The sequence below is a fragment of the Nicotiana sylvestris genome, chromosome 3 (genome assembly GCF_000393655.2).
Source record: "Nicotiana sylvestris chromosome 3, ASM39365v2, whole genome shotgun sequence".
Lineage (NCBI taxonomy): Eukaryota > Viridiplantae > Streptophyta > Magnoliopsida > Solanales > Solanaceae > Nicotiana > Nicotiana sylvestris.
Genome location: NC_091059.1, coordinates 33,386,217 through 33,458,305, shown reverse-complemented (window position 1 = coordinate 33,458,305; position 72,089 = coordinate 33,386,217). Strand labels below are relative to the sequence as shown.

At 39.7% G+C, this 72,089-nt stretch overlaps 2 protein-coding genes across 2 annotated transcripts; both read left to right on the top strand.

Moving 5' to 3' along the window:
* The first annotated feature begins 34,648 nt into the window (after positions 1 to 34,648).
* LOC104210891 (serine/arginine-rich SC35-like splicing factor SCL33) lies at positions 34,649 to 39,316 on the top strand. Its single transcript, XM_009759855.2, has 6 exons — positions 34,649 to 34,728; positions 35,607 to 35,767; positions 37,767 to 37,844; positions 38,369 to 38,533; positions 38,690 to 38,830; positions 38,943 to 39,316. Exons 2-6 carry the CDS (start codon positions 35,619 to 35,621, stop codon positions 39,064 to 39,066), a joined length of 657 nt encoding a protein of 218 aa, XP_009758157.1. The 5' UTR covers positions 34,649 to 34,728; positions 35,607 to 35,618; the 3' UTR covers positions 39,067 to 39,316.
* Positions 39,317 to 64,885: 25,569 nt separating this feature from the next.
* On the top strand, positions 64,886 to 65,341 carry LOC138887209 (uncharacterized). Its single transcript, XM_070168932.1, has one exon. The coding sequence runs from the start codon at positions 64,886 to 64,888 to the stop codon at positions 65,339 to 65,341; it is 456 nt and encodes a 151-aa protein (XP_070025033.1).
* The last annotated feature ends 6,748 nt before the right edge of the window (positions 65,342 to 72,089 follow it).

The window sequence follows — 72,089 nt, the reverse complement described above, 5'->3', positions numbered from 1 at the left end:
CCTGTGGGGATCTGTACAAAGGGAAAATCTGTGGGGATTTTGCTGGGGCAGACTCTTTGGGGAATTTTTACAAAGCGGTTTTTTTTTGTGGGGATTTGTACAAAGGGGAAACCTGTGGGGATTTTTTTTCTCTTTTTTTTTTGTTTTTTTTTGTTTTCGTGACTTCACTTAGAATGCAGTCAACATCATGAACCATCATCAGGTTCGGACAAACGTACTAACGAAGCGGGGCATTTCCCTTGCGAAACGGAATTCCGTGAAACCAATCCTTCCACCTATCCTTTCCGGTATATCTGGAACTTAGGGTTAAAAATGAAAGGGATTCGAAGAAAAACAAAGAACGGAGAAAGCAAATTTCAGAAAAGAAGTGTCACTTTCGGGACAAGAAAGACTTATCTGAGGAAAACAATGCTGACTTTAAATGGACATGACATGCTCTTTAGACTGGACGCCTTACCTTCAATGAACTTGCATTTCCTCCCGAACCAAAATGGGTCTGCGTTTCCAAACCGGTGGAACTTTGCTGAGACTTCCTGGTGTGGAGTCATCCTTTCGGCCAACAGCGCCCTTTGCGGGTTTTCGCCAGTTGACCTCTCTCATTTCTCTCCTTGTTGTCGCTTGATAGCACTCTTTGCGAGTTTTTACTAAACAAACTCTCTCATTTTGGTTTCTCTACTCCCGTCGCCTCACGGTGCCCGAAGGTTTTCACCGACGAGACTCTCTCATTTTATTTCTCTCAATTTAGAGTGTACCGGCCTCCATTCGTGTCACTTCTTGGCTTCCCCCTACCTTTGGTAATTGATCCGAAGGGCTTGTTCTTGGTAAAGAAAAGTAGATGATACTACGACTTCTAAGCCGTTTGACGTGCCCCGGTTTCATTTTCAGGGTAAATGGGATTTTATTGTTGGTGTGACTGAACCTCAGAGAGAGGCTGCCTACGTATCCTTTCGGAATCAAGTCAGACGTAGTTCAGGCCTCGATCAATGTCTTGTTTTTTTTTTTTTTGATTGGGAACCAAAGAAATGTAACCGGCTCAAAGGCTTGTAGAGAGAGTTGATAGTGTTTGGGGTAGTGGGAATAAAACCATCATCATTTCAAATGTGTCAGGATCGCTGGGGTGTCACTCAGACATAGTATCTTTTGACTGCATCCGCATTCACTGCTGTTTCGGGATCATTTCCTTCAATATCACCTAGGTACAATGCTCCTCTCGGCAATATCTTCCTGATGATGTATGGGCCTTTCCAGTTTGGAGCAAATTTCCCTTTCGCTTCCTGGTGATGTGGTAGAATGCGCCTCAGTACCAGTTGACCCACTTCGAAATTCCTGGGTCAGACTTTCTTGTTGTAAGCACGAGCCATTCTTCGTTGGTACAACTGCCCGTGACAAACCGCGGCCATTCGTTTCTCGTCAATCAGAGTCAACTGCTCCAATCGAGCCTTAACCCACTCGTTGTCTTCGATTTCTGCTTCGACAATGGTTCGAAGCAAAGGAATTTCTACTTCTGATGGTATCACAGCCTCGGTCCCATAAACCAAAAGATAAGGGGTTGCTCCTACTGACGTGCGTACTGTAGTGCGATATCCCAACAATGCAAAGGGTAGATGTTCATGCCATTGTCGGGAACTCTGGATCGTCTTCCTCAAAATCTTCTTGATGTTCTTGTTTGCTGCTTCTACAGCGCCATTGGCCTTGGGCCGATAAGGAGTGGAATTCCTATGCGTTATTTTGAACTGCTCACATACATCTCCCATCAAGTGACTATTCAGGTTCGCTGCATTATCTGTGATGATAGTTGCAGGAATACTGAAACGACAAATAAGATTTGAATGAACAAAATCCACTATAGCTTTTTTGGTGACCGACTTGAGAGTGACAGCCTCTACCCATTTTGTGAAGTAGTCGACAGCAACCAGTATAAATCTGTGTCCATTCGAGGCCTTCGGCTCGATCGGGCCAATGACGTCCATGCCCCAGGCCACAAATGGCCAAGGTGCGGACATGGGATGCAATTCCGTGGGAGGTGCATGAATCAAATCACTGTGCACCTGACACTGATGACACTTCCGAACGAAACCAAAGCAGTCTTTTTCCATGGTCATCCAGTAATAACCTGCTCGAAGGATTTTTTTTTGCAAGACATACTCTTTCATGTGGGGTCCGCACACTCCTGCATGTACTTTGTGCATGATCCTTCTCGCCTCCTCGGCGTCAACACATCTTAGCAGATTGAGGTCCAGGGTCCTCTTGTACAACAACTCGCCGCTCAAAAAGAAACCACTTGCATGCCGCCTAATGGTTCTCTTTTGATCTCCAGTAGCATGCTCGGGGTATTCTTGTGTCTTCAAGAACCTCTTGATATCATGGTACCATGGTTGTATGCACGATCCTGCCTCGATTACGTTACAGTAACCGTGTCTCTCGCTGATTTGGATTTCCAAGGGATCGACATGGGTGTTGCCTGGGTAGGGTAGCATCGAAGCCAAAGTAGCAAGTGCATCTGCTAGTTCATTGTGACATCGCGGGATATACCTGAACTCTATTGATTTAAAACGCTTGCTGAGGTCCTCCACGTGCTGTCGGTAAGGGATAAGCTTGACATCCCGAGTTTCCCATTCACCTTAGGCTTGCCGGATAATCAGGTCAGAATCTCCCATAATCAGTAAGTCTTCGACATCCTGATCGATCGCCATATGCATGCCCATGATGCAGGCTTCATACTCAGCTGTATTGTTCGTGCAGAAAAAATGCAGTCTAGCTGTGGCAGGATAGTGCTGACCGGAGGGCGAAATCAAAATTGCCCTGATTCCTACACCTTTGGCGTTTACGTCCCCATCAAAGAACATCTTCCAAACATGGGCGTTTTCCGAGACCACTTCTACGGTGTTTATTTCTTCGTCCGGAAAATAAGTGTTCAATGGTTGGTATTCATCATCAACCGGGTTTTCGGCCAAATGATCGGCTAACGCCTGGGCTTTCATTGCCGTGCAGGTGACATAGACTATGTCGAATTCAGTAAGCAAGATTTGCCACTTGGCCAGTCTTCTAGTAGGCATTGGTTTCTGAAATATATACTTCAAAGGATCCAGCCTGCTTATGAGGAAAGTAGTGTGAGCTTGGAGATAATGTCTCAGCTTCTGAGTGACCCACGTCAAAGCACAACACGTTCTTTCCAGCATAGTGTACTTGGCCTCGTAGCCGGTGAATTTCTTGCTCAAGTAGTAGATCGCCTGCTCCTTCTTTCTGGTCACGTCGTGTTGCCCGAGGACGCAACCAAAAGAATTTTCCAAGACTGTCAGATACAAGAACAGTGGTCTCTCTGGCTCTGGTGGGACCAAAACTGGGGGATTTGAAAGATATTCTTTGACTTTGTCAAAAGCTTCTTGACACTCAGCCATCCATTTGATCACCGCATCTTTCCTCAACAGCTTAAATATGGGCTCACACGTGCTCGTCAGCTGGGCAATGAATCGACTGATATAGTTTAACCTGCCCAACAAACTCATCACGTCTTTCTTTGTTCTTGGGGGGGTAGATCTCTGATAGATTTTATCTTTGTTGGATCTAATTTGATACCTCTCCTGCTTACTATGAAGCCCAAAAGCTTGCCCGATGGGACTCCGAAAGCACATTTGGCTGGGTTCAGCTTCAAGTCTTACTTCCTCAGTCTCTCGAAGAACTTCCTCAAGTCTTGGATGTGATTATCCTGCGTCCTGGACTTGACTATCACGTCGTCCACGTACACCTCTATTTCTTGATGCATCATGTCATGAAAAATGACAGTCATGGCCCTCATGTAAGTAGCCCCAGCATTCTTCAGACCAAATGGCATGACCCGATAACAGTAAGTGCCCCAAGGCGTGGTGAAGGCAGTTTTCTCGGCGTCTTCTTCATCCATCAATACCTGATGATACCCAGTGTAATAATCTACGAAAGACTGGATCTCATGTTTGGCGCAATTATCAACAAGGATGTGGATGTTGGGCAATGGGAAATTATCTTTGGGACTTGCTCTATTCAAATCTCGGTAATCCATACATACCCGAGTCTTTTCATCTTTTTTTGGTACTGGAACTACGTTCGCCAACCATGTTGTATACTGGACAACCCGAATCTCTCCCATCTTCAGCTGCTTGGTGATCTCTTCTTTAATTTTGTCACTGACCTCAGTTTTGAACTTTCTTTGCTTTTGTTGAACTGGAGGACAATCAGGGTGAATTGGCAATTTATGAACCACTAGATCAACACCTAGTCCTGGCATGTCATCGTATGACCAAGCAAACACATCTTTAAATTCAAAAAGGAGTTGAATTATCGCGTCTCGTGTTTTCTTGTCCGTGTGAATGCTTATTTTGGTCTCCCGGATTCTTCAGGAGTTCCTAAATTAACCGGTTCGGTGTCATTCAGATTTGGCTTAGGTTTATTCTCAAAGTGTTCCAATTCTCGGTTTATTTCCCTAAAAGCCTCTTCTTCATCATATTCTGGTTCTGAGTTCACTATTTCACAATTAAATAGCTCGTTGTGATCTGGGTGTGAAGTCGGCAATCATGTCATATTTAAAGCCGCATTATTATAACTGAAAGAAAAGATAAAGAAAAAAAAATAACAAAAATCAGAACAAAGGGAAAAATGAGAAAACAATGATGATTTTTTTTTCTTGGAATTTTGAAAACAACAATGTTTACAACTCAGGAATTCAAAACAACAATTGAAGGGAAGAAAACATCCAAGTTATATCCCGGAGATAACTTGTGATGCAGGAAAGGTGGCAGGACAGGTCTACCCGGACTTCTGCCTAGTCGGGAATGGCGTGGCCTCCCAGTTTCGAAGTTTGGCGTTTGGCCCCATATATAGCATCTCGGCGGTGCTGGTGCCTTCTCCTGGTTGAACCATGTGAGCCTCGTAGAGCATTTCTCTCATTGCCCCACATATCTCCTCGATTTCCTCAGCCGTGAAAACCTCATCGTCTTCTTCTTCAGCGTATCTTGGTCCGACGAAAGTTTCATATAAGTCCGGCAGTGGCCGAGGCAGTTTCCACCCCCCGCTCTTTCTCTTCTTTGCCCACTCTTCATCTTCTTGAGTGGGTTGAAAACCTATCCCAAAAAGTTTCTTGGCTGAAGGCAATGTGATGGGTTCCGTTATTCCTTGCAATGTTCGTCCGAGCCCTTTCCCTAGCCTGAATCCGTGCCGGATCATCTCTTTAGCCACCATGATCGAGGCGTTAGACAAGAAGGGTTGGGGGCAAGGTCTTCCCTCTTCATACTGCTCTGCTAACACAACTTCGAAAGCCTGATAGACCATGTGCTCGCTCACTTCCCTAGGTTCAAGATATGGGACGGATGGGTCCCGATAAATAGACTGCTCGTCTTCTCCATGGACCACAATCTCTCGGTCTTCATACTCAAACTTCACCATCTGGTAAAGAGTGGAAGGCACAGCTCCTGCCGCATGAATCCAAGGTCTGCCGAGGAGAAAATTGTAGGACGTATCCATGTCAAGCACCTAGAAAGTTATTTCAAACTCCACTGGTCCTATGGTCAAAACCAAGTCTATTTCCCCAAGGGTGTCTCTTTTGATGCCGTCAAAAGCCCTTACGCTGACATTATTGGGGCGGATTCTTCCGGTCCCAATTTCCATTCTCTGTAGCGTGGAGAGCGGACAAATGTCAACACCTGAACCTCCATCCAATATTACCCGCTTAACATAGTAGTCTTCGCATTTAACTGTTAGATGCAAGGCTTTGTTGTGTGCCGCTCCCTCTGGGGGTAAATCGTTCTTGCTAAAAGAGACCTGGTTAACGGCGAAGAACCTCTCCGTCATCCGTTCCAGTTGTTCAACTGAGGTTTCAACTGGTACGTATGCTTCGTTCAGGGTCTTGAGTAAGATCTTTTGATGCTCGGTTGACCTCATCAGCAGAGATAGCATGGACACTTGCTCAGGGTACTTGCGTAGTTGATCTACCACTTCATAGTCTGGCATTTTCATCTGTTGGAAGAAAACTTCCGCTTCTTCAACGCTTACAGGCTTCTTTGGTGGGAAGCGTCTTCGTGTGGCATTGTTTAGCTCTTGGGTGTTCGAATACCTTCCAATGAAAGTATTTTCTGGAAGTTCTCCCGTGACTTCTCTACCTTTGTACGTTACCAACGTCCTCTGATAGTTCCACGGTACTGTGGACGGGTTTGTCATCGGCTTTTGTGGCACGCGTCCGATAACCACTGGCTCATTCAGACGAGGTGGTTGAATCGTCCCCCGGACCATATAGGCCCCTTTTGGTACGTACATAGGCTTTGCCCTTTTGACTTCAAAACTCTGTGGTTTCTCTGCTCGACCTCGTGGGACGTAAAGAACTTCATTCCTTACGGGCACCATTGTTTTCTCCACCTTCTCTTTGGTGTTGCCCTTGATAGCACTGACCTTCTTTTCCCCTTTCTCTAGTTCCGGGGTGGTTTTGGGCTTTTTCCCTGCGTCGACGATGGCGATTATGGCTTTTAAAGCAGGATCAAATTCTGTCTTCGCAGATCATTCCGATTAGCGGCCCGTTGTTGTGAGCTGGAAACGGGTTGTTGGTCACGTTTGGGACCTCCTCGTCCCTTAGCACTATTTTCCCCTGCTCTATTAAATTCTCGACCACTCTTCTCAAAGCCCAACAGTCGTTTGTATCGTGCCCTTCTGCTCCTGAATGATAGGCGCACCTAACACCGGCTTTGTAAGAAGGTGATGCCGGATTGTGCCTTGTCTGAGGGACCGGCTGCAGGAAACCCAACTGGACTAGCTTTGGGAACAATGTAGAGTATGGTTCACCGATGGGTGTGAAAGTCCGCCTTCTAGGTGGTTCCTGAGGGCGGAAGTTATTTTGAGGAGGCTATGGGTTGTAGTAGTTGCGGTATGGAGGCTGATTTCTGGGAGGTGGAGCTTGGCCTCGATTGGCTTGCTGCGGAGGATGGACATAAGGCTGGGTGTTCATGACCATGTAGGGTTGAGGAGCATATGCCACATTTTGGTGGGGGTAGTAGTGTTGTGGGGTCCTTTCTGGAAAACGGGGCCTAGGATTACGATATTCCCTTGCTTCTGATGCTGTCATGGCCGTTTCTTCATTTTTCTTTCCTCTTGCCATTCCTCCGGACCCGCTTTGGACAGCTTGGGAGGTTGCCCTTATGGCTGCCTGACTCAAAATTCTACCCGTTTTCAGACCATTCTCCACCATCTCCCCAATCTTAATCGCTTCTGCGAAAGGCTTTCCCATGGCTGACATCATGTTTTGGAAATAGTCGGACTCTTGAGCCTGGAGAAAAGTAGTGACCATTTCTATCTCGTCCATGGGAGGCTTCACCCTTGACGCCTGCTCGCGCCACTTAATAGCATATTCTCTGAAGCTTTCTGAAGGTTTCTTCTTCAAGTTTGACAGAGAATTTTGGTCTGGTACAATGTCGATGTAATACTGGAATTGTCTCACAAAATCTCTGGCGAGATCATCCCATATATGCCATCGGGATATGTCCTGGTCCATGTACCATTCTGAGGTTATTCCTACCAGACCTTCCCCGAAATATGCCATTAGCAATTCCTCTTTTCCGCCGGCTCCCCGCAATTGGTTGCAATATTTCTTGAGATGAGCAATGGGGTCACCATGCCCGTCGTACTTCTCAAACTTTGGGGTCTTGAAACCCACTGGTAGGTGCACGTGAGGGAACATGCATAGATCGGTATAGGAGACGCTCTTCTGTCCGCTCAAACCTTGCATGTTCTTCAAACTCTGCTCAAGGCTTCTCATTCTTTTAGCCATCTCATCTTGTTCAGCAATTTTGGGGTTCTGATCCTGCCCAGGTGCAAACTCGCACTGAGGCTGTGGAGGATGAGTGCTGGTGGCGAACCGAGTTGGTTCCATTGAGAAAGATGGTGCTTGGAATGTAAACGAGGATGAGTCAAAATTTGGCTTGTATGTAGCAGGTTGTGCCGTGATCGGGCAGGGTGGTGCAGTAAAGATGTTTGTGTTTACATCCGTTGTTGACACTCGGGGATAAGAATCAGAGGGCGATCCAGCAGAGAAGGCCGAAATGGCTGGATACCCGAATGGGGTAGCAGGATAGCTTATGGGGACATTATAAGTCCCGCTTGTCCTGGAGAATAACTCAGGGAATCCAGGGACGACACTTGGTGGCTCTTTTCCGTTATTCCAGTCATCCAGCATTTCCAACATGCGGAGCCGCAGGATTTTATTTTCCTCCGCAGTTGCGGACTCGGGCGTGAGGATGGCCGAGATAGAACTCTCCTCGGAAACAGGAATTGTCGGCAAAGGAATTTCTGAAGACATTTCTATGCTTCCTTTTGACCTTGTGAAATAAGTGTGAGCACCGCCTCCTGACTTAATAACAGGTAATTGAACACTCCCTTTCGACCTCGTGAAGTATGAGTGCGAGGCCAGACTTTCACCAAACCAACCGCCTTTTCCAAAAACCTGGACAACTCAATGACAAACGAACGGTTAATTCGAAACAAATAACAGATAGGCAATCTCACGTTGGGGCATGATGCACCTATACAGTTAAGTGGATTCCTACATGTTTGCGACGAAAGCATGCGTCATTCCAGCTTCCTTTTTAGGATCCCTTTTTTTTTTTTTCTCTTTTTTTTTTCTTTTGTTACTGTTTTCAATTTTTGTGGTTGAAGTGTGACCGGATCCGATGAGGATTGCCTACGTATCACGATGCCACGCGAATCAGATCATTACGTAGTTCAAAAACAGATGAATGTAAAAGAAACACGCATTTTATTACTGAAACTATCTATTACAAGCAACATTTTTGAAAAACAAAACTTGAAAATAAACATAGACTCAAACAGACTAATGCACCCTAATGCGAGAAGATGGACAGAATATGCTATGATACAGACTCGACCTATGAATACATTAAGGCTTCGAAAATTGGTGCTCGCGGGGCATCGTTCGGCCTTGTCGCGGTCCTAGGTGTGAGATCCCTCTCAAGTTGCTCCAGCTCATGCATGGTCTGCTTGACATAGCCCATCACTGCTGAGAGAACGGTAATGCTAGTCATGTTTTCACACCGTAGACATCGTCTGATGATGGCGTGGGCAATGGTCCTGATCCTATCTATGGTTTGTTTCTTCTCTATGAGCAGGCGTTTTATATGATCACTGCACGTTTTTAAAACCTGGGAATCTTGTATATGCTGATTCTTCAGTTGCCGTACTTCTGCCTTTATTTGGGCTAGCAGGTCGTAACAGTATCTGCTCTCAAATTGGAAATCCTCGGCCTGCTTAACTGCCTTAACCTCAAGCGTAGCCATCTCTCTCTTCATTTTAGCAACAGTTTTCTCGTGGTCGCGTTTCAATTGGTTTAAGTATCGGCGATGCTTATCTGCTCTTGTACCCCACTGTGCTTTGAGCTCTGCCGTGACATTTTCAGACTCTTCTAAACCATCTCGCCATTCCCTGACTTCACTTTTCAGCCCTTTTATCAACTGCTCGTCTGACCGACTCCTTGGTCGTTTATCAGCATCCATCCTCATCTGTTTGATCTGGGCCTTGAGCATCTCGTTTTCCTGAGTCAACATGTTCTGTTCTCCCAGATCGGTAGCAACTTGCACGTTGTGCTCATATTTCAGGCTTTCCACTTGCTGCTTCAACCTGCTGATTTCGGTACGATAGCCTCTTTCTTTCGCCAATCAATCCCACTGCCTTTGCGATGACTCGGCGAAATTCAGAATGTGGGGCCTTTTAGCCGGCCTTTCATGTTCGAGTTCTCTTTTGTACCATGCGAGGTAGCCTGGTGCCATTTCGCTTTTGGCCCGATCCCGCACGCAAGTATCTGCTTTCAAATATTGACATTCATTCCACATCTGGCGGATTCTTTCTTCAGGAAATTGTCCGTCAGGACTTATCTCAATTGTTTGAGCACTAAAATCCTCCTCGTGTGGTACTATCTGGTATCTTCCGAGCTGTCTCAAGACTCGGCAGGGCGCGTAAGGTTGAATGCTCTTAAGTCCCATCAGTAGGCAATGAGTTTTAGTTGCTGGCATATATATGACCTCATCAACAGGCAGCCATCCCAGTGTCCACTGTATTTGGCTGGCAGTAAGAGCTTGAAAGAATGAGGTCCATGCCATAACTCCTTTGGGCAGACTGATCTCTTTGGTTCTCGTGTAAAATTCTTCTATGCAAGTTTTCTCCGAGGAACCATGGCCCAAGAGCTCGGAACGATGGCAGAGATGTTTAGTCATCCACATTTGTAGCAGCAAGTTACAACCTTCGAAGAAATTCCCCCCGGCTTTGCAAGTGTGAGAGCTCGAAAGATATCAGATACCATCATAGGCGCGAGAGTGCTATCGTTTTGAGTGAGCAAAGTACTGACTACCCCGGATATTTTCAGATCAATATTCCCATCTTTCCTTGGAAATACTAAAAGGCCCAAAAATGTTATCATGAAAGCCACCCGTCCGTGCTTGTCCCACTTCTGACGACTACCTTTGCTGCATAGCTTGTTAATCGGTTTGTTGAATCCTCCTACATGACCATACTTGTCATATATGAAGCATGGATTACAAAAACTGGCGGCCAAATCTGGGTTGCGGACCTTCCTGGGTATTTTTAGTGAGTCTAGGAATCGATGTACCGTGACAACTCTTGGGGCGACCAGGTATTTTTGCCTTAACGGAAGTTCAGCATTTCCGATGTACCCAGCCATTTCTTCCAAAGTCGGGGTGAGTTCAAAATCGGAGAAGTGGAAAACATTGTGTGTCGGGTCCCAGTAGGTGACCAAAGCTCTTATGATATCTCCCCGAGGCTGGATTTCCAATAAACCCACGAGACCTTTCAGATATTTCTTGACCTCATCTTGCCCTTCAGCACCTAAATCATTCCACCGTAGCCGTAACTTGACATGGATTTTAGTCATTATCGAAAAGTGTTCATTTTGCATCGTGCTCATCCTGCACATTTGTTAAGGTGACATTTTTTAAAAAAAAAAATATTTTGACTATTTTTCAAAAAAAAAAAAATCATATTTTCGAACACGGCCTTTCAGCACTTCGGGGATGAAGATTTTAGGGTTGTGTGGGTCAACCGGACAAAATCCCAAAATTGACCCAAAAGTGGCTGTTTATGCAAAGTCAGCCTTCCGGCGTCCCTTTTGGGAACATTCGGCTATTTATGACAAAACAGCATCACCTGACTTATTTTGACACATTTTTTTTGTTTATTGGTTTTGGCTATCTTAGCAAAAGGTGGGGTTGAACCCGATGGGGGTTGCCTACGTATCTCACATCCGGTGAGAATCAAACCGGCGTAGTTCGGTACATCGTGAATAGAGTAAATCAATTAAGCCTTTTTTGGAATACAATTTTTAAAAGAAAGAGCAAGAATATATTTTTTGGATTTTTATATATTATTTTTTTTATTTTTCTTTTAAAAAGAGATAAAGAAAATATTCTTAAGGACTGCTAAATAGCATGTTTTTTGGATTTTTAATAAATCAAACTAAAAGACAAATTTTGTTTTCATTTTTTTTTCGGCGAGGTTTTGACACTACTTGGACATTGGTTTTATTTTTCCAAAATAAGTAATTATCTTCCTACGCTGTTATTTTCTTCTTCTTTTTTTAAGGTTTTTTTTAGAAACCGGTTAGCATGCAGATCTGAAGCAAATGAATGCGCAAAACAAACGGGATGCAGCAGGATGGTCTTTTCATTTCAGGTTACCTGTCCTAGACGGACCCAACCCCTGTGTTGAGTCCCCTATGTCAAATGCAACATGATGCAAATAAGCGTTCCTACTAGGGATCCGGCATGAGGTTTTGTTATACTAGGTTTATAACCTGGGTATATGTTCTAGACTGTGTACCCGAGCGGACAACTCGAGTCGAGGAGGGGGCTACGTACCGGGGACCCGCGAGATCGTCCGGCTTTGTAACTTGTCCGGCCTCTTTCTTATTTCAGGTATTGACACTAGCAGAATAGGGAGTCTCGACCAGCGAGCTTCTCCCCGGAGGTAAGAAGAGAAGGGTTTCGGCACAGTTTATATACAGTTCAGATAATATCAAAGCGATAAAAGACAACATTCAGCACGTTATGTCAAAACATGTAATAAATATCAGATAATGAAGCCAAATATAACAATTATTCTAAGCTCGAATTCTTGAACCCTGAACCAGTGGTTCTGGGTTAAATTCCCCAGCGGAGTCGCCAGAGCTGTCACACCTCCTTTTTGCGCGCCCGCCCCGAAGGGTTAAATGCGCGAGGGAGTTTTTTCAATTTAAGTGACAATATTCGAAATGGGATTATTTATTTAATTCAGAGTCGCCACTTGGGAAAGGTTTGGCTTTTGGTGTCCCAAGTCACCGGTTTATCTTGAATCCCAAATCGAGGAAAATATTCGACTTTCCAAATGAAGTCTGCGAACCAGAAATTCTAAGTAAGGAATTCTGTTGACCCGAGGGAAGGTGTTAGGCACCCTCGAATCCCGTGGTTCTAGCACGGTCGCTTAAATTGTTATAATGGCTAAATATCTGATTTAAATACATGTTGTGACTTATGTGCTTTTATTAAGTTTTAACCGCTTTTATTATTATCATTTATTTTTATAGAATTGCAACGTCGTGAAAATGTATCTCGAACCACGTCACAATCAATGCACCCGTAGTTGTTAACACATTTCGACTCCGTTGAGATTTGAATTTGGGTCACATAAATGCGCACCCGAATTTAAGAATGTAATTTAATTAAGTCGCGCCTAAAGAGTCTAACACGTTATTATCTTTGGGGAAGACAGTGAAATTCACTAAACAGTCCATCCCAAATTCTAAGTATTTATTATGATCAATTATCGAGGGCCCCGCAATTTGCATTTTTTATTTGGCGAGGCTCGTCTCATTATTTTTAGAAGGGATATTCTAAAGTGACTACATTTCTACTATGTTTGTCTCTAAAAATAGAAGAAAGAAGATACATACTAATTCAATTGCCTGCTTTGGCCAAATCCGGATTCCTGTTAATCATCTGATTAATTGTTTACAAAAATGAAGAATGCTATACTTCATAGAACATGCTCTTAATTTGAGAAAAAGAAAATTACATACAAGATTGGTGGAACGCTACACTTACTCCGAACAACCTTAAGTTGAATTTGAATTAGCCCATTTAAACAAGATTAATAGAATTACTTATTAGAGGATGCCACCAATGGTATTCGGAAACTCGTCCTATAAACTGCCTAATGAAGCTGAAATTCAAGAATTTAAAAACTGTATCGTATTTGGCAAAATTTAAAAGTCATCCATCCTACATATTCAAAGCATAACTGGAGAAAGAGTTTGAATTAACGATTATACTAAGCGATTGCACATTCCATAAATTATATAACTATATCATGTATACTACTAAGCAAACCATATTGCAGTTTCTAGACCCAAGTAGTTTCAATTAAGTACAAACTTACTAAGGTGCTCTCTATTGGGCTACAAATTAAAGAATTACACAATTTGAACAATATTTACAAAGTTGTAAGTAAAGCAACGACTGATTAAATTCCTTTGCATCTTCATTTCATGCTTTCGATTTCTACATCAATGTGAGGTTCAAATGTATACCTGAATGTTGAATACCAACAGAAGAAAAAGAAGATAGGGAGAATCAGCAGCAGCAACAACAGATAGCAACGACAAAACAACACAGCAACAATGGCAATCCCAGCATAATAAACCAAAACAATAACCCGACGATACAATACTCAATGTTGATTCTTTCAAATACTCAAGGGAAAATCCTAAATCTTGACAGAACCAATAACAAACTTAATGCTGAATTTCTAACAAAAGAATGAGGAAAAAGCAATGTTCTCAGTTCCAGACAAACAAGAATTTCTTTTCTAATCTCCCTCCCTGATTTCTGAAACCCCTCTTTCTTATTCAAAGCTGTTTCTGACCAATTTCAGCTCCTCTTTGTATGTGTGTGTATATTTGTGTATGTGTGTGTATTCCCTGTCTCTATATCTCTTTCTATGCCTCTCTCTGCCTATCTTTGTATATCCTTCTATCTGCATATGTCCTCCTTATTTATGGCCTAGCATCAGGCCATTTACAGCCTGTTAAGCAAAACAGAACCCCTCCCATGTGGTCTGCTGTCTTTCCACTCAACTATTTAAAAATAACAAACCTCCCATGAGATTCCCCTGACAGCCCTTTATTATCTTATTAAATTAAAACCAGGGTATGGGCAGCCTGAAGATGGCCTGACAGCACATGCTGTCCCATTTGCTCTAATTATTAAAGAACTATAGTGCACATGCTATCAATTCAGAACTCAAACTGAACTGAAACCACAAACTAAACTATAAATGTTTTCTGATTCAAATCCACAAACAGCTATACTTAGTTCCCAATTGGATTCAGACAGAACTTCACACAAAATACCATAATATGAATCAGATTATTACCATTCAAAGCTAAACTAATTGGCGACGTATATCGACTCGACCATACTAATTGTAACATATACAATTAAAGCCAATGATCAGAAATCCAATAGTATCAACATGTGATTCAAATTGTACTGACTAAATAAAGTTGCACTGGGGACTAATTAATCAACCAAATTTAATTTCAATTGATTGTACAGCTTACACACATACACACGATCAGTAAATGCAGAGAAACTTGACCAAATACAGAAATCTGGGCAAAGTGGACAGAACAGTTAACAAAAATTCAAAAATAAATCAACTAAACGTTTGGACATATGAACAAACCTTTAACTACAACAAAAAAAATGAACTGATAAAGAAAAAGAAAGTAAAAATACCTTATAGGCTTGAAAAATCAGAAAACCCTAACCCAGATTTGAATCGAACTTTCTTGGGGTTGAACGGACTTTAATCGGAGTGTTCTCAACGAAGAACACTTCGATTAACGTCCATTAGACCCTAATCTTCTGGTTCAAACGAGACACAGATCGGACATCAGGACTTCTAGGGTTCCTAAGGGCAGATTTGGGATTTATGTTTCCCTGGTTAGATTCGCACCAAACCAAGCATGGTTTGGTTACGAGGGAGGTCAGGGGAGTGCCTGGTATGAATCTAGGGTAGATCGGTATGGATCGAAGTTCTGCTCAAATCTTCAAATGAAGATTCGAGAACCTAGGGACTGATTCGAACTAAGCGGTTGGTGGATTTGGATTCAGGGTGGTGAGGTGCATCTAGGGTGTTAAGGTGGTGGTCACCGGCGTCCATACCGCCGGGTTTATGGTAAGGGAAAAGTGGGGCGGCGCTAGGGTTCCGAGGGTTTGGGTCCGTGAAAGAGACGACTCGAGGGGGGGGGGTCTTTGGCTTAGGGCGCGGGGTAAAGGGGGAAGGGTTTATATACGGGACAGGGATTGAATTGTTGGCCGTTGGATCATTGGCGATCAACGGCCATGATCTCTTGCCTTAAAGAGACGACACCGTTTGGATTAATGACTGGCCCGAGTTGGACCGTTGGATCCATTTGACCAACGGTTCAGATAGGGGTGCCCAAAATCGGCGTCGTTTTCCCTTGTGCCTGGGGCCGGACTGGGTTAGTGAGTTTGGGCCTAATTTTTTGTCCGACTTACTGGCCCAATTCTGTTTTTAACTTATTCTCTTTTTCCTTCTTTTAATTTTTGGTATATATATATAAAAATAAAAAATAAAATTCCTATTAAATTGAAAAAGAACTAACATCACACAAATATTAACTAATACTCAAATAATTATCACTCACACCGGACATCCAAATAAAATCACTTAGTGACGAAAAGAAATAGCATAAAAGCTGCATTTTTTTTATTTTCCTTTTAATAACCGAATTATGGTTCGATTAATTCCTAATAGTAGAATAATATCCTAAACTTACACTCGACACATATTTTTTTGTATTTTTGTTGGACAAGACTAATTGGACACGGACAAAACCGCAAATAGCTAACAAAAATGCCATGCAAATTCCAAAAATTGTATGGCAAAGCCATTTGTTATTATTTTGATTTCTTTTGGAGTAATTGTCGTGTAAACAAAAATCACGTGCTCACAAAGGCTGTTGAAGAATGACTGAATGAAGTTTTGGTTCAAGAAAGCTTCCATTTATAGAAAGGTGCCAGTGTAACCGAAGGCGCAATCAATGCCTTTAGGAAACGTATCGACAGGCGCAATCAATGGTTTTGGGGAGACGGATTAGCAGTGATATTAGCATGATGTCATCACGAGTGGCTCAAGGAGATCAATGTCAAAATCATTTCTTATCATTTTAATCTAAGAAACGTAGGGACTATCTGTATACGGTAAAAATCAGAGGGTTCGATTTTATGATCGTTGAGGCACCTCGTAAAGACCGCCCCTAGAAGGCTCGAAGTTCAGCTCGGGGTTCGACCCCGAGGGTTCTCAATGATCGACCTCGAGGCAGTGCAATTCAACGACTATGATGGACTAACGGGAAGTTTCCAAGGTACGTGACTAAAGCTGACCAAGTCTATTAGGCTAGTTAAAGCTCGTACCGTGGCATTAAATGGTTGTACCAGCCTCAAATCCTTGTAATAAATGCGTTTGTACTATGTTGGAATTCCCTCTCATATATAAAGGAGACCCTTGTCATTTTGTAGCACACATAATATCACTTACAACATTCAATACAAGAACATTCTCTACTCTCTAACACATTCTCTCTTAATTCCATTATTTACATTTATTGCTTACATTTATTGTGTTCTATTGATTGTTCTTCATTTATTGCTCATTATTGGTCATAAAGAGCCCTCATCAAAGCTCTCAATACTGTTAGCCCTTCATCAGCCGTCCACAGCTCCGAACCTAGATCGACTTCGAGGCCCCGTATAACCTGGCTCGAGGCCCCAAATAATGGTCGGGTCAAAAACACGTCTAGTCGTTCTTTGTCGGAAAACTCTTCGTGTTTCCAGTCAAAGAGGGGCAGCTGTAAGCACGTGATTTTTGACCCTCCCCGAGAATTTTCACATTTTTAGCGTGAATATGTGAAATTGGGTCTAGAATAGCTATTTTAACTATTTTTACTTTATTTCAAAGAAAAAAGAAAATCACAAAAAAATATAAATATAATTTTAGTTTATGTATTTCTCATAAACTTGAAAAATACAAAAATTTGCACTTTATTTTTGTACTTTGTATAATTTCGAAAATTACAAAAAAAAATATAAATAAAACATAGTTCTATTAAGGTTTTATAGTCATTTTAACTTTGAAAAATACAAAAATATTACGTCATATTTTTGTCTTTATTAAAGAACGAAAATTACAAAAAAATAGCTTTATTAATATTCTATAATTATTTTAACTTTGAAAAATACAAAAAATATTACTTCATATTTTTATTACAAAAAATAAGTTTTATTAATATTTTGTAGCTATTTTAAATCTTGAAAAATATTTAAAAGATATAATTTTGTTTAAATACCAGTCTTATTTTTGGTAGTTATTTTGCTTACATAGGACTAGTTAAGCAACGTGTTCCTATTTCTCGGGTCCGGGCAAAAGAATAATATTCGGGTTCAAACTACCCGGTTTTAGGCCTAATTTTCGGACCTAGCCCATAATAAACCGTGTCCAGGACACATGGGGAACCCCACCACGCGTGGGGGACATAAGCCTCGAACCCCACCACGCGTGGGGCTCATTTTTTGGGGCAAACCCATACAAATGCACGAGACTTGGACTGGAAAAAGGGGGAACTTTTTTTTTTTTAATTTTGAAAAAAGGAGGACTGTAGCCTCGTCTTCTTCTTTCAGAAGAAACCAAACAAGGGACTATTGTTCATTTAGCTTCTTCTTCAGCAAACTCTACCAAGACCCACGAAGAAAAAAACCCTACAGCCCTCGTCGTCACCTCCGTTAAACCACCCAAACGACTGTTCCTCCATCCTCTTTAAAAAACCAAAGAGAACCCTACTTCCCCGCGTCGCATCCCCGGTCCGGAAAACGACCAAACCAGTCGCCCTCACGTCCAAAAACCAGTTCAACACCACCACCAACGACGCCCAGCTCCATCACACCCGTCGCAACCCAAAAACCAGTCGCGATGCCACTCCCTCACGTCCGAACGACCATCGCTTCCATCCTCCATTAAATCCGGCGAGTACTGCTGCTTCGCCTTCGCCGTCACTGCCCCCAAATTCACTCCCTCATCGTCAAACAACCTCTCCTCCTCAGCCAACAAGCCCTACTGCTCGTCAACCCTACTGCTGTCACCATTGTTGCGTTGTTCGAGCAGCAGCCACTGCTGCTGTGGTTCGGGTTCATCACTGCCCGTCGACGCTACATCCAAACCACCAGCCCCCGGCCATTTCTTCTCCCTCGTCGTAACAAAAAAAATTAGTCCGACGATCCTCCATTGAATCCGGCCCTCGCTGCTGTTCCGTTCAGCTCCCCCACGCCCAAATGACCGCCTGGAAAAGTCAGTTGTAGCCATGACTCATTGTTAGTCCGTTCGTGTTCGAGTTTCTGGCGCGAGCTATTCCGTCCGAGCTTCGATAACCTTTTCTATGGTTTCCCGGTCGCGGTTGTTCGTTGAAGTCGATGTTGAGGTTCGGTCCATGGCTCCATGCATTTCTGTTTATTCAGGTTAGTTAAGCCTCGATGTATTGGATTAAAGAAATTTTACGTTCAATGTTTGAAGTTGCAATATATCAATTGATATGATAATTTTCTGCTTATGTTTTACCGTATGCATTTTAGTTCATTTTTGTGTTATGTTATTATTGATTACTTGATGTCATTTGATTTAGTTGTATCAGTAGTCCCAAGATTAGTATTGTTATTATTTACGTTCAATGTGTTATGTTATTATTGTCTTAGTTTATTTGGACAAAATTAGTATTAGTACCTGTTGTTACTACGCCCGAAACACTCATTCGCCTAACTTCTTTTATTAAATCTTGACAAGTTATGAGATTTTAGTTGTACGGAGGCCGTAAGTTTTAGTATTGTTAAAGGCGTAGAAATGGCATCCTTTAAAAATAAATAAATAATTACAAAAAAAATGAATAAAAATAATAATAAAAATAAATAAAATGAGACGAGCCTCGTCGGAAAAAATGTACAAATTGCGGGGCCCTCACAAAATATATGTATTAAATACTTAGATTCCGGGACGGGCCGTTTAGCAAGTTTCACGGCCCTACCCAAAATAATAATGCGCTAGTTGCTTTAGGCGCGCCTTTAATAATGTTATCTCCCTAAACTCGGGTGCACATTTATGTGACCCAAATCCAAATCTCAACGGAGTCGAAATATGTCTCTAGTCACGGGCGCATTGATTGTGGCGTGGCCCGAGATGCATTTCCATGACGTTGCAAATTCTTTAAAAAATAAGAATGAGATGAGCCTCGCCGAATAAAAATACAAATTGCGGGGCCCTCAGTAAATACTTGTTTAAAATTACTTAGAATTCAGGAGGGTCGTTTAGCGAATTTCGCGGCCTCCGCAAAAAATAATAACGCGATAGTCTCTTTAGGCGCGTGTTTAATAATTTACTTTCTTAAGCTCGGGTGTGCATTTCATGCGACCCAAATCCAAATCTCAAAACATCAAATAAAATGCGTTCCGGATTGTGGGTGCATTTCATGTGACGCAGTCCAAAGACGTGTTTTAAGCGATGTTCACATTCTTGTAAAAACAATAATAATAAAGCGGTTAAAAGATAAATTTGCACATAAGTTCATAGTGTATTAAAAATCAGATAAATAAGCCAAATATAACAGTTGAGCGACCGTGCTAGAACCACGGAACTCGGGAATGCCTAACACCTTCTCCCGGGTTAACAGAATTCCTTATCTAGATTTCTGGTACGCAGACTGTAATATAGAGTCATTATTTTCCTCGATTCGGGATTAAAATTGGTGACTTGGGACACCGTAAATCTCCCAAGTGGCGACTCTGAAATAAACAAATAAATCCTGTTTCGATTGTCCTTTAATTGGAAAAAACTCCCCTGCGCCCCTCGGGCGCGGAAAAAGGAGGTGTGACAGCTCTGGCGACTCTGCTGGGGATTTACACCCAGAACCACTGGTTCAGGGTTAAGAATTCGAGCTTAGAATAATTGTTATTATTTGGCTTTATTTATTATCTGATTATTACATGTTTTGAGCCTAATGTGCTAAATGCTGCTTTTACCGCTTTGATATTATTTGAACTGTATATAAACTGTGCCGAAACCTTTCTCTTCTTACCTCCGGGGATGTGCTTACTGGTTGAGACTCCCTATTCTGTTAGTGTCATACCCTAAATAAAAGAGGCTCGGAAAGTTTCTAAGCCGGCTGGCCTTTTGGTTCCCGGAAAGGAGCTCCTTCCTCAGCTCGAGTTGTCCGCTCGGGTACACTGTCTAGAACACCGACCCAGGTTTTTGAACCTAGTATAACAAAGCCACATGCCGGATCCCTAGTAGGAACGTTTATTTGCATCATGTGCATTTGACTTAGGGGACTCAACATAGGGGTTGGGTCCGTCTAGGACAAGCAACCTGAAAATAATAGACAATCTTTCGGCATCCTATGTGCTACATGTTGTATTTAGTCAAGGGCGAATGGGTCATTTGGTCATTTCCAGCATGATGTTATTTTAATCAAAGCATGGGGAACATTTGTGGAATCCAAGAAGCCTTGGAATTCCCTATGTCCCCCACGCTTGCTTTTTGGGAAAGCACATGGGGAACATTTGTGGAATCCAAGAAGTCTTGGAATTCCCATATGTCCCCCACGCTTCATAGGTTGGGAAAAGCGCATGGGGAGCATTTGCGGAATCCAAGAAGTCTTGGAAATCGTTATGTCTCCCATGCCACATTTTTGAAAGAAATAATAAATATAAAAAATAAAATTACAAATAAAAACAAAGCATGAAAATTCAAAAAAGGATTTTGTATGTTGTCATCATTTTCCACATATAAGAAAATCGTGAAAAAAAGGAGAAAATAACAGTATAGAAGTCCGAGTAGAGTTGAAACTCTGCCGAAATTTTGAAAAATGAAAAAATGTCTTGTAAAAGCAAAGGAAAAAAAATAAAAAATAAAAAATAAAAATCATCATTGTTCTGTCTGTTTTTTTTTAAAAAATATCAAAGAAAATAGTTTGTTTTGCCATTAAATGAAAATGAAAAAGAGTTTGTTTTTTTTAAAAAAAATGTTTTATTTTATTTTATTTTGTTTGTCTATGAAAATGCCAGAAATAAAAATAAAAAAAAGAGTCCGGCGTTGAATGTGATTTTATTATTTGTTCCAAAAATAAGTATATATATAATCCAAAAAAAAATTCAAAAGAAAGTTCAAAATTCAAAAAGATAAAATAGATAAATAAAAATCCGAAAACATTTTGATTCTTCTTTAGAAATTCAAAATTCAAAAAAAAACATTTTAGAAGCCTTTCTCATATTGAAGGTAAAATTCCGAAAATATTTTCTTCTTTTCTTTAGAATTCAAAAAAAAAAAAAAATCCAAAAAATATTAGTCCTTCTTTTAAAAAGAAAATCAATCAAAAAATAATATTTCCTTGCTTCTTTTAAAGTAGTTCTTTTAAACGAAAATTCAAAAAAAGAGTTAGTTCATCTGCTTATTATTATTTGCCTACTTATTCTTATTTGACCGAACTACGCGGGTTTGATTCTCACCGGATGTGAGATACGTAGGCAACCCTCATCGGGTCCAACCCCACCTTCTCAAAAAAAGAAGGAATGTTTTATGTTTTTCGTTAAGTTGTTTGTTTGTTATGAATGAAAAATAATAGTCTATTTGATTGTTGTGAAAAAAGAATAATAAAAAAAAATAGAAATGGAAAAGAGTCTTCTCAAAAATAGTTTATTCGGCCGAACTACGCGGGTTTGATTCTCACCGGATGTGAGATACGTAGGCAACCCTCATCGGGTCCAACCCCACCTTCTCAAAAAGAAGGAATGTTTTATGTTTTTCGTTAATTCGTTTGTTTGTTATAAATGAAAATAATGAAATAATAGTCTAATAATGATTGTTGTGAAAAAAGAATAATAATAATAATAATAATAAAAAAAAATAGAAATGGAAAAGGGTTTTCTCAATAATAGTTTATTTGCCCGAACTACGCGGGTTTGATTCTCACCGGATGTGAGATACGTAGGCAACCCTCATCGGGTCCAACCCCCAATTTTGCAAAAAATGTCCTAAATAAATCGGGTGATGTCCAACTCCACCTTTTTCTAAAATAACAAATAATAAAAACATATCAAAATTTTAATTTTGTCATAAGTAAGTCGGGTGGTGCTGTTTTGTCAAAAATAGCCGAATGTTCCCGAAAGGGACGCCGGAAGGCTGACTTTGCATAAAACGACCACTTTTGGGTCATGTTTAAGATTTGGTCCAGTTGACCCACACAGCCTTCAAAATCTTCGTCCCCGAGGCGCTGAAGGGCCGTGTTTACAACGCCAAGTCTTTTATTAATTTGAAAAGAAAAAAAATCAAAGAGTCAGCGGTCAGGGGAATGCCGTCTTTTGTCATAATAAGCCGAGCCAGCTTCGGCCGCGTCTTAAACCGTTCTTGTCGAGATAGCCTTAGAGTATCTTTCAGTTGTCGAAAGGTTATTTTCGTAAAAGAATGGACAAATTTGTAAAGTGTCATAAAATAATCCTCCCCGGCCTCAAAATTTATATGAAATTTGGAAGGGGCCACATTTGCAAAAAATAACCGTCTGGTTGCATTAGCAAATGGAAGAAGGAAGTTGGCCATTTTGTTTTTGAAGTTTGTAAAACTTTTGATTAAAATAGGCGGGTTGTTTGATTTTCAAGTTTGTAGGTCATCTTTAAACCTTTGAAACCCAGTTTGTTTTAATATGAAAGTGAAAAGAAAAAATGTTCATTATTGTTTATTTTATTGGCACGAACAACGCAAGGTCTGATTCATGCGGGGTCATGATACGTAGGCAATCTCCATAAGATTCGACCACAACAAGAAATGAAAAAGAGAATGAAAAAGAAGGAAAAAGCGAAAGAATTTTTTTTTTTTTTTTTTGAAAAAAAGAAAGAAAAACATCGAAAAAAGGAAAAGAAAAACAAAGGTAAATAAATAAATAAATAAATATATACATAGGTATATTGATAATAATAAGGACCGACTGAGTCCATTCTAACATATTTGATTTTGAATTGTGAAGAAAATTGAGGTGGTTGGTTTGTGCCTCAAAGAAAAATGACAACTAACGTCGAAGCTGTTACAAGTGCTCCAGAGACTCAGAGTGGGAAGGTTCCTCGTCATGAGTCACAATTTGCGACACAACAAGAGCAGTACCACTCTCCTGAGTACCACTCGTACTCGTTTGATCTTGCTGCAAAAACTGAGAAGCCTGCCCGAAAGATGGTACAGGAAGAAATGACCCGAAGAGTGAAAAGCTTAGAACAATGGTTGGAAAACATGCAAGGGTTGGCAGGCCAAAAGAGTGTTGCCTTCAAAGATCTATGTATGTTCCCCGATGTCCACTTGCCGCCTGGTTTCAAGACTCCAAAATTTGAAAAGTACGATGGACATGGAGATCCCATAGCCCACCTGAAAAGGTATTGCAATCAACTGAGAGGGGCAGGAAGAAATGAAAAATTATTGATGGCTTATTTTGTGGAAAGCCTTACGGGAGTAGCCTCCGAATGGTTTATGGATCAAGACACGTCTCGCTGGTATGTCTGGGATGACATGGCACAGGCCTTTGTCAGACAGTTCCAATACAACATCGACATTCCCCCAGACCGCATGTCCCTTTCAAACCTGCAGAAGAAACCAAGTGAAAGTTTCAGGGAATATGCCATAAAATGGAGAGAGCAAGCAGCTCGAGTTAAGCCACCCATGGATGACCACGAGCTAATTACTGTCTTCCTTCAAGCGCAAGAGCCAGATTACTTTCAAAACATGGTGTCCGCAGTTGGCAAAACCTTCTCGGAAGCAATCAAGATTGGAGAAATGGTAGAGAATGGTCTTGAGACAGGCAAAATTATAAGTCAAGCTGTTCTTAAGGCCGCAACTCAGGCTGTCCGGGTTGAGTCAGATAATCTTAGCGGCACAAATGAGGAGATTGAAGAAATCATGATGACATCAGGGCCTAGAAGAGGTCCCAGGAGTACATCTCGAAGGTATGAGCAGCCTCCTCAGATTTTCTATGGCTCCCCTGAGCAGTATTATCCACCTCAGGACGCTCAATACTCTGTCGCTCCACCTCAATATGTTGTCCAGCCACCAAAGCACCCCAGGAGGCGAGCACGAGCATCACAAAATCTCCAGAAGTCTCCACAAAATTTTCGGGTGCCCTATAACCCACAGCCAAGCCAGTGGTATAAAGGTGAACAAAGGCTGAAAGATAATTTTACACCAATAGGAGAGTCCTATGAAAGCTTATTTGAGAAATTAAAGAATCATGACATGATTGCACCTATTCCTCCAAATCGTGTGGACCCACGTGCAAGAAGCTTTGACCCTTCTAAAAGGTGTGAATACCATTCCAATGTCCAGGGGCACAATGTTGAAAGCTGTCGGGATTTGAAAAGAGAAATAGAAAGAATGATCCAAGAAGGGCGGATTGTGATTAATAACAGTGACATGGAGCACTCGAACCTCCTCGAGAACTTGCCTGCGGAGGTTGATGAGGTTGAAGCTGGTAATATTGATGCAAGGCTCAGTGGCTAAAATGCCAATTTTGATAAAGTGGGAGGACGTTTTGTTCCTTGGTCAGCAAGAGAGAAGCTTGTGGTGGCTTATTTTGTTGTCATTTCTGTTGTCCGGATTATTAAGGTTGTAATTTGGATTTTGTCCTGTGTCAAACCTTCTTATCTTTCCATTTTGTCATAGCAATTTGTTTAAATTTTGTCCAGTTTGTGTTAGGATTTTATTCTGGTTGTTTTGTTTGTTTTTTTATTCAAACCATTTCGCCGGTAGTCTAATGCAAAATCCGGTCTTTGATTATTCCCAGTCATCTTTTTGTTTAGCCGTGTTATCATTTCGTTCAATGCCGATTCTAGGGACATGACATGCGCACACACTTTGGGCCTAGTCTTTAAAGTTAATCATAAAACCCTGGAAAGGCGACCAGACCATTTAAAAAAAATAAGGACGGTTTGAGATTATTCAGAGCTCGAGTCATGTGAAACTGGGGCAAGTAAAATATGAAGAAAAACCGTTAAAACCAAGATTCGCCAAATTGGCATGAAGGGTGTTCATGATAATGAGAGTATCGCCCAGCGGTGTTTAGAAGTGACAAATGAACAAACAGATATTGAATATAATTATCAAGTCTAGCACCATCGGAAGAGACTATAAATCTATTGTTTAATTGTGTTGTTTGCACTTGGCATGTCTTGAAGACTGGAATGACGAAGGCATTTTGTTCTGCTACCCAAACACTTTATCCTTCGTTACCCCTTTTGAGCTTTATTTATTTTCTTTCATACCCCTCGTTCGGAATTAGTAGCAACGAATAAAATACGCGAGCATGGCAGGTAAGAGAAAAGAAAGAAAAGAAAATAACAAAATGGAAAAGAAGAATAAAAGAAAAAAGAGAGAAAGAAAAACGACAAAAAGAAAGGAGAAATGAAAAGAGAAAAGAAAAGAAAGATGATAACAAAAAGAACAAAAGAAAGTCAAATGAAAAGAGGAATTGGGAACTACGTTTGACCTGATTCCTCAAAGAGGATACGTAGGCGCTTCACGGCTCGGTCATAGTTTTGAAAAATGAAAAAAAACAATCAAGATATCCCCAAGCAAGAAACTGGGGCAAAAGTTGCGTTTGTTGTAAATAAATCTAATTCCGAAGGTTGTAATTAATAACCCAAAATCGATTCATTTTTGAGCCTTTAATACCCTTTCTTTCTAGCCCTATCCAAAAACCCACATTACGGTCCAAAGAAAGACCTTCCGATCAGTCTTCAAAAGATGCCAAGTCAGACAAATGAAGAGTCTTACCGGCGAACATAACATTCTGTTCCACAGCAGAAAGGACTCTAATCTCCAACAGAAAGAGTCATACCAGAAACACTCCAAAATCCCCAGCTGGAGAGAGATATAAAACGAGAGAGTCTTATTGGTGAAAACCTTCACAGGCACCATAAGGCGATGAAAGCTGAGAGAAAACCAAAATGAGAGAGGCTTGATAGTGAAAACCCTTCGGGCAATACAAGTCGAATAAGAGTGAGAATCAGATGGGGAATCGCCAATTGAAGATCTTGAAAGAGGATTGACGGTAAAGGATAGGCCTCATATACATGTCATGGCCATTAGAGTCGGCATCTGCATTTGATAGGGTTTTTATTTATAGTTTCTTTTGTTAAAAGAGTCATGTTTTTTCCTTTGTCTTTTTATTTTGTTCCCTTTCATCTTTTTCCTTTCATAGAAAAATCCCCAATAGAGTCTGTCTGGTCAGAACAAGTATGAAGTGACTTCGAATAGGCCATCAGCTTTCCAAAAATGAGATCTGACTAGTACATCCAAGGGGTATAGTCAGCAGGGAACAAACGCGAGGCCAGTGTCAATACAGATATCCCCAGCAAAAGGGAATTGACAGAAGGATTGACAAGCGTTATAAACCTCAAGGCCAAGGCCCATGGACAAAGCAAGGAAAGCAGTGAGCATGATTTGGCGAAATCCGTACTAGACTAAAAGGTCGGGGAAATGCCAGTTTCCGAGCTATGCCACAAAAGAAGAGGGATATCCCCATCAGAAAGGGATTGTACCCAGCAAATAAAATCGTCCCCAACAAGTTGTGCAACGCAAAGCAAGGAAGGAAAAGAGGAAAAGCCATCCCGTTGGGAGTATCACAACCAACCACCATGTTTTAAACTAACAATTTTGTTTGATTTGAAACAGGTAAGGGAAATGACATTGAGGCAGAAACGCATGCCACAAGGGATATTATCAAACTGGGGCAGAAAATTTTCCTTCCATTTAGAAAATTTTCTGGAAGTCAGGTACCCCCAGCTGATAACATTTTACCCCCCAACAGGTAAGTAAATCAAGGGAGGTAGTCTTTGAAGGAAGAAGCTATGCAAAAACAAAACAAAAAAGGAATAAAAAAAAGAATAATAATAAAAATAGGGAAGGTAGAAAAGGAAAATTCATCCCAACCCCCAGCAAGTATTCGAGGTAAGACATTTTCAAGTCTTAAAAATATTTTGGGTTAATCCGCCCTCAAATAGGATCTGTCGGGTTCATCCGCCCTCAAATAGGATATGTTGGGTTCATCCGCCCTCAAATAGGATCTGTTGGGTTAATCCGCCCTCAAATAGGATCTGTCGGGTTCATCCGCCCTCAAATAGGATATGTCGGGTTCATCCGCCCTCAAATAGGATATGTTGGGTTCATCCGCCCTCAAATAGGATCTGTTGGGTTAATCCGCCCTCAAATAGGATCTGTTGGGTTAATCCGCCCTCAAATAGGATCTGTCGGGTTCATCCGCCCTCAAATAGGATATGTCGGGTTCATCCGCCCTCAAATAGGATATGTTGGGTTCATCCGCCCTCAAATAGGATCTGTTGGGTTAATCCGCCCTCAAATAGGATCTGTCGGGTTCATCCGCCCTCAAATAGGATATGTCGGGTTCATCCGCCCTCAAATAGGATCTGTTGGGTCCATCCGCCCTCAAATAGGATCTGTTGGGTTCATCCGCCCTCAAATAGGATCTGTCGGGTTCATCCGCCCTCAAATAGGATATGTCGGGTTCATCCGCCCTCAAATAGGATCTGTTGGGTTCATCCGCCCTCAAATAGGATCTGTTGGTTTCAGTCTTTTTAGTTTTAAAACCAGGCGCCCATCTGTATAACGAGAGGAATACTTTTATGTCTTAGTTTAAACAGGCGCCCACCTGAATAACAAGAGGAATACTTTTATCTGTGCATTTCATATTTTAGGCGCCCACCTATATAACAAGGGAATACATTTTGTGTCTTTACCCATAGGAGATGCATTTCCTCCTAAGTTTTAGTTTACCCATAGGAGATGCATTTCCTCCTAGGTTTGTTTAGTTTCACCCATAGGAGATGCATTTCCTCCTAAGTTTGAGTTTTACCCATAGGAGACGCATTTCCTCCTAAGTTTAAGTGTTACCCATAGGAGACGCATTTCCTCCTAAGTTTAAGTTTTACCCATAGGAGACGCATTTCCTCCTAAGTTTAAGTTTTACCCCCTAGGAGACGTATTTCCTCCTAAGTTCATTTTAGTTTCACCCGTAGGAGATGCATTTCCTCCTAAGTGGTTGTTAAAGAAAAAAACTCCTAAGATAACCAAAAACAAAAATGACCTAGTCTGATGAACCTTCTCCTAGGATCAAAATCTTAGTCTGACGAATTTTTCTCCTAAGATAGAGACCTAGTCTGACGAACCTTCTCCTAGGATCAAAATCTCAGTCTGATGAATCTTTCTCCTGAGATACCAAAAACAAAAAATCTTAGTCTGATGAATCTTTCTCCTAAGATACCAAAAAGAAAAGACCTAGTCTGATGAACCTTCTCCTAGGATCAAAATCTTAGTCTGATGAATTTTTCTCCTAAGATAGAGACCTAGTCTGATGAACCTTCTCCTAGGATCAAAATCTCAGTCTGATGAATCTTTCTCCTGAGATAACAAACAAAAAATGACCTAGTCTGATGAACTTTCTCCTAGGATCAAAATCTTAGTCTGATGAATCTTTCTCCTAAGATAACCAAAAACAAAAAAAAATAGAGACCTAGTCTGACGAACCTTCTCCTAGGATCAAAATCTTAGTCTGATGAATTTTTCTCCTAAGATAGAGACCTAGTCTGATGAACCTTCTCCTAGGATCAAAATCTTAGTCTGATGAATCTTTCTCCTGAGATAACAAACAAAAAATGACCTAGTCTGATGAACTTTCTCCTAGGATCAAAATCTTAGTCTGATGAATCTTTCTCCTAAGATAACCAAAAACAAAAAAAATGATGACCTAGTCTGACGAACCTTCTCCTAGGATCAAAATCTTAGTCTGATGAATCTTTCTCCTAAGATAACAAACAAAAAATGACCTAGTCTGATGAATTTTCTCCTAGGATCAAAATCTTAGTCCGATGAATTTTTCTCCTAAGATAGAGACCTAGTCTTACGAACCTTCTCCTAGGATCAAAATCTTAGTCTGATGAATCTTTCTCCTAAGATAACCAAAAATCAAAATCTTAGTCCGACGAACCTTCTCCTAGGATCAAAATCTTAGTCCGACGAATTTTTCTCCTAAGATAGAGACCTAGTCTGACGAACCTTCTCCTAGGATCAAAATCTTAGTCTGATGAATTTTTCTCCTAAGATAACCAAAAATCAAAATCTTAGTCCGATGAATCTTTCTCCTAAGATGCTAAAAAAAAACATTTTTGAAAAAAAAAGAAGAAAAAAAAAAGAAAGAAAAAGAGTCATTTTCCTAAATCCAGGCGCCCACCTGTATAACGAGAGGCATACATTTCAGTCTTTTATTTTAAGTGTCGAAGTTGGGAGCCCGCCCAGATAATAGAGGCATACTTTCAGTCTTTACTTTTCAGGTGTAGAAATTGGGAGCCCGCCCAGATAACAGAGGAATACGTTTCAGTCATTGAAGTTAGGCGCCCACCTGTATAACAAGGGAATACATCCTAATCTAGTGTTTAGTTCACTCTCAGCACTGCATCAGTAGTATCAGTGGGCTACGATTTTGCTAACGACTCACAAACCTTCCCAGTACAAACTGGGTTAGGAAATTTTGTTTGTTTTGTTTGTTTTGATTGTCAGGGGCCTGCCTGTAGAGCAAAAGATTGTTATATGTCAAAGATTGAAGAAGTTAGGGGTCCGCCTGCAGAACAGCGGGATCGTTCAAAGTCAGGCCGTAACCCATTGGAAGGCAGAAAGCCACAACAAAAATCCCCAGCACTCAATCCAAGATAGAAGAACAAGAATCTCGCCCCAAGAATGCGAGTCAACAGTCTGAGAGGGTCAACAAAAGCTAGTCACAAAAAGAAAAAGAAAAAAAAAGAAGAAAAAGGAAAAAAGAGAAAAATGAATGAATCCGAAGCACGGATGAGGAGAGCAAATGTGATCTGCTCAAGAACTAGCGCCTACAACTAGCAAGTATCAAGGTTCAAATCCAAAGTCTGTATGAAGCACCATTCAAGACTCAAGACCAAGTTTCAGAAGACTTAAGAGATAGGAATCCTTGTAACTAGTAGCTGATAGGCTTAGTTAGTCTTTTTCAGTTTTCATTTTTGTTGTAATGACAGGACCGCGGACCGGAACCTCAACGGAACGGAACCTCGATCGGCTCTTCACCTCGGTACACTCTACCATCTCTCTCATTCCCGAACTACACGTGGCCTGATTCCTGTATAACCAAGGATATGTAGGCAGCTCAGATACCAGGGCTCGGTCACATTCCCTCCCTTTCCTGAAGTGTAGTCCGTCCAAGTAATGGTCGGGTCAAAAACACGGCTAGTCGTTCTTTGTCGGAAAACTCTTCGTGTTTCCAGTCAAAGAGGGGCAGCTGTAAGCACGTGATTTTTGACCCTCCCCGAGAATTTTCACATTTTTAGCGTGAATATGTGAAATTGGGTCTAGAATAGCTATTTTAACTATTTTTACTTTATTTCAAAGAAAAAAGAAAATCACAAAAAAATATAAATATAATTTTAGTTTATGTATTTCTCATAAACTTGAAAAATACAAAAATTTGCACTTTATTTTTGTACTTTGTATAATTTCGAAAATTACAAAAAAAAATATAAATAAAACATAGTTCTATTAAGGTTTTATAGTCATTTTAACTTTGAAAAATACAAAAATATTACGTCATATTTTTGTCTTTATTAAAGAACGAAAATTACAAAAAAATAGCTTTATTAATATTCTATAATTATTTTAACTTTGAAAAATACAAAAAATATTACTTCATATTTTTATTACAAAAAATAAGTTTTATTAATATTTTGTAGCTATTTTAAATCTTGAAAAATATTTAAAAGATATAATTTTGTTTAAATACCAGTCTTATTTTTGGTAGTTATTTTGCTTACATAGGACTAGTTAAGCAACGTGTTCCTATTTCTCGGGTCCGGGCAAAAGAATAATATTCGGGTTCAAACTACCCGGTTTTAGGCCTAATTTTCGGACCTAGCCCATAATAAACCGTGTCCAGGACACATGGGGAACCCCACCACGCGTGGGGGACATAAGCCTCGAACCCCACCATGCGTGGGGCTCATTTTTTGGGGCAAACCCATACAAATGCACGAGACTTGGACTGGAAAAAGGGGGAACTTTTTTTTTTTTAATTTTGAAAAAAGGAGGACTGTAGCCTCGTCTTCTTCTTTCAGAAGAAACCAAACAAGGGACTATTGTTCATTTAGCTTCTTCTTCAGCAAACTCTACCAAGACCCACGAAGAAAAAAACCCTACAGCCCTCGTCGTCACCTCCGTTAAACCACCCAAACGACTGTTCCTCCATCCTCTTTAAAAAACCAAAGAGAACCCTACTTCCCCGCGTCGCATCCCCGGTCCGGAAAACGACCAAACCAGTCGCCCTCACGTCCAAAAACCAGTTCAACACCACCACCAACGACGCCCAGCTCCATCACACCCGTCGCAACCCAAAAACCAGTCGCGATGCCACTCCCTCACGTCCGAACGACCATCGCTTCCATCCTCCATTAAATCCGGCGAGTAATGCTGCTTCGCCTTTGCCGTCACTGCCCCCAGCTTCACTCCCTCATCATCAAACAACCTCTCCTCCTCAGCCAACAAGCCCTACTGCTCGTCAACCCTACTGCTGTCACCATTGTTGCGTTGTTCGAGCAACAGCCACTGCTGCTGTGGTTTGGGTTCATCACTGCCCGTCGACGCTACATCCAAACCACCAGCCCCCGGCCATTTCTTCTCCCTCGTCGTAACAAAAAAAATTAGTCCGACGATCCTCCATTGAATCCGGCCCTCGCTGCTGTTCCGTTCAGCTCCCCCACGCCCAAATGACCGCCTGGAAAAGTCAGTTGTAGCCATGACTCATTGTTAGTCCGTTCGTGTTCGAGTTTCTGGCGCGAGCTATTCCGTCCGAGCTTCGATAACCTTTTCTATGGTTTCCCGGTCGCGGTTGTTCGTTGAAGTCGATGTTGAGGTTCGGTCCATGGCTCCATGCATTTCTGTTTATTCAGGTTAGTTAAGCCTCGATGTATTGGATTAAAGAAATTTTACGTTCAATGTTTGAAGTTGCAATATATCAATTGATATGATAATTTTCTGCTTATGTTTTACCGTATGCATTTTAGTTCATTTTTGTGTTATGTTATTATTGATTACTTGATGTCATTTGATTTAGTTGTATCAGTAGTCCCAAGATTAGTATTGTTATTATTTACGTTCAATGTGTTATGTTATTATTGTCTTAGTTTATTTGGACAAAATTAGTATTAGTACCTGTTGTTACTACGCCCGAAACACTCATTCGCCTAACTTCTTTTATTAAATCTTGACAAGTTATGAGATTTTAGTTGTACGGAGGCCGTAAGTTTTAGTATTGTTAAAGGCGTAGAAATGGCATCCTTTAAAAATAAATAAATAATTACAAAAAAATGAATAAAAATAATAATAAAAATAAATAAAATGAGACGAGCCTCGTCGGAAAAAATGTACAAATTGCGGGACCCTCACAAAATATATGTATTAAATACTTAGATTCCGGGACGGGCCGTTTAGCAAGTTTCACGGCCCTACCCAAAATAATAATGCGCTAGTTGCTTTAGGCGCGCCTTTAATAATGTTATCTCCCTAAACTCGGGTGCACATTTATGTGACCCAAATCCAAATCTCAACGGAGTCGAAATATGTCTCTAGTCACGGGCGCATTGATTGTGGCGTGGCCCGAGATGCATTTCCATGACGTTGCAAATTCTTTAAAAAATAAGAATGAGATGAGCCTCGCCGAATAAAAATACAAATTGCGGGGCCCTCAGTAAATACTTGTTTAAAATTACTTAGAATTCAGGAGGGTCGTTTAGCGAATTTCGCGGCCTCCGCAAAAAATAATAACGCGATAGTCTCTTTAGGCGCGTGTTTAATAATTTACTTTCTTAAGCTCGGGTGTGCATTTCATGCGACCCAAATCCAAATCTCAAAACATCAAATAAAATGCGTTCCGGATTGTGGGTGCATTTCATGTGACGCAGTCCAAAGACGTGTTTTAAGCGATGTTCACATTCTCCTAAAAACAATAATACTAAAGCGGTTAAAAGATAAATTTGCACATAAGTTCACAGTGTATTAAAAATCAGATAAATAAGCCAAATATAACAGTTGAGCGACCGTGCTAGAACCACAGAACTCGGGAATGCCTAACACCTTCTCCCGGGTTAACAGAATTCCTTATCTAGATTTCTGGTACGCAGACTGTAATATAGAGTCATTATTTTCCTCGATTCAGGATTAAAATTGGTGACTTGGGACACCGTAAATCTCCCAAGTGGCGACTCTGAAATAAACAAATAAATCCCGTTTCGATTGTCCTTTAATTGGAAAAAACTCCCCTGCGCCCCTCGGGCGCGGAAAAAGGAGGTGTGACACTGCCTAACAACTAGCATAAAAATAAATCACGTATTTTTAGAACCACAAAATTAAATCTAATTGTAATTACCATTTTCAAGGTAAACAATGAATGAAACAAATAAATGAAGTATTCTCCTTTATCTTTATCCTTTCCTTTATAATTCATACTTAATATGTAAGAACGAGAAGGTTATAAATTAGCTCTTCCCAACCTATTTATTGGTTTGTTAAACATTTGAATATTAGTAAAAGATCACCACATAAATCTTTCATAATCATGCGAAGCGCGACAAATTTACTAGTTTGATTATATTTGCTGAACTTTAGCATTCTTAGGAGCTCTTACAATAAGACTATACATCCACAAGAATATCAATAGTTTGGTTCAATATGCAAAAAAAGGCAAATTATAAAAATTCTCTTTTCATTTTATTTAGCTTCAAAGATTTTTATATGATTCTGAACAAAAAAAGCAAATGGTCATTATCTGAAGAAATACTGGCAGAGAAGAGATTTATTAAAAAAATAAAAATAGGAGCAGAATATTACCTCATCAAAATTTCTTCTAAATGGGAGAAAGCTAAAATGGTCAGCTTTCAGTTGTTGAACGTTGACAATATTATAATTACTGGACATAGCAGCACCAACATCAACAGAAAGTTCATCCCTATGACTATGAGAATTAGGATTTATATTATTCATTTCCTTAGAAGAAGAAGAAAGAAGAAGAAGAAGAAGACAAGAAGGAGAAAAAGGATGAGAAAGAGGTCTGAAATTATTTAAAAAGTGGGTACAAGTTAAAAAAATTTTAAAAAATGGGTATAGATTAAATGGTGGCGGCTAAATAGGGCTCCCCGTGCAATTTAAAGGTTTAAAGATGCGACTAAACTTAAAAGCTTATTTGGGCTATTTGTGCACTCCCTCAAGTTGCAAATGGTAGTACGGCCGATGAGGGCTGAAAAGTTTGGGCTCTGTTTGGGCCAATGAGGCTAAAATTGCAAATTGGGCTCCCTCCAATTCTGACCCAACGATCTATATATCAAGCCCAGCAACCCAAGCGTAGAAGCTTCTGGAGGCAGACGATAACCGCTTCTAAACAAGATGTATATAATGAGAGAGAGAATCCTCGAAATTTCTTTCTTTGTTAACACAAACAGGAAAAAGCATCTGTGAAAAAAACCGATCTCAACATACCAGGTACTATTTCTCAATAAATAATCATTTTCGTTTTGTCAATAATTATTATGTTCGGTTTATTGTATCAATTCTTAGAACTTTTTCTTATGGCTAGCCGAGTTTTTTCTTTGCTTTCTAGTATTCATTGCAATTCTTTTCGTACATTTGTTATCGGTTATCGATATGATTTTTTTTTCTACCTCGTTGTGCGAAAAGAATATTATATCGGGCTGGAAGGCCAATATTCTGGTTTTCGGTTCGATTACAGGCCTTATTTATTGATTTTATATGTATAAAATTTGTAAATTCGGAAAAAATATGTAAAGGTTAATGTAAACTAGTTTTTTTCAGAATATAAGGAAATGTATAAATTGGTTATAATTGTTATTATAATTTAAATGATCTTTTTTTCTGTTTTGCGGATTCACCTTGCAATATATTTGTTATATTTATCAGAATAACATATGTGTATTCCGAAACTGTGTAGAAGTTTTAGATATTTACAAAATATAATTGAGGAAACATGCTGTAAGAAAATTTCATTTTTGACTCTCCAAAGAAAATTTTGTGAAAAAGATGGAACAAAGAGCAGTGTTTTCAATCCATTTGGTTCTTTGTTTTTTCCTTGGGTTATAGGGTCAAATCTTTAGCTTTTGTCTTCTGTATTATTTTCTTGAATAAATTTCTGGGATGTGGTGAATAGTGAATTTCATTGATTTATAAGGATTTATATTATGGGAAGTATCTCCATTTGTTTTTGGCTAGAGTATGGTGTTGAAGAATTTCTTTCCAGAAAAAAGAAAGAGAAAAATGCAATAGGAAGAAGGAAAAAATGTATTTTGGTCCTTGTTTTATTATTTCCTGTTAGTTTTGGTTGTTTGTAATGTCTGAGTTTGCAGACAGGTGAAAGTATGAGGGGAAGAAGCTGCAGCTACAGTCCTAGTCCACACAGAGGTTACAGCAAGAGATGTCGTAGCCCTAGCCCGAGGGGTCGCTATGGTGGTCGTCTGAGTGATCCCCCTACTAGTCTCTTGGTTCGCAACCTTTGCCGTGATTGCAGGTTAGTTCAGATGGCATCCTCTGTCTCATAAGTTGGAACCATTGATACTTTCATATGTTATCTAATCTCCAAATGAGAACATTCCTTTTTTCATTTTTGGGTTTGGGGGTGGCGGTTGGGGAAGAGCTAGGGAGAGAAGAGAAAAAGAAAGTGCAGCTACTAGCAGATAGGAAGAAATTAAGAAAATGTGATTAATTGAGAGAATGAGCTCCTTATGGTCTTGTTAGAGATTAATATATGTTAGTAGAAAATGTGAAGAACTTTCAGTGTCAAAGAACCTGAATTTCTGAATTTGGATGGAGATGGGTCTGCATGGAGTGACATGGATGGTGAGGATTCATATACTTCACGGCAACTATCTTGGGAATTGGAACTGAGGAGTAGTCAGTCTCTGTAACATATACTGCTGTCAACTAGAAAAATGGCATGTTTTAATATCATGATGGAAATGCTCCTTATTATATGGATAAAAGCATGGTTGTTGCAGCTGCAAGTAATCTATGGATTATAATTGCTCATACAAGGTCTGCATAAGTTCTCTGATCCCATAGATTGTGGCACTGGATCTTCTTATTCACAAATACATTATTGTGGGATTTGCAAACTCTATGTTGTCGTATTTATGACTAAATATTTTGTGAGGTAGTATATGATTGGCTATGTTGTGAGGTGTCGATGGGTGTGTTGGAGGATCCGACACGGGTTAGCTGTTTTGGAGAGCCCATGTGACATAGATTATTGGTCAAGTATTGTGGGAAGGGGTATAGAAATGCATAATCCAGCATAGTTTTCCCTTGAAGGGAACCTTGGAGCAACGGTAAAGTTGTCTTCGTGTGACCTATAGTGATGGGTTCGAGCCGTGGAAGTAGCCACTAATGCTTGCATTAGGGTAGGCTGTCTACATCACGCCCCCTAGGAGTGCAGCCTTTTCCCGGGAGTCTGCGTAAATACGGGATGCTTTGTACACCGAGTAGCCATGCCATTCTCCGGATTAATCTCATTTTTTTTCTTCCTTAGAAGGGGACTAGTTTTGGACTTGCATCTCCAAAATCCATCAATGGTTACCGATATGTAATAATCGGGTTTGTCAAACTATTATCTTTCACTATTATCAACTTTTCTCTTTTGGTTATGCACAATTTTATTTCATACTAAAAGGTGGAAATGTCTACATAACTGCTCCTGTCTCCTTCTTTGTTGTGCTGGATGTGAGGTTTTTATTCGTGGAGAGAGTTCTTTCTAATCATATGCTTTCCTGTTTGTTCACTCCTCTCTGCCTTTATTTTCCTCGCACTTATTGGTAAGATATTGTGGCTTAAAGCTAAATTTAGCATCAGTAATGCGGTATTATCTGAAGAAGAATTCTGTCAGAAGTCCTATATTTTCTGTCTCTGTATCTAGATTATGACTGCACTACCTTGAACTTAATGGTAGATGATAGGTACTTAAACAGCCTTCTCTTGGACCTCGCCAGTGTTTGAACCATCAACTATTGGAATAATCACTTGTTCTAAAAATTGTGCCCACATTAGTCTGCCAATAAGCACAATGAGAAAACGAACACTCTATGTGAGAGTTAAAACATCTAAAAAGGTTTTGGCCATTTTCACCAGCTGATTTGTTGTTTGTTCATAGTACTTTCTAGAGGTATAAAAAGCATGAAGGGCAAGAGAAAGGGAAGTTAAGCGATTAGTCATGGAGATAAAAATAGAGTAGTGAGCAGATGACGTAATTGAGTAATGACATAATTCTAAAGTGATTATCCAGTTGTGAGTCATATGGTTGGCTTGTCGATTGCATGACCTCAGCTTTACCTCCTGATTCATTTTATGGTCTGGTTTCAGAATATGTTACTGCGCTCGGATTGCATTGTCCAATCCTTTTTATTTTTGAAGTACAGCTTGTGCATATTATGGTTCATATTTTAATTTTATCTTAACCAGAAAACTTAACTCTTTATCATTTGTTTGAAATATTCACAATGATATATGTTTCACAGGCCTGAAGATCTTCGAGGGCCGTTTGGCGAGTTTGGTCCCATTAAGGATATTTATTTGCCACGAGATTATTACACTGGGTAAGCTTTACCTTAATTGTGTCAGTTCATGATTGCTTTGCTGAATGAAAACCTACTCTCTAACGGTGATGCACACATGACGAAGAGAATGTGGACTGATTGCCTGGCCTTGTTTGTATGCTTGGGTCTTTATTTTTTCCATCAGTTATTTTATGTCTATCTGGTTTTCTCATTGAAAGTGTTGAAGACACGAGTGAAGTAATAAGAGTTATGTCAAGTTGATCATAATGTACATGAAGATTGAAGGAAGTTGGGTATGAATACAATTATGAAGATATTCAAGTGTTGAAGGATTTGAAGTCTAAAAACATTGTTTCTCACAAGGTTAGCAGTCATGAAATTGCTTTCCTTGAATTCCTATTGTGTGACCATCCAAAAAGGTTATTATCTTTTTGCTTGAGGTGGAACAGAACTGTGTGTTTGGTTTTTGGCAGATACATGCTTTTTGCAAATATTATGCAATGGTTAACCATATCTCTGTCTGCTTATATGTCTCTTGACTCCATTCATGTCAAATGCTGCAGGGAGCCACGTGGCTTTGGTTTTGTGCAGTACTTGGACCCTGCTGATGCTGCAGATGCCAAATATGAGATGGATGGCCAGGTTCTACTTGGGCGGGAGATCACTGTTGTGTTTGCCGAGGAAAACAGGAAGAAGCCTTCAGAGATGAGAGCGAGAGAGCATTCGAGGTAACTCATTCCTTGCCTTATCTACTGTTGGATGACCATGACACTTGTCAATATTCAGCTTGATTGATCACTCTGTCAGCTTTGTGTCAGTTTAGATTCTGGAAATTGTTGATTTTGATTACCGTTCATCCTAATGGGTAAAACCCTTTTCTTCAGGGGTCGGGGAAGTTCCCAGCTCTCATATTCTCGATCTCCACGGTATAGGCGGTCCTATTCTCGATCACCGCGGTATGCTCGGACTTATTCTCGAAGCCCTGACTACTATTCGCCGCCTCCCAGGAGAAGATATTACTCAAGGTAGTGACAACCATGATTCCTAGCTTAGCAATATGGTTTTCCTTTTGATGGTGGTTGGACAAATATATAACCTGTGCTGTACTGATATGTCCGTGTATGCTTTCTGGTACAGAGAGAGGTCTTGCTCAAGATCTCCTTATGGCTCTAGGAGCAGAAGCCCAGTAAGGAGTAGGAGCAGGAGCAGGAGCTGGAGTAGAAGCTGTAGCTTCGATGATGGCTATTATTACTCTAGATAATAAGCTCTCTCTAGCGGTATTGCTGTGTTATCCTTGTACTGCGACTGTAGTCTTTTTACTGAACTCTTTGGGTTTTGGACTTGTGGAGCACCTTGTGATATTGCCGATAGTTGGAGATCAGACTCCATTAGTTCAGTAACTGAGCCTGGCTTGGTTGTGCGTGACTGACTTTTCTTCATTGTAAATTTCCGTGCTCGTATATTGTCCTGTTTGTTGAAGATTCTCTTAATTCGCGAGCTATTCATTATTATAGCTGTGGCCAGTATTGACGTAATTAGTGGGGAGGATGTTCATGTTTTGCACTTCATATGTTGATTCGATCATTTGAATAAAATATTAGGCCCACCCCAAAGAAGCAAAAAAGAATGTCGAAATAGTGTAGGCTCTCGGTTTTTGGATTGGTAATTGAAAATAGTTAATGTTTGTGAAGCGATTGAATAATAACTATTATTTGATGTGGAGAAAAAATTTGGATAAAAATGCCTCTTAACCGAAACGAAAAAGATTCAGCATATGATGCTGGAAATGGAACTCCGACATGTGAAATCTCAACATATTATTTTAAAATTTCAGTATATTATAAATTTCAGCACATTATGATTTTCATATGTAAAAAGTTTGAATATATGTTGGATTTTTTCGGATTTTAGTTGGGGGTATTTTTGTTTAAACTTTGTTTTTGCATGAAAAAAGGGTAAAATTTTGCTTAATTTTAAAATTATGGTTTATTTTTACTGAACAATTATAAATCAGGTTCATTCAGAATTTCTTCCAAGAATATAATATAGTAATAATGGAACCACATCCCATTATGATCGCTCCAATTTTCGCGTACTTTTTTCCTTGGGTCATTGATCTAGCTTAAATAATGTTCTGTTCGGACAGTTCATATTATTTTGTATAATAGTAATAAACCGAATTGACATGATAATACTCAAGGATCATCTCCAGTATGTTAGCAAAATAGCAAAATATGGGGATGAAATAATCCGGCTTCGATAGTGTAATCACTATCCTTAAGGAATTTAAGCTTCCCATTTGGTTGCTGCGGGGATAATAGCAGAATTTCTCCAGGATTTTACAAAGCCACTGAAATTCGAGTTTCAGCAATTAACTCGAATTTCCTACAATAACAGAATATTCGTGAGTGGTAGAAGTAAGTAGAACAGAAAGAGATGAAAATCTGAACTTGTATTTCGTTTTGGAGATGATTCGGGTATTTATAATACTTCTAGGATTCTGTTGGAATTAACACACTCATTTCTTCACGAACATGCACCTTTTAAGAAGAGAAAGTTTAGGAAATACCCATGGGGCGGAAAATATTTACCCGCCCCTACCCGTTGCCTTTTTTCCTACCCATTTTTTTAAATCCAGCGAAATGAAATCAAATTAAGTTACTACTATGAGCCATGCCAATTCAAGGCAAACCAAGCTAACCCAAACCAAATCAAGCCAAGCTAAGCCAAGTCAATTTAAGTGAAGCTAAGCCAAATCAAGTTAAACTAAGTCAAATGGGTAAAAGAAGTTGGGATGGGTGGGTAGGTAAGGGTAATTAGTTTTAATTGGTTTTTTCTCCTTACGTCTAAAGTGTGTCCCTAGGTCTAAGATCTGTCAAAAGTCCTCAAAATAACGTTTTTATATGTATTTATACCAAGTAGGGTTGGGCCCAGACAAAAACACCTTCTCCCGTGCGAAATAGGACTCTGGCTCTATAAATGTTGTACAGCCGCGCCGCACCCTGCGGCGCGCTAATGGAGTTTATTAGCAGCCTCAACTTTTCGCATCAGGCGGCATTTTTACACTGCTGCGCCGCGCCTTGCAGCGCGGCAGTGTAATTTTTTCAGAGTGAACTTATTTCATCCTCTTTTCACATCCGGACTTGGTACACGACCTCCGAACACGATCCCGGCTTAATGTCTTGGGCTTTTACTCAGACTTCAAATCTCAAAATCACTTGAATTCATTCCATAACGCCTACATAGATCGAAATAACTCCTACAAGGCATAAAACACATATTAGTGCAAAACACTAGCGATTAAAGCTCAAACTCAATTAATGTACAGTAACTTAGAGTGTAATAAGCGACTAAAATACACAATTATAGCCTATCATCAACACCCCACACTTAAACCATTGCTCGTCCTCGAGCAATCAAACTACACTTTATATAGACACAACCTTTTTAAGCAATTCTCCTAATTCATCACACCAAGAATATTTAAAATAGACTAAGCACAAGAGTGTAACATCTTAACCTCAAGATTTGACTCACAAGTACCACATATTATTCACAACTCACTCACTTACTCTAACATCGAGGTCAATGACATTACATTTCCTTCATGAATCAAGTGCCCTCACACAACAAAAGAGAGTAGTTCTACACAATAAAATTTAAGAACACTTAGGAACTCAAGATAGAAAGAATTCACTCACTCTCAGAAATAACATTTATATGCCACAAAAGATGCACCATAGGCTTGCTCGTAGTGTACTACTCTACTAATCGAGCTCATTCAGTCTAAGATCAAGTAGGACTTTATTTGGCTGTAATGTAGGCTGCGGGACGGGTAGGTTACATTTAAATATAATAGTGACTACACTTCCCTAAGCACTTTAATACATACACTTTAATTTTGAAAACCCCACACTTATGTCAAACCATAACTCCACCTTCACATCAATATACATTAACTCCCCACTTCTTTAAGCACAATTACATCAAGAGTCACCACTATCAAAGAATTCTTTTCACAGCAATACAACTATTTTTTCTTTTCAATTTATGTGGCTCTAACTTTTTCAAAACAGTGCACCTTTCTCCTTATTTCATTAGTTCCACTCAAAAGCCAAACCAAGCACCCCACACTTTAACTTTTACAAAGTTCATAACAATTCAAGTGCTCATGAGAGGTGAAAAGGTTCAAATAGATGGTTAATTCAAACAAATGGGAAAGGCTTATAATGTGGTTGCCAAAGAAATAGGATTATAGACTCAAAGGGGTTAATTATGATACATAACAATTAGGCGGGGAATATATATATATGGCTCAACAAAGAAATGCCTATATCACTTCCAAGACTGAACAAAACTACTATTTCACTTTGCAAACACATGGGGCAAGTTCTAGACATCAAATGCAATGCACAGAATAATACAAAACTTTACACACACATGGCACATAACTCACTCAGGATTGGACTCATCAAGACACTCTAGTCAAAACAGTTAAGCAAAGTTAAGATCGTACAATTTAAGGTACTTATACAAGAGTCAAAAACTGAGCCTAAGCGTCACCACCAAAGTACTCACTATTCTCAAGGCATAACAAAGTTAGAAGATATTGCTTCAATTTAAAGCATAGCACAAGTTTTCCAAGTTCTAAAAAAAAATAAAAACTAACTATACCCGGTTCAAACAAAACCCTTGAAAAAGAACCGCTGCACAAAGAAAAGCCAAGGGAAAATTGCTACACTACCTACAAAGAAATTTTTTTTGTCCTTTTTCTTTAGACTTAAGTCCCTCAAGAAAGCTGTCTAGGAGATCCTTCGTCGGGGAAAGTCCAATTTTCTTCTTTTTTTTTGACAAAAACTACTACACTAAAAATGAGTACTACAACTAAGATAAGATAGCACAAAATCTCACCCAAACAATCTCCTTACCCCACACTTAAAATTGTGCAATATCCTCAATGCACACTGAAAATAACAAGAGGGTAAAAGAGACTCCCTGGTAGGCCAAAGGCTGAAGAATTAGCAGCTCACGGGATACTCAGACTTCTCCCAGGTATGATCCCTTGTGCGGGTACCTCACACTTAGTTACAACCACCTGCTCTCTTTTGCACATGCCTATTGGCTTTGACTCCATGCCCGTACTCCTACAAAACACAAAAATAATACTACAAAAAAAAATCAACACAATAAAATAAGAAAATAAATAAAAGGAAAAGAAAAAAAACGTAGAATTGGGTTGCCTCCCAACAAGCGCTTGATTTAACGTCGCGGCACGACGCCATCACTTTCACCACTTTTGCTTCCACTTTGAAAATATGAATTGTGCCCCCAATTTTGCATCAATTTTTCTGTCACGTTCTTGGGGCGGTGGTACAAAAATAAAGGAACAAAGTAATAGATATCGCATCTTGCACTTCTTGCCCTTTAAATGAGGGATGTCGTTTTGTCTCCTTGGCATCACAAATTTCAGAATATAAACACTTTGTTCCTCATCCATTGACTCCTCCATATGCTCGATTGGATCAATTCTCATGTCACCAACTAAACATAATGTTGAAAAGTGTTTAGAATGAGGTCCAATACACTCCAGCTCCAAAATTGCATTATTTTTGACATCCCCAATTTTGCACTCTTCGTCAACCTTTGCATTATTAATAATTTGGTCAAATAGTTGGGATTCCTCTTTTTGCTCCATAAGTTGACCAGTATCCACAAAAATTAGTTGTAGGGCATCAGACGCCTCAACCTTTTTATTCAATTGAACCTGCATGTCATGGATATCTAAGCCAAATTGGTCTATCTCTTGCCTGAGCTCAGTTCTTCCTTCTATCAGTTGTTTTGCCATATTTGAAAGACCATCACGGAGAAACTCATGAGATTTTATTAGTTAAGCTTGTTCCTCTAGCCAAGATTCGCTCATCATATCTGCTACTTCAAAATTATTTTCTGGTGGGAACTCACTCTCTTCAGCCACTTCCTCCGCCTCGGCCTTAATTCTCATGATTGCTGCACTAATTCTTTGTATAGCCTTTCGATTTTCATCTTGTTGCTCGGTTACTTGCCTCATCATCATGTCATGTTGCTCGACTACTTGCCTCATCATGTCCATAATACGAGCCATGCTTTCTGTATCCTCCACTTCCTTGCTCCTATCAAACTCATAAACATTATTAGAAACATTATAATAAGAGCTCTGAGAAGGATAATAAGAATTAGGACAACCATCTCAATGGCCATCTTGACCACCATATATATTACAAATATTCCACTCAAAAGATTGAGATTGTGCGCACAACTCGCTCCCGGGAACATTCTGACAATTTTTCCACCAGTGAGGTCCTCCACAATATGGACAAGGATCATCATAATAAGAATAACCAATATTTGACCAATTATCATTCCAAGATGCCATGTTAACAAAGATAGTAAATATTAACCTAAGATAAAAATTAAAAAAAAAAACTTGAATAGACAAAGAGTAAAAATCTAATCTAGCAGTCTAGTTAATTTCTAAGTCCCCGGCAACGGCGCCAAAAACTTGTTACTCCCAAACGCACACGCAAGTATACGTGGTCGACAAGTAATATAGGATTGTAAGTCCAGACATTGTACCCACAGGGACTTGTGATTAACTATCAACTAAATTAAACCAAACAATTAATTTATTCAAGCGAATCCTAAAGTATGAATATTTTACTAAAATTAATCTAAAGTAACAAATTAAGAGATCAAAGAAAACAAGTTGACAAATTACAGAGATGAATTCAATGTGACTGAATATTCTAGAGCTATGGGTTAGCTAACAATCCCGTTGAGTTTTCCACTTAAATCATCTAATTAATTTATCTAGTTTATTGGTTTGTTCTCCTTACGTCTAAAGTGTGTCCCTAGATCTAAGATCTGTCAAAAGTCCTCAAAATAACATTTTTATATGTATTTATGCCAAGTAGGGTTAGGCCCAGACGAAAACAACTTCTCCCGCGCGAAATAGGACTCTGGCTCTATAAATTTTGTACAGCCACGCCGCACCCTGCGGCGCGCTAATGGAGTTTATCAGTAGCCTCAACTTTTCGCATCAGGCAACATTTTTACACTGTTGCGCCGCACCTTGCGGCGTCCCATGCGGCGCGGCAGTGTAATTTTCTCAGAGTGAACTTATTTCGTCCTCTTTTAACATCCGGACTTGGTACACGACCTCCGAAAATGATCCCGGCTTAATGTCTTGGGCTTTTACTCAGACTTCAAAGCTCCAAATCAATTGAATTCATTCCATAACGCCTACATAGATCGGAATCACTCCTACAAGGTATAAAACACATATTTAGTGCAAAACACTAGCGATTAAAGCTCAAACTCAATTAAGTAAAATAACTTAGAGTGTAATAAGCGACTAAAATACACAATTATAGTCTATCATCAAAATCACATCCAATCTTCCTAGGGTATTATCACTTTTAACCGGTGCCAGAAACTATTTGCATCTGGTAGCCAAAAAAGTGTATAAAATTTGTATATAATATATACAAATTTTATGCCTTTTGTAGCTATTATTTTTACAGCGGCTATACAGTGTCATTTTTTCAATCTTTCTTAAGTTTTGTATATTGCTTTATCTTTGTCTTTTCTAAGAATTTCAACAATACCCATTGAGAGATTTTTTTTCTAAATAATTTGAATGTTGTTTATTATAGGTAATTATTTGTTGATAAAAAATAATTAAATGATTAAAATAGCTAACTGCAGTAAGCCTTTTATATTTTTGGCTATTCGTATAGTTATGTGTCACGACCCAAAAATCACAAGTTGTGATGACACCTAACTCAACCCGCTAGGTAAGCCAACTAATAGAAAATACAACTCAACAGAGATTATAAGAGAATAGAGACTAGATAACTGAACATTTATAAATTTACCTAAGACCTGATAGTACGAATCACAAGCTTCTAAAACTTGAAATTTCAAAACTAATACAAATAAATGCACGTTCTGTTTGAAGGTTACATAAATAGATTAGCAACAACCTAAGCTACCAAGGACAAGTGGCAGCTATATCCAAAACGCACGAACATCTTCCGAATCAGCACCCAACATCACCAACAGCTCTATTCCAAAAATCTGTACACATCGTACAGAAGTGTAGTATCAGTACAACCGACCCCATGTACTGGTAAGTATTTTGTCTAACCTCGTCAAAGTAGTGACGAGGATTTTGGTTAAAAGATGATTATTGTTTAACATGTACATTAGATTAACAGTAAAAGTAGTTCAAAGCATAACAGATAAAAATACCGTATACAACTCGGCGAGACACTCAACAATTATTAAAAGGAATCACAGTAGAAGATTTACAATCTTTCCTAGTATGAGAAGTATATCTAAGATATCAAGTCAAACGTCACGGTAACACCATTCATGCTTCTATCTCTCTCTCACCATATATATATATATATATATATATATATATATATATATATATATATATATAATCTTTTTGATAAATCAATTAGCATGGCAACACTCTTCATGCGTTCAAATCATCCTCCTAAATGTAGGAGTAATAGAACCAACCAGATGACCGAAATATCGATAACAGGAATTACAAAGTAGGAAATATGCAAGTAACAACAATGGGCAAAGATACTATCACGACCCGAATTTTCCACCATCGGGAGTCATGATGGCGCCTACTAGTGAAAGCTAGGCAAGCCAATTATTCCAATTAATTTACCCTTTTCATTTTTAATTCCTTAACAATTGTAAGTTAACATTTTATAAACAGCGGAAATAATAAATCGGAAGAATGAAATTCAACAATTAAACTAATACCAATACGTATCCATAAACATAAACCACCCAGAACTGGTGTCACAATCTCACGGACTATCTAGGAATACTACAAATAGGGTCCGAATAAAATAAATACATGTTTGTCTCTGAAATAGTAAAGAACGGAAGAAAACTAGATAGGGAGGAGACGCCAAGGCCTGCGGATGCCTGCAGGACTACCCCGGGTCTCCTGATAGACTGAAGGCAGCAACCCCTAGCTAAGATCCGTATGCTCCAGTACGGGGATCTTCACAAAAGAGTATAGAGTGTAGTATCAGCATAACCGATCCCATGTGCTGGTAAGTGTCGAGCCTAACCTCGGCGAAGTAGTGACGAGGCTAGGACACAACAAAACAATAACCTGCAGCTAAACAATATCTAACAGAATAATAGTAATAAAAGTAATTCAAAAGTAACGAGGGAGGGGTAACATGCTATGGGAAAATACCAACATAAAGAATCACAGTAATAGAGGAATAAGACAATTAAGATATTTGAACCAAAAACAGCAAGAAGTCATAACAGACAGGCAATAAGTGCACGACATCACTCTTTGTGCTTTTACTCTCGATCCTCACCAATGCAATCAAGTAATGAAAATGGGCACGACATCACCCTTCGTGCTTTATCTCTCTTCCTCACCATATAAATATTAGAAATGTGCACGGCATCACCCTTCGTGCTTTATCTTTCTTCCTCACCATATGCATCAATATTAATAATATGTACACGACATCACCATTCGTGCTTTATCACTCTTTCCTCACCAAATGCATAAATATGAATGTGCACGGCATTACCCTTCGTGCTTTATCTCTCTTTACTCACCCAAACAATAGCAGCAACAACATTCCGACAAGGGAATCAACAACAAGAATAGACACATCCCGGCAAAGGAACCAACAGTAAGAAATAAATACGTTCCGACAAGGGAATCAGCTATAACCAAACTTGTACCAACAATTAACTTCTCAAATGAAACCTCAACTGGAGCCAATGCTCAACAATAAACAAATACCACTAAGATAATCATAAGTCTTGCCCAACACGGAGAATCAACAATTTAGACATTTGTAGTACTTAGTAAGAAATACAACAATTACAATTTAAGACTCATGGGCATGCTTGACAGCGGCATATAGATACTCGTCACCACACCTATACGTCGTACACTACCTTAGAACATAGCAAATAAAGCAAAATACCTATTCCCTCAATTTAAGGTTAGGCCAAACACTTACCTCGAACTTCCACGGCCAACTCAAGCCTCAAACACCGCTTTTCCTTTAGAATTTGCCTCCAATTTACTTGTATTTAGCCCAAATTAATTTAACAACATCAATAAATGCTAAAGAATTCATACCCAATGCTTAATTATAGGTTTTCTATTATTTTCCCCAAAAAGTCAAAAATCGACCTCGGGCCCGCTTGGACAAAACTCGAGGTTCGGACAAAACCCGATCACACATTCACCCACGAGCCCAAATATGCAATTAGTTTTAAAATCCGACCCCAAAACAAGGTCTAAATTCCAATTATTCAAAAAGCCCTAACTCTACCCAAATTCCCAATTTCTACCATAAAAACCCTAGATTTTTGGATGAAGATTGATGAAATGCAATGGGAAATAAAAAAAAAAGGTTTAGAATCATATACCAGTGCTTTGGGGAAGAACTTGCTCCTTGAAAATTGCCTCAATGCTCTCTAGTTTTGAAAATATGAAAATGTGGGCTAAATCCCGACTTTGCTACTGTTTTAATTGCTGGGCGATAGTGTTCATCGCGTTCACGAGAGCACTGTCGCGTTCGCGAAGAGCTGCCAGTAGTGGACTTACACGATCGCGGGAGACGCTTCGCATTCGTGAAGGCTTAGCCCAGCCTTGCCTTTACGTTCGCGATAGAGGGGTCGCGTTCGCGTAGTGCTCCTTAGATTCCCAGATCAGCCCATCCTAATGCTACGCATTCGCGATTGACCGATCGCGTTCGTGTAAAGCAAACCCCCCAATGCTCCGCGTACGTGACCAGGGTCTCACGTTCGCATAGAACAAATTCCACCCCCAGCCCATTTCCCCTTAGCGATCGCGAGAGTTACTACGCGATGGCGATGCACAAAATGTCTGTGCACCAGAAGCAGCAAACCTACAATTTTTCCTAAGTGTAAAAACATCTCGTGGCCTATCCGAAACTCGCCCGAGCCCTCGGGGCTCCAAACCGAACATGCACACAACCCTAAAAATATCATACAGACTTACTCGTGCGATCAAATTGCCAAAATAACGCCTTGAACAATGAGTTTAGCATCAAAATCAAAGAAAAATCTCCATAACTCTTAAGTTCAAATTTTAACAATCGAGGGTCCGATTCACGTCATACCAAATCCGTTTCTTACCAAATTTTACAGGCTCAACCTATATACCATATAAGACCTATACCAGGCTCCGGAATCAAAGTACAGGCCCGATACCATCAATTTCAAATACATTTAAATTTCCAAAAACTCTTAAAAATTTTGTTAAAAGGCATAAATATATACACGGGAAACAGATATCACATCATCATGCATGTCCCTCTTCCTCACATGCACGGAAACACCCTTCGTGCCATGACTTCACAATATTAAAAGCATAACAATATAAATAAAATGGTATGGCATCACCTTTCGTGCTTTACACTCTCCCTCACATGATAGTGTATAAACAATGGCACGACATCACCCTTCGTACTTTACACTCTCCCTCATATGATAATGTATAAACGATGGCACGACATCACCTTTCGTGTTTACACTCTTCCTTACCAAGCATATGTATATAAATGACAAACAAGGCACGAAGCATAAATAACATCAAGGATAGTACTTAAACGGATATTCCAAACACATTCCAAATCTCAACTTTCCAAGTCAATAATGGTTGAACAACCCTCAAGAACCGTATTATTCAAATACTTCCACGAATCTCATAAATGATCCACAACACAAGTATAGAGTCTAGCATCTCAAGAATATCGGTTGTAGTAATGTAGTAATGATTTCGCATAGAGATGACTGAATTAGACACATCAATGTATTCTTACAATTTCCATCAAGTTTGATCAAGTTATAACAAACTAAGTCTTGATATCTATCATTTAATATTATGTCCTTAGTAATTAAGAGTCAAGTAAGGTATTAAGCAGAATGTCACGAAATTCTACAAATACAAATATAACATAATCCACCCCCTCGAGCATGATTAACCCTGGCACATACATATACGCTCATCACCTCATATATGTATCACCCCCGCATGTAGCAAACATTGACAAATAGAAGGAAAAATTCCCCCAACAAAGCTAGGCAAAACAATTACCTTGATTCGGCTAACCCAACACTCAACTTAGCCTTTTCCTCTACAAATTCGCCTCCGCTCGACTCAATCCAATTATTTGGTATGAAAATCCCTTCACAAAATCCTCCGAACCAATAGAATCTATCAAATTACCAACCAAACGATTCAATTTAAGCCTTAAGAACTACCCATGATTGCACAGAATTCAATTTAGGCAATTTTTTGAAAAAGTCAACACCCGGGCCCGCTAGGTCCAAACCCGAAATTCGGACCAAAACCCGATTACCCATTCACCCCCGAGCCCAAATTTATAATTGGTTTTGGAATCCAACCTCTATTTGAGGTCTAAATCCCCAATTTATCAAATCCCTAGTTTCAACCAAAAACTCCCCCAATTTCACCATAAAAACCTTAGATTTTTGGTTGAATCTTATGAAAAATAGTGAAAGATTGAAAGAAATTAGTTTGTCACTTACCAATGATTTGGGGAAGAAAAGTTCTTTGGAAAATCGCTTCTTGTGGTTTAGGTTTTGAAAATTTGGAAAATGAATCAAAAATCCCGCCTAAGTCATCTTTTGTTCAGTTGCAGGTATCGAATTTGCGAACAAAACTTCGCATTTACGAATGAACAGTGTTTTCACAATTGCCATAAAAGGTTCGCAATTGCGGATGAACAGTATTTTTGCAATTGCGAATGAACAGTGTCGCACCAGAAACCAGCAAAACCCAAACTTCTCTGAAATGATCCGAAACCACCCTGAAACTCATCCGGAACCCCGGACACAAACCATATATGAATTTTAATCATAAAACACGCTACGAACCTGCTTGTACACTCAAAACACTAAAAAAAGGTCGTCTTAACCCGATGTTGACCATGGTCAAACTCCCAAGTTTCTTAACTTTACTAGTGTCTCAACCAATGATCCAAAATACACCCAAGCCCCTCGGGACTCCGAACTAAAAGTGCACACCAGTCTAAAAACATCATACGAACTTGCTCGCGTGATCAAATCGCCAAAATAACACGAATTGAACACCAAATCAAATGAAATTTTCAAGAAAGCTTTGAAATTTCTATTTTTACCGCTAGACGTCCGAATCACGTCAAACCGACTATGTTTCCTACCAAATTTCATAGATAAGTCAAAAATATTGTATTGAACATGTATCGGCTCCAGAACCAAAATATGGACCCGGTATCAACAATTCCAAACATTCAATCAATTCTTAAAAAGTTTAGATTTTTCAGACTTTTAATTTTCAATAAAAATTCATAACTCAAGCTAGGACCTCAGAATTTGATTCCGGGCAAACACCAAGATCCCATATTTCAATACAGACCCACTGGGACCGTCAAAACATGGGTCCAAATCCATTTACTCAAAATGTTAGTCAACTAAAATTAACTTTTTAGGCAAAAAATCTTGTTTTTATCAATGTTTTAGCATATAAGCCTCCTGGGTCAATATGCGGACTATGCACGCAAATCAAGGAAGGCTAGAATGAGGCTCTAAAGGCTTCGAAATACAGAGTTTGTTTCTAAATCACCGAGCGAAGTGCAGATACTCAAAATGACCAGTCGGGTCGTTACATCCTCCACCACTTAAACACATGTTCGTCCTCAAACGTGCCAAGAGTCGTTCCAAAGCTATCAAATCATGGTGAAACCTTACTATGCATAACCCGGGGGTGATCCCACGTCACCCTATTTCACATAAGCCTGCCAACACAACACAATTAGAGATCCTTATTTCAACATTGGTCCTGAAACCTTAGAACTCAATCTCTATCATCCAGAATTCATTGCAAGACCTGAATCCCACATCTACACATTGCATAAGTGTGAACAAGCTGTATCAAGTCACAACTATAACCCAAGATGTAATCACATGACATACCCCATCACTTCTACACTTACAGTAGGAATTGTTGACCATCATTACTACCCAAAACAAATCTAAAACAAATACATTGCCGGTAGCAAACCTTGTATCGATTAGAACCTCGTTCAAAACCTTCATACCCTACCGATTATGAAAGAAACACGCATAATCGCTTAACCACTCATCTGATCAATAAGCCAAGAAACTCACTCTCTTGACCAGGGACATTGTCCAAATCCTCAACAAACTATAGTGCTATACTTCTAAACCTTCCTCATCCTAATACAATAGCGCAAATCTCAGGTCTAGAAACCTCATCTTAGCCAACACAAGCAACCACATCGACAAGTATCAACAATAATCATATGGAGCCCCTCACAACCTGATTTCGTACACTAATAAGTAATAATCGGGACATGACAGTTAAAAATAAGAAAGCTAAATAAGAAGACTACTGAATAAGCTAAACAGGCAGGGAAATGTTTTGCACTTTACTATGAACTATTTCTAACAAGGTGAAAGCCATATACACGAAACAGGAATAAGGAATCACATTTCATCACTGTACCATTGCGACGTGCAACCCGATCCCATCATATCGATCCACATAAGGTACCCATCGAGCCATAATACTCGGGCTCACTGATCACATGTGCGTCAACATCAAGCACAATAGAGTGCACAAAATATAACTGTGAGGAAAATCATTAGGAACAAACAATACTGAGAAAGACAAGCACAATTATGGTGCAATAAATAAATTAACATCACAAAGGCTATCTTACCCATAATGCCGTAAGGCCTAAACTGAATCACAATATGTGTGCGAAGAATCATACAACCCTCATAACCTATCATAGTATAAGATAGAAACATATAACATAAATCAAGGCGCAAATAATATCCATTCCGCCCGATGATATACATGTGATAACAACTGCGTAAAACCAAACAAGTCCGATCCGATACAGAATACACATTCTCATTAGGCTCAAAAGCATTTCCCAAACCAATTTCCGATCATCCCCAACATGTAATTAACCCTCCAAAGGTCCATAGAAATCTTTCCGTAACACCTGCTATCAATTATCCAATCCTCAACATTTCTTCACAGCTCGCAATCAAGGAACGTCTGCCAACGAGAACATCCAGTCTCTAAACATCACAAATACCAGAATCTTTATCCCCATTTTCAACACCGCTACTCAGATGGCTGACACGTAACTCATACTACATTATCTTATAGAAATGCACCTATAAGTCAAAACACAATGTACCCGCCAACAGGCGCTCTGGTGAAAACACATGTGCCGGTAAAACCTTAAACACCCAAAATCGTCCGTGCCATTAAGAACTCATATCCTTCCCACCAAAACTAATTGTAACCTTGTACATGCCACGTTTCAATCCCACACAATGCATCGCCTCTAACATGCTAACTCGCAACACTACGATCGTCTCATAGTCAACTCTGAACCATCAGCAACATAGCTCTTATACTTGTAGAAAACATCAACTTTGACCGTGGTCATAAAGATGATAAGTTATTTGGAACTCAGTAACAGATAATCGAGTAATCAAAATCAATTGCCTCTAACTCAACCAAGTCACACAGACTGCCAACCCGAAAGTAACTCAATCCGATGTGACAACCCTAAGGGAACTTCCTGGGAACCCGAAGCCATTTCTTACATCACTCCAACATTGACATGTAGACCTTTCTTAACAAGGAAATATCATAAATTCGATTACCATTCGCTACCGATTTCAAGCCTGCCCCGTAGACAAATTCAATAAGTCCTTAAAGGCTACATAAGACCTGGAACTCACCAGAACCTTCTCGATAACCACTCATCTTACTTTGATCTTCAATACACAGCTAATACGCGTCAGACAACCCGTGCTTCACCAGCATAAGCCCATTCAATGAATAACCAAGCGATCTCTGTCAAGAAATTGATACGGCCCATGATCCTACAATTCGATCGTCATTAACAGACTCCACCACTTATCTCGAAGCCATAGATCACCTCATTAGCACCCCAAAGTACTATATCTTCACAACATGCCCTGGTCGGCACGACTATTTAGCTGAATACTTCAAAAATTCATGCAATACTGATCATAGAACACCTTGAAGATTCTGCCAAATGCTTACTCATCATTGCAATAGTCAAACAACTTCCCCAAATGCTCTAAAATGATGACATATGCACTCTACCGAATGGAAACCTCTTACGAGACACATGATCCAAACTCATCATGCAAGAGATGGCCCACTGGTTATACTTAAATCGATACCTTGCCATGAACTCACCTTAATCACAATAGCCTGGCCACCAACCAATCTTTCCCAAATATGTGCTTAACAACTAAAGATATGAACCCGCCTCCTACCGCAAATAAACGACTAGAAGATTTAACACTGCATCTGCTTCAGAGGCTAGACAGCATATCGTGATGATAATCAAACATCCACGACCCGTTGTAATCTATCTTCAGCATCACCGACCGTCGGCACATAGCGAATATTGGGCATACAACATCACATATGATCGATCGGGAAGAGTTAAAGTCGTAGGTTTCAAGCTGAAAAAAGGCCACACGATAAGGACAAAAGAAAGGGAAAGTTTTCCTAAATGCCCTATAGCCTCCCGAGGATAGGTATAGACGTCATCATACCGATCCGCAAGACTCTACTAGACACTTGGTCATGACTCATAGAACCTACGAACCTAGTTATCTGATACCACCTTGTCACAACCAAAAAACCACAAGTCGTGATGACACCTAACTCAACCCGCTAGGTAAGCCAACTAACAGAAAATACAACTTAACTGAGATAATAAGTGAATAAAGAATAGATAACTGAACATTTATAAATTTACCCAAGACCTGGTAGTATGAATCACGAGCTTCTAAGACTTGAAATTTTAAAACTAATACAAATAAGTACACGTTCTGATTGAAGGTTACATAAACAGATTAGAAACAACCTAAGCTGCCAAGGGCAAGTGACAGCTATATCTAAAACGCACGAACATCTTCTGAATCAGCACCCGACATCCCCAGTAGCTTCGCTCCAAAAATCTGTACACATCATATAGAAGTTTAGTATCAGTACAACCGACCCCATGTACTAGTAAGTATTTTGTTTAACCTCGTCGAAGTAGTGACGAGGCTTTTGGTTAAAAGATACATGAGATTTACAGTAAAAGTAGTTCAAAGCATAACAGATAAAAGTACCGTATACAACTCGGTGAGACAGTCAATAATTACTAAAAGGAATCACAGTAGAAGATTTATAATCATTCCTGGTATGAGAAGTATATCCAAGATATCAAGTCAAATGTCACGGTAACACCCTTCGTGCTTCTATCGATGTCTCACTATATATATATAATTTTTGTGACAAATCAATTAGCACGGCAACACCCTTCGTGCGTACAACTCATCCTCCCAAATGTACGAGTAACAAAACCAACCAGATGACAGAAATATCGATAATAGGAATTACGAAGTAGGAAATACGCAAGTAACAACAATGTACAAAGATACACATGTGGGAAACAGTTAAAGACTAAGCGAAAAGCAAGTGAGTAATAACAACAATTGAAAAACAAGGAATATTTACTTCAATTAGCTAGCATATTGGAGGCCTAAGTACCAAAATATAACAAATAAGAGGAAACACATGATCTCTACAAACTAACAAGTAAGGACATGAATGACTAGCATAGTGGAAGGCTTATACTAGAGTGTAACAGAATAGATACAACATGAGTATAATTATAAAAGCAGGAAATAGGTTTGAAAGGTAAGAAAGTAAAAAACATGGACAATACAACAACAATTGAGATAGAGGTCAAGTACAGGATAGTAACAACAAGTCACACAAAAAATGTAATTATAACAATAACATTTCAAGGTAAAGGCATAAACGTATACACGGGAAACAGATATCACATCATGATACATGTTCCTCATCCTCACCTGCACGGAAACACCCTACATGCCATGACCTCACGATATTAAAAGCACAAGAATATAAATAAAATGACACGGCATCATCCTTCGTGCTTTTACTCTCATATGATATGGCACGGCATCACCCTTCGTGTTTTACACTCTCGCTCACATGATAATGTATAAACAATGGTACGGCATCACCCTTCGTGCTTTACACTCCCCCTCACATGATAATGTATAAACAATAGAAATACATCACCCTTCGTGCTTTACACTCTTCCTTACCAAGCATATGTATATAAATGACGAACAAGGCACGAAGCATAAATAACATCATGGATAGTGCTTAAACGGATATTCCAAACACATTCCAAATCTCAACTTTCTAAGTCAACAATGATTCAACAACCCTCAAGAACTATATTATTCAAATATTTCCATGAATCTTATAAATGATCCACAACACAAGTATAGAGTCTAGCATCTCAAGAATATCGGTTGTAGTAATGTAGTAATGATTTCGCATAGAGATGACTGAATTAGATACATCAATGTATTCTTACAATTTCCATCAAGTTTGATCAAGTTATAACAAACTAAGTCGTGATATCTAACATTTAATATTATGTCCTTAGTATCTAAGAGTCATGTAAGGCATTAAGCAGAATGTCACGAAATTCTACAAACACAAATATAACATAATTCCCCCCCCCCAAGCATGATTAACCCTGGCACATACATATACGCTCGTCACCTTATATATGTATCACCCCCGCATGTAGCAAATAATGAAAAATAGGATGAAAAATTCCCTCAACAAAGTTAGGCAAAATACTTACTGCAATTCGGTTAACCCAACACTCAACTTAGCCTTTTCCTCTACAAATTTGCCTCCGCTTGACTCAATCCAATGATTTGGTATGAAAATCCCTTCACAAAATTCTCTGGACTAATAGAATCTAGCAAATTACCAACCAAACGATTCAATTTATGCTTTAGGAACTACCCACGATTGCAAAGAATTGAATTTATGCAATTTTTGAAAAAGTTAACAAAAATCAACACCCGAGCCCGCTTGGTCCAAACCCGAAATTCTGATAAAACCCGATTACCCATTCACTCCCGAGTCCGTATTTATAATTGGTTTTGGAATCCGACTTCAATTTGAGGTCTAAATTCCCAATTTATCAAATCCCTAATTTCTACGCAAAAAACCCCAATTTCACCATGAAAAACCTTAAATTTTTGGTTGAATCTTATGAAAAATTAGTGAAAGATTGAAAAAATTAGTTTAAGATCATTTACCAATGATTTGGGGAGGAAATATTCTTTGAAAAATCGCTTCTTGTGGTTTAGGTTTTAAAATTTTGGGAAATGAATCAAAAATTCCGTCTAAGTCATCTTTTATTCTGTGATGACCCAAATGGTCATCACTTGATTTACAAGTAAATTCTACGTTCCGTGGTCTTAAAAGCCTCTTTTTATCTTACCTCGATTTGTGTGCATAGTCTGGGTCCATAGAAAAATATGGGGCTTGGGCGTATGCCCGAAATTGAATTCCGAGGTCCCAAGCCCGAAAAATGAATTTTTGAAGAAAATTGTTTAACTGAAATTTTAAGAGTTTTTATAAATTTGAATGTATTTGAAATTGATGGTATCGGGCCCGTATCTTATTTCTGGAGCCCGGTACAGGTTTTATATGGTATTTAGGTTGAGCCTGTAAAATTTGGTAAGAAACAGACTTGAAATGACGTGAATCGGACCCTCGGTTGTTAAAATTTGAACTTAAGAGTTCTTGAGATTCTTCTTTGATTTTAATGCTAAATTCATTGTTAGAGGTGTTAATTTGAAGATTTGATCACATGAGTAAGTCCATATGATGTTTTTGAGTTAGTATGCATGTTTGGTTTGGAGTCCCTAGGGCTCGGGTGAGTTTCGGATAGGTTTCGGGATGTTTTTACACTTAGAAAAGTTGCAGGTTTTGCTGTTTCAGGTGCTCAGTGAATTTTTTTATTCGCATTCGCGTGGCTTCTCTCACGAATGCGTAAGGCAAGTTCCTCAGTTTTCAGATTTGTTCATCGCGAACGCGGAGCTCAGAACGCGAACGCGAAGCTTGGGAGGGGGTTACCCTTCGCGAACGCGGACCTGTTGTCGCAAACGCGGAGGCCTTTTTGGCTGGGGACTGGGGGAAGGGGTTTTTTCTATGCGAATGTGGCCACTCGACCGCGAACGCGAAGGCCATCTGGGCCTGACCCATCACAAACGCGACAGGCCCATTGCGAACGCGATGAAGGCCTGCCAGTCATTTTAAAACAGACTCCAACACGGACAAAACTCATTTTTCTTCATATTTTCGAACTCCCAAGGCCTAGAGGTGATTTTCTTCACAAAAATTCATCCCCAAAGTGTTGATAATCAATTCTATACTTTACTCTTTCTGTTACCCAATATTTTTCATCACTTTTTAATCAAAAATCAAGAGTTTTCATGGTAGAAATTAGGAATTTGGGTAGAGTTAGGGCTTTTTAAATAATTTAGACCTCGTTGTGGAGTCGGATTTCAAAACTAATTGCATATTTGGGCTCGTGGGTGATCGAGGTTTGGTCCGAACCTCGAGTTTTAACCAAGCAGGCCCGGGGTCGATTTTTGACTTTTTGGGAAAAATGGTAGAAAATGTACAATTTAGCATTGGGTATGAATTCCTTAGTATTTATTGATATTGTTAAATTAATTTGGACTAGATACAAGTAATTTGAAGGCGAATTCTAAAGGAAAAGCGGTGTTTGTGGCTTGAGTTGGTCGTGAAAATTCGAAGTTAGTGCTTAGTCTAACCTTAGCTTGAGGAAATAGGTATCGTGCTTTATTTGCTATCTGCTAGTGTAGTGTAAGACGTATAGGTGTGGTGACGAGTATTTATACGTCATTATCAAGCATGCCCGTGAGTCTTAAATTGAAATCGCTGTGTTCTTAATAAGTACTACAAATGCCTAAGTAGTTGATTCTCGGTGTTGGGTAAGAATTATGATTATTCTTGTGGTATTTGTTTATGGTTGAGTATTGGTTCTAGTTGAGGTTTCTTTTGTGAAGTTAAATGTTGGAACAAGTTTGGTTATAGCTGCTTCCCTTGCCGGGACGTATTTACTTCTTACTATTGGTTCCCTTGCCGGGATGTATTTATTCTCATTGTTGATTCCCTTGCCTGGATAATGCGATTTCCTTATTGTTCCCTTGCTACGATTCTTTTTCGATTGATGTTGAATTATATATTAGGATCGGGTTGCACGCCGCAACAACATTATATGGGATCGGGTTGCACGCCGCAACAACATTATATGAGATCGGGTTGCACGCCGCAACATAGAGTAATAAGGGAGGATAGGAGGGGTTCGGTTGCACACCGCAACAGTGATATATGATTGGATTTGGTTGCACGCCGCAATAATGATATATGATTGGATCGGGTTGCACTCCGCAACAGTTCTATATGATTTGGATCAGGTTGCGCGCCGCAACAATTAGTAATAAAAGTGGATATTGATTTATTATTGTTTCCCTATTCTTACTGATGCAAACCTTAAAATGTTTATATTTTTCTCCTGAGTTACTATTGTTACTTGATATTCCCCCGTAGTATGTTCCCTTTCCCATCTTTAACTGCTAGTTTCTGTTATTATTGCTTGTCGTATATGCTTTAACTGCACAAGTTTATTTGGTAGTCTCGTCCTAGCCTCATCACTACTTCGCTGAGGTTAGGCTCGACACTTACCAGCACATGGGGTCGGTTGTGCTGATACTACACTCTGTACTGTGTGCAGATTTCGGTACTAGAACATACAAACCTTAGCTAGGGGTTGCTACCTTCAGTCCATTAGGAGACCCGAGGTAGACTTGTAGGCATCCGTAGGACTTGGCGTCACCTCCCTATCTAGTTTCTTTCTATTCTTTTATATTCCAAAGACAAACATGTATTTTCTTGTTCAGACTTTATTTGTAGTTGTCTTAGATAGTCCCTGAGATTGTGACATCAATTCTGGGTGGTTTATGTTAGAGATTTGTTTTGGTATTGGCTTAATTATTAAATTTCATTCTTCCGCTATTTATAAAATGTTAATTTATAACTATTAAGGGATTAAAAATAAAAAGGTAAAATAATTGAAATCATTGGCTTGCCTAGCTTTCACTAGTAGGCGCCATCACAACTCCCGAGGGTGGAAAATCCGGATCATGACAAGTTGGTATCAGATCTCTAGGTTGCTTAGGTTTCACAATTCACGGACAAGCTTGGTAGAGTCTGAGGGATCGGTACGGAGACGTCTGTGCTTATCCCCCAAAGGTTGCAGAGTTAGGAACAGTTTCACTTCTATTCATCTATGTCGTGCGGTTTGGTTTCTCAATGCTAATTGGATTTCTCTTCTATTCTTTTGCAGATGGAGAGAACACGCGCTTCTTCATCCACTAACCAGTAGCCCGAGCCCCCAACAGAAGCTCCTACGAGGGGTAGAGGGCGAGGCCAAGGCCGTGCTAGAGGCCGAGGCAGGGGCAAAGCTCAGCTTAGAGCAGCAGCAGCAGTGGTGGAGTCTCAGGTAGAGGTTGATGATGAGGTTCTGACCCAGATAGTTCCGGTAGGCCCAACTTAGGTCCCAGAGGGCTTCATTGCTACCCCAGTACTCTAGGATGCTCTGGTCCGTCTAGTGGGCCTTATGCAGAGTGTTACCCGGGCAGGCCTACTTCCTGTAGCACTAGTCGTCTCTCAGGCTGGGGAAGGAGCACAAACTACCGCTACCCGCACTCCGGAACAGATGGCTCCCCAATTTCAGACTTCAGCAGCTCAGCCAGTTGGAGCAGTTCAGCTAGGTGTAGTAGCTCAGACCGGTGATGGAGCAGCTATGCCTGTCGATGCTTTGTGGAGATTGGACAAGTTTACCAAGTTGTTCACTACTACTTATGGTGGTACATCTTCAAAGGATCCTCAGGATTACTTAGACAGTTGTCATGAGGTTCTTCGGAACATGGGGATAGTGGAGACCAATGGGGTTGACTTTGCTACTTTTCGTCTGTCAGGTTCTGCAAAAACTTGATGGAGGGATTATTGTTTGGCTAGGCTAGCTGGGTCGTCTACCTTGACTTGGGATTAGTTCTCTCAGCTATTTCTGGAGAAGTTTCATCCTATCACTGAGAGGGAGGACTATTAGAGGTAGTTTGAGCGTCTCCAGTAGGGTTCTATGACCGTCACTCAGTACGAAACCAGATTTATTGCTTTGTCCCGTCATTCTCTTATCATACTTCCCACCGAGAGAGAGAGAGGGTGATAAGGTTCATTGAGGGACTTGCTCAGCCGATTCGATTGCAAATGTCTAAGGAGACTGGGAGCGAGATTTCTTTTCAAGATGCGGCCAATGTGGCTAGGAGAGTTGAGATGGTTTTATCATAGGTTAGTGGTCAGGGGTCTAACAAGAGGCCCCGTCATTCAGGTAGGTTCAGTGGTGCCTCATCTGGAGGCAGGGATTCTTTTGGTAGGGGCCATCCTCCCAGGCCATTTCATTCAGCACTTCAGACTTCTCATGGTGCTTCAGATGGCCATGGTTCTCATATGCAGTATTCTGATCAGCAGTCCTACCATGAACCATGAGCTCTTATCAGAGTACCTCCTATTTAGAGTTATTTTCATGGTCAGCCGGCCCGCCAAGGTTAGTCTCTGTTCCCTCAGCTGTAGCACTGAGGTGGATGCTTTGAGTACAGTGAGTATGGTTATATCCGGAGGCCTTGTCCGAGATTAGTGGGTGTTCAGTCACAATAACAGGGTTCCCATACTATGGTTTAGGCACCAGTTGTTCCACTGCCCTCTCCGCCAGCTAGAGGTGGGGGTAGGTGCTAGAGGTAGAGGTAGAGGTACTAGAGGTGGAGGTCAGGCCGCTAGAGGTGGGGTCCAGCCAGTAAGAGGCCATCCCAAGGACGTAGCTTAGAGTGGTAGGGCCCAGCCTCGATGTTATGCTCTTCTAGCCAGGCCCGAGGCTAAGGCCTTCGATGCAGTTATCATAGGTACCGTTCTGGTCTGTAGTAGAGATGCTTTAGTTCTATTTGATTTAGGGTCTACATACTCTTATGTGTCATCTTATTTTGCCCTATATCTGGTCATGCCTAGTGATTCTTTGAGTGCTCCTGTATATGTGTCTACACCGGTGGGTGATTCTATTATGGTGGATCGTGCCCATCGTTCATGTATAGTTATGATTGGGGGTTTTGAGACTCGAGTAGATCTGTTACTTTTAGATATAGTTGATTTTGATGTCATATTGGGGATGGACTGGTTATCACCTTACCACGCTATCTTGGACTGTCATGCCAAGATTGTGACCTTAACCTTGCCGGGTTTGCCTCGTTTAGAGTGGAGAGGGACTCTTGGATATTCCACTCGTATGGTCATCTCATATTTGAAGGCTCGGCATGTTGAGAAGGGATGTTTGGCCTATTTGGCGTATGTTCATGATTCTAGTGCCAAGGTTCCTCCCATGGATTATGTGCCTGTTGTGCGTGAGTTTCTAGAGGTATTTCTTGCAGACCCGCCGGGTATGCCGCCCAACAAGGATATTGACTTTTGCATTGATTTGGCTCCGGGCACTCAGCCCATTTCCATTCCACCGTATCGTATGGCCTCGTCAGAGTTGAAAGAATTGAAAGAACAGTTGCAAGACTTGCTTGATAAGGGCTTCATTAGACCTAGTGTCTCACCTTGGGGTGTGCTAGTGTTGTTTGTTAAGAAGAAGGACGGATCGATGAGGATGTGTATAGATTATCGGCAGTTGAACAAGGTCATAATCAAAAATAAGTATCCACTGCCGAGGATTGATGATTTGTTTGATCAGCTTCAGGGTGCCAAGTTTTTTTCAAAGATTTACTTGAGATCTGGCTACCAATAGTTGAGAATTAGGGCGTCTGATGCCCCTAAGACAGCTTTTCGCACTCGGTATGGGCATTATGAGTTCTTAGTGATGTCATTTGGGTTGACAAATGCCCCAGAAGCCTTCATGGAATTGATGAACTGAGTGTTCAATACTTATTTGAATTCCTTCGTGATTGCCTTCATTGATGATATTTTTATCTATTCTCGCAACTGGGAGGAGCACAAGTAGCATCTTTGAGTCATTCTTCAAACTCTAAGGGATAGTCAGTTGTATGCCAAGTTTTCGAAGTGTGAGTTTTGGTTGAGTTCGGTTGCGTTCTTGGGTCATGTTGTATCAACAGAGGCTATTCAGGTGGATCCTAAGAAGATTGCGGCAGTCAAGGATTGGCCTAGACCCACATCAACTACAGGGATTTGGAGCTTCTTGGGTTTGGCAGGTTATTATCGTCGGTTTGTGGAGGGGTTTTCATTTATTGCAGCCCTGATAACCAGGTTGACCCAAAAGGGTGCCCAGTTCAGGTGGTCAGATGAGTTTGAGGCGAGCTTTCAGAAGCTCAAGACAACTTTGACTACGGCGCCAGTGCTGGTTTTGCCCACGGGTTCAGGGCCATATACAATGTATTATGATGCATCGCGTATTGGACTTGGTGTGGTGTTGATGCAGAATGGCAAGGTTATTGCGTATGCTTCGCGACAGTTGATGATCCACGAGAAGAATTATCTAGTTTATGATTTGGAGTTAGCAACCATTATTCACGCACTGAAGATTTGGAGGCATTATTTCTATGGTGTGTTATGTGAGGTGTTCGTGGATCATAAGAGTTTGCAATACTTGTTCAAGAAAAAGGGGCTAAATTTGAGGCAGAGGAGGTGGTTGGAACTATTGAAAAACTATTATATCACCATCTTTTATCATTCGGGAAAGGACAATGTAGTGGCCAATGCATTGAGTAGGAAGTCAGCCAGTATGGGCAACCTTGTGTATATTCTAGTCGGTGAGAGGCTGCTTACTTTGGATGTTCAGGCTTTGGCCAATCAGTTCATGAGGTTGGATGTTTCTGAGCCCAGCCGTGTTCTCGCTTGCACAGTCGCTCGTTCTTCATTATTTGAGCGTATACGAGATCGGCAGTATGACATTCCTCATTTGCTTGTCCTTAGAGACACAGTGCGGCACGGAGGTTCCAAGCAGGTTACAATCGGAGATGATGGAGTTCTGAGGATGTAGGGTCGTATTTGTGTGCCTAATGTGGATGGACTCCGTAAGTTAATTATAGAGGAGGCCCATAGTTCCCGGTATTCTCTTCATGCTGGCACCGCTAAGATGTATCAGGATTTGCGGCAGCATTATTGGTGTACGAGGATGAAGAAGGACATTATTGTGTATGTGGCTCAGTGTTTGAACTATCAGTAGATAAAGTACGAGCATCTGAAGCCTGGTGGTTTGTTTCAGAGGATTGAGCTTCCTGAGTGGAAGTGGGAGCGTATCACTATAGACTTTGTTGTTGGACTCCCACAGACTCAGAGGAAGTTCGATGTAGTGTGGATTATTATTGATAGGCTGACTAAGTCAGCGCATTTCATTGTTGTGGCAGTCTCCTATTCTTCCGAGAGGTTAGCTGAGATCTATATCAGGGAGATTGTTCGTCTTCATGGTGTGCCCGTGTCTATCATTTCTGATCAAGATATGCAGTTTACCTCTCATTTCTGGAGGGCAGTTTAGCGTGAGTTGGGCACACAAGTCAAGTTGAGCACAACATTTCATCCCCAGACGGACAGATAGTCCGAGCGTACTATTTAGATTTTGGAGGATATGCTTTGAGCTTATGTTATGGACTTTGGAGGTTCGTAGGATTAGTTCTTGCCTTTAGTATAGTTTGCCTACAATAACAGCTACCAGTCGAGCATTCAGATGGCTCCCTATGAGGCACTATATGGTAGGTGGTATCGGTCGCCGGTTGGATGGTTTGAGCTGGGAGAGGCTCGGTTGTTGGGTACAGATTTAGTCCAGGATGCCTTGGATAAGGTGAAGATTATTCAGGACAGGCTTCGTACAGCTTAGTCCAGGCAAAAGAGTTATGCCGACCGCAAGGTTCGTGACGTGGCATTTATGGTTGAATAGCGGGTGTTGCTCTGGGTGTCGCCCATGAAGGGCGTGATGAGATTTGGGAAGATGGGCAAGCTAAGCCCTAGGTTCAATGGTCCTTTTGAGATTCTTGATCGAGTGGGATATGTGGCTTACAAACTTACGTTGCTGCCGAGTTTATCAGCTGTGCACCCAGTGTTTCATGTGTCCATGCTTCGGAAGTACCACGGAGATCCATTCCACGTGTTAGACTTTAGCACTGTCCAGTTGGACAAGGAATTGACCTATGAAGAGGAGCCGGTAGCTATTCTAGACCGGCAGGTTCGTCAGTTGAGATCGAAGAAGTTCCCTTCTGTTCCTATTCAATGGAGAGGTCAGCCTACCGAAGCAGCTACCTGGCAGTCCGAGTCTGATATGCGGAGCCGTTATCTCCATCTTTTCCCCGACTCAGGTATTTCTTTTCTATGTCCATTTGAGGACGAACGGTTTTTTAGAGGGGGACGATGTGATGATCCAAAAGGTCATCACTTGATTTACAAGTAAATTCTGCGTTCTGAGGTCTTAAAACCTCCTTTTATCTCACCTCGATTTGCGTGTGCAATCCGAGCGCACATCGGAATGCTTTTATATGAAAATTTGATGAAAATGCTAATTTAGACTTAAAATTGAATTTAAGTTGACTTCGATCAATATTTTGGGTAAACGGACTCGTACCCGTGACTTGACGGTCCCAGAAGGTCTGTAGAAAAATATGGGGCTTGGGCGTATGCCTGGAATTGAATTCCGAGGTCCCAAGCCTGAGAAATGAAATTTTGAAGAAAATTGTTTAACTGAAATTTTAAGAGTTTTTGGAAATTTGAATGTATTTGAAATTGATGGTATCGGGCCCCTATCTTAATTCCGGAGCCCGGTACAAGTCTTATATGGTATTTAGATTGAGCCTGTAAAATTTAGTAAGAAACGGACTTGAAATGACGTGAATCGGACCCTTGGTTGTTAAAATTTGAACTTAAGAGTTCTTGAGATTCTTCTTTGATTTTAATGCTAAATTCGTTGTTAAAGGTGCTAATTCCATATGATATTTTTGAGTTAGCATGCATGTTTGGTTTGGCGCCCCGAGAGCTCGGGTGAGTTTCGGATAGGTTTCGGGATGTTTTTACACTTAGAAAAGTTGCAGGTTTTGCTGTCTCAGGTGCTCAGTGATTCTGTTCTTCGCGTTCGCGTGGCGTCTCTCACGAACGTGTAAGGCAAGTTCCTCAGGTGTCAGATTTGTTCATCGCGAACGCGGAGCTCAGGACGCGAACGCGAAGCTTGGGGGGTTACCCTTCGTGAAGGCGGACCTGCTGTCGCGAACGCGGAGGCCTTTTTGACCGGGGACTAGGGAAGGGATTTTGTTCTATGCGAACGCGGCCACTCGACCGCGAACGTGAAGTCCATCTGGGCCTGACCTATCGCGAACGCGACAGGCCCATCGCGAGCGCGATGAAGGCTTGCCCAGTCATTTTAAAACAGACTCCAACACGGACAAAACTTATTTTTCTTCATATTTTTGAACTTCCAAGGCCTAAAGGCGATTTTCTTCACATAATTTCATCCCCAAAGTGTTGGTAATCAATTCTAAATTTTACTCTTTCAATTACCCAAACTTTTTCATCACTTTTTAATCAAAAATCAAGAGTTTTCATGGTAGAAATTAGGAATTTGGGTAGAGTTAAGGATTTTTGAATAATTGGGATTTAGACCTCGTTTTGGGGTCAGATTTCGAAACAAATTGCATATTTGGGCTCGCCGGTGAATGGGTGATCGGGTTTTGGTCCGAACCTCGAGTTTTGACCAAGCGGGCCCAGGGACGATTTTTGATTTTTTGGGAAAAATGGTAGAAAATCTATAATTTGGCATTGGGTATGAATTTCTTAACATTTATTGATGTTGTTAAATTAATTTGGACTAGATACAAGTAATTTGGATGCGAATTCTAAAGGAAACCGGTGTTTGTGGCTTGAGTTGGCCGTGAAAATTCGAAGTTAGTGTTTGGTCTAACCTTAACTTGAGAAAATAGGTATCGTGCTTTATTTGCTATGTGCTAGTGTAGTGTACGACGTATAAGTGTGGTGACGAGTATTTATACGTCATTGTCAAGCATGCACGTGAGTCTTAAATTGAAATCGTTGTGTTCTTAATAAGTACTACAAATGCCTAAGTAGTTGATTCTCGGTGTTGGGTAAGAATTATGATTATTCTTGTGGTATTTGTTTATGGTTGAGTATTGGTTCTAGTTGAGGTTTCTTTTGTGAAGTTAAATGTTAGAACAAGTTTGGTTATAGCTGCTTCCCTTGCCGGGACGTATTTACTTCTTACTATTGGTTCCCTTGCCGGGATGTATTTATTCTCATTGTTGATTCCCTTGCCTGGATAATGTGATTTCCTTATTGTTCCCTTGCTCGAATTCTTTTGTAATTGGTGTTGAATTATATATTGGGATCGGGTTTCACGCCACAACAACATTATATGGGATCGGGTTGCACGCTGCAATTGTGTTATATGATTTGGATCGGGTTGTGTGCCGCAACAATAAGTAATAAAAGTGGATATTGATTTGTTATTATTTCCCTATTCTTACTGATGCAAACCTTAAAATGTTCTTTATGTTTTTCTCCTGAGTTATTGTTGTTACTTGATATTCCCCCACAGTATGTTCCTCTTCCCATCTTTAACTGCTAGTTTCCGTTATTATTGCTTGTCGTATATACTTTAACTGCACATGTTTATTTTGTAGTCTCGTCCTAGCCTCGTCACTACTTCGCCGAGGTTAGGCTCGACATTTACCAGCACATGGGATAGGTTTTGCTGATACTATACTCTGCACTGTGTGCAGATCTCAGTACTGGAGCATACGAACCTTAGCTAGGGGTTGCTGCCTTCAGTCCATCAGGAGACCCGAGGTAAACTTGCAGGCGCCCGCAGGCTTTGGCGTCCCCTCCCTATCTAGTTTCTTTCTGTTCTTTTATATTCCAAAGATAGACATGTATTTTCTTATTCAGACTTTATTTGTAGTTGTCTTAGATAGTCCGTGAGATTGTGACACCAGTTCTGGGTGGTTTATGTTATAGATTCGTTTTGGTATTGGTTTAATTATTAAATTCCATTCTTCCACTTATTTAATATCCGCTGTTTATAAAATATTAATTTACAACTGTTAAGGAATTAAAAAAGGGTAAAATAATTGAAATCATTGGCTTGCCTAGTTTTCACTAATAGGCGTCATCACGACTCCCGACGGTGAAAAATCCGGGCCGTGACATGTTCAGCTGCAAGTATCGCATTTGCGAACAAAACTTCGCATTTGCGAATGAGTAGTGTTTTCGCAATTTTCATAAATGGTTAGCAATTGCGGATGGACATTATTTTCGCAATTGCCATAAAAGGTTCGCAATTGCGGATAAACAGTGTTTTCGCAATTGCCATAAAAGGTTCGCAATTGCGAATGAACAGTGTCGCACCAGAAACCAGCAAAACCCAAATTCTCCGAAATGATCCGAAATCACCCCGAAACTCATCCGAAACCTCCCGGAAACAAACCATATATGAATGTCAATTATAAAATACGCTACGGACCTACTCGCACGCTCAAAATACTGAAAAGAGGTCTTCTTAACCCGATATTGAACATGGTCAAACTCCCAAATTTTTTAACTTTACTAGTCTCTCAACCAATGATTTAAAAATACATCCAAGCCCTCAAGACTCCAAACCAAAAGTGCACAGCAGTCTAAAAACATCATACGAACTTGCTCGCGTGATCAAATCGCCAAAACAATACCTAGAACTATGAATTGAGCACCAAATCAAATGAAACTTTCAAGAAAGCTTTGAAATCTCTATTTTTACCACTGGATATCTGAATCACGTCAAACCGACTCCGTTTCCCACCAAATTTCACAAATAAGTCAAAAATATTATATTGGACCTGTACTGGCTCCGGAACCAAAATACGGACCCGGTATCAATAATACCAAACATTCAATCAATTCTTAAAAACATTAGATTTTTCAGACTTTTAATTTTTAGTAAAAATTCATAACTCAAGCTAGGGACCTCAGAATTCGATTCCGGGCATACGCCCAGATCCCATATTTTGATACGAACCCACCGGGACCGTCAAAATATAGGTCTGGCTCCATTTACTCTAAACGGTGATCGAAGTCAACTAAAATTAACTTTTTAGGCAAAAATTCTTGTTTTATCAGTTTTTTAGCATATAAGCCTCCCGGGTCAATATCCGGACTGCGCACGCAAATCAAATAAGGCTAGAATGAGGCTCTAAAGACTTCGAAACACAGAGTTTGGTTCTAAATCACCGAGCGAAGTGCAGATACTCAAAATGACCAATCGGGTCGTTACATTGTGTCTTTTATTTTCGATTTCCTTACTAACGGTAGCCTGCATCAAACCTCTTGTGATGCTATTTTGTCTTTTTGGTGTGACTTTTAAAGAATTACCATGTATATCAATATTTATCTCTTTTGTTTGTTACATTAATTTTAGAACAAACAAAAAAATGAAAAGAAGTATCAACTAAAAAACTAGAAAAACTGAATTTAAATGCTTGCTTTTCATTTTCACCTATTTTATTTTAATATTTTCTTCATATTGTTTATCATTAAAGAAATGGCAAAAGATGATTTCAAAAATCAATATTAGTCTACACAGCAATGTCTCAAAGTGTAGATAGCTAAAGAATTAGAAAGGAGATAAGAGCAGTTATACGTTCCATCTCAAAACATTAGAATTTGCAGAGACGTTTATAAAATCATTCTATAATAATTTTTTACATCATCGAAATAAACAATGCCATGATACTTTGGCATTCCATAACTGATAACTGTTGGGGGGGAGTGGGGGGAGGGGGGGGGGAGAGGAAGAAGAAATAAAATGAATATAAATAATGTGACAATTCACGAAAGTCATAATCAACTCTTTAAAGAGGTTATAATGAGAATCGGAAAGGGTTTCCCAAGAGAAAAGCTTGATTTATTTAATTTGTATTATCTTCTCGAAAACTCCGTAATTTTTTTTCGTGTGTGTGTGACTTTTAATCATCATTTAACAATTTAAAATTTTTCTGGTTAAACTAATTTAGAACAAGGAAATTAAAGAAAAAATATTAACTAAAACGTAGAAAACACCGAATTAAATATCTTATTTTATTTTCCCCATTTTTTTCTTTCACTATTTTTCCCCTTGTACTTTGTTATATCATGGAAAATGAAGAAAATGCTTTTAAAAGTCAATAATAGTCTACACGGCGATGTTTTAAACAATAGACGAATTAAAGAATTACAAAGGAGATCAAGAGCCGTTGTCCTTTCCATCTCAAAACATTAGAATATATTTTTTCATTAAACTTAATTAATACATTTGTAAACGCATTATATAACTATCTTTGGCGTATTGATATAAACAATGCCATGAATTAAAAAAAGTGAATATGAAAATGTTGTAATCCATATGATATAGTTTAGTTCACCAAGACGAGATATGCATCATCAGAACTACAATTAGTACTAGTAATTTAATCTAATTAGTATAGCCTAACATTTCACCAAAAATCATAATCAACTTTTTAAAGAGATTATTATGAGAATAATGGGGGAAGGGTTTGCCATGGCCATCTAAATTTTATTTGTTTATCTGTACTATTTTCGAAAATTCAATACGTTGAAAGGGTCCATTCTAAAACAATTTCATTAACGATTAAATATTAATTGAGTGAAATATCAATGTCTAGTTTACGATACACATCACGTACTTAACTTAGTCGCGTTAAGTTATTCCTTTAGTATTAAGAATCTTTCTCCCGTCAAAATTAATGTGCAAATGCAGCTATACAAACTAATTTTAACTTGTTAATGCATATAGTTGATGTACAACTGCTACTAAAGCAGGTACTCATCAGTGAAATAACATATTTGGAGAAAGGGTTTTACTTTTTATACATGGACAATTCAAAATTTTGTTTAAAGTATCAATGTAACTTAACATATTATGGTATATGTTATAAATAGAATTGTATTTAAGGTGAATCTCTATATTTAGAGAGATTCTAGAGACTATTACTTGGTGGCTAAGTCACTATTTTCCTATAAATAGAGGATTCTATTTCATTGTAATTCATCCTATATCAATAAGAACTCTCTCTCTCTCTCTACTTTTTTTCAGCAATACTCTTCTTCTTCTTCTTTTATTTCATATCACTTTATCAACACAAGACTCTAACCAATTGAGTAGAAACTTTGGGATTAAGCATAATGACTGTCAATTGTTCCATGAACTTCCTTCATGATTAAATTCTGGATTTACGGTATGTATTTTATCGTATTTTTCTCTTTTATTCTATAATTTGATTTTAAATACAAGCAAAGAAATTAAATTTTGAATATAACTCTAATGGAGTTAGTAAGAAATTATAACCACTCGAAGTGATAAAAATTCTATGTCTTTCCATGATCAAAGTCATGTATGATTGTGAACACAAGAAGTGAACACTCGTCCCATTGAATTTGCTTCATTCTCATTCCCTAAGAGAATATGATAGAAATATGTGATAAGTCTGAAAGAAGACAAAATTATTACCGTGAATGTATCAATGGATGTGGACGTGGCCATAGACAAAATTATAATCGTCATCATTATGGTAACGAGAATAATAAGGATTCTCAAAATAATTCTTCACTCTGTGAAAGTAATGTTTGTCATCGATTTGACATGAGATTTTGTAGAGCACATATCAATGGTCCATTCATGATGTGAATATGACAACATGTGATTTATGAATACATATTCATTTGTTGAAGAATATGAGTGTGCTAGTGGTATATACCACACTCACCTCTAAAGGAGGTTTGAGAGAAAATAATAAAATAATGTCATTATTATGGCATAAATGGTCATTGGTCACATACTTATTGTACACCAAAATATTTTGGCATTGCTATTATTAAAAGACAACGGTAATGCAAGAAACAGATCTTGCATATAATTTTGACCATAAATATAATGATATAACTTTCTCTTAGAAAGAGATATTCACCATATGGATGTTGCTGAATATGTGATAGTATAAAATTAATTGAAAGATCTAGAAGAGCCAATTATACTACTTCGGAGGAAGAAAATTGATTATCAATGAGGCAATATATTGTAGTAAGTCTCAAAGAAACTTAATTGAGTTTCTAAAGTATTCGTGAAGGTGGTTGGTTATATTGAGACGATAAATAAAGGAAAGATTTAA

Bases quoted from the DNA above. Each gene is read 5' to 3' on its own strand.
- LOC104210891 (XM_009759855.2), top strand. From the start codon at position 35,619: ATGAGGGGAAGAAGCTGCAGCTACAGTCCTAGTCCACACAGAGGTTAC. The intron at 38,534-38,689 runs GTAACTCATTCC...CCTTTTCTTCAG, and splicing joins AGAGCGAGAGAGCATTCGAG to GGGTCGGGGAAGTTCCCAGC. The intron at 38,831-38,942 runs GTAGTGACAACC...TTTCTGGTACAG, and splicing joins AGGAGAAGATATTACTCAAG to AGAGAGGTCTTGCTCAAGAT.
- LOC138887209 (XM_070168932.1), top strand. From the start codon at position 64,886: ATGGGCAAGCTAAGCCCTAGGTTCAATGGTCCTTTTGAGATTCTTGAT.